Source organism: Rutidosis leptorrhynchoides, chromosome 11 (genome assembly GCF_046630445.1).
Source record: "Rutidosis leptorrhynchoides isolate AG116_Rl617_1_P2 chromosome 11, CSIRO_AGI_Rlap_v1, whole genome shotgun sequence".
Taxonomy (NCBI): Eukaryota; Viridiplantae; Streptophyta; class Magnoliopsida; order Asterales; family Asteraceae; genus Rutidosis; species Rutidosis leptorrhynchoides.
Genome location: NC_092343.1, coordinates 59033052 through 59105140, shown reverse-complemented (window position 1 = coordinate 59105140; position 72089 = coordinate 59033052). Strand labels below are relative to the sequence as shown.

Sequence of the window (72089 nt, the reverse complement as noted above, 5' to 3'; positions counted from 1 at the left end):
TGAAACCCACCAAACCCACAAAAATATTTTGCAAACACCGGTAAAGGGTTATTCCGGAAAACTTATCTAGGGTAAAAGCTAGATTTAATTTTCAAAAGATCAAATGTTTTCATAAAGATCCAATTTCCTTAATGGATCTAAATTTTTATAGTCATGTGGGACTGTAAACCATTTCGTTACTACCATTGTTTATACCGCCGTATAGAAATCACTGATGTACAAAGTGTGAAGAATAAAGAAGTGATTCTAGTATTTCAAGACTATATTGTTTGAGGACAAGCAACGCTCAAGTGTGGGAATATTTGATAATGCTAAAAACGAACATATATTTCATAGCATTATTCCTCAAGAAAGACAAGCTTTTAGTTGCAATTGTTCTATTTACAAGTGATATTCGTTTAAATAATAAAAGGTGAAGACAAAAGACAGATTCAACGAATTGAAGACGCAAACGACCAAAAAGCTCAAAAGTACAAAAGACAATCAAAGGGGTTCCAATTATTGATAAGAAACGTCTCGAAATTACAAGAGTACAAGATTCAAAACGCAAAGTACAAGATATTAAATTGTACGCAAGGACGTTCGAAAATCCGGAACCGGGACCAGAGTCAACTCTCAACGCTCGACGCAACGGACTAAAAATTACAAGTCAACTATGCACATAAATATAATATAATATTTAAATAATTCTTATAATTATTTATATATTATATAAATAAATAAAAACCGTCGGCAAACAAAGAGCCAAAAGCTGGTGAGCTGTATTTACAAACTCCGCGACTCGCGGAGTTTGAAGGCAAAATGGGCCGCGAGTCGCGGAGCCCCAAAGTTTGAAACTCCCTATAAAAGCAACCGAATTCTGAGCATTTTTCATCATCAATATATCCATCTCTCTATCTATAACGTAAATATTTATATTTATATTTTAATTTTAATTTTAATTTTAATTATAATTCTAATAATAATGGTATGTTAGCGAATGTTGTAAGGGTGTAAGTTGAAATTCTGTCCGTGTAACGCTACGCTATTTTTAATCATTGTAAGTTATGTTCAACCTTTTTACATTAATGTCTCGTAGCTAAGTTATTATTATGCTTATTTAAAACGAAGTAATCATGATGTTGGGCTAATTACTAAAATTGGGTAATTGGGCTTTGTACCATAATTAGGGTTTGGATAAAAGAACGACACTTGTGGAAATTAGACTATGGGCTATTAATGGGTTTTATATTAATTAAACAATACCTTGTTAATTTAATATACAAACTTATAATTCGACGTATTTATATATAACCACATACGCTTGACTGGGTACGGTGGGCGGGATATCTATAAATACCAATAATTATTCATTTTACCGGATACGGAACTGGATTAATAGTTAATAGACTTGTTGAAACAGGGGTGAATTACATTTAAGGGTAATTGGTGTAATTGTTAACAAAGTAGTAAAACCTTGGTTTACACGCAGTCGATAACCTGGTGTATTCATTAAACAAAGTATTAAAACCTTGTTACAATTTGTGAAGACCCATCCTAATCCATCCGGACGAAGTCCATATCGATTATAAACGATTCACAATAGTTGATTACATCGCGAGGTACTTGACCTCTATATGATACATTTTACAAACATTGCATTCGTTTTTGAAAAGACAAACTTTCATTACATCGAAAGTTGACAGGCATGCATACCATTTCATAATATATCCAACTATAATTGACTTGATAATAATCTTGATGAACTCAACGACTCGAATGCAACATCTTTTGAAATATGCCATGAATGACTCCAAGTAATATCTATAAAATGAGCAAATACACAGCGGAAGATTTCTTTCGTACCTGAGAATAAACATGCTTTAAAGTGTCAACCAAAAGGTTGGTGAGTTCATTAGTTTAACTTAAACAATCGTTTCCATCATTTTAATAGACCACAAGATTTCAGATTTCCATTTCTCATAAACATACGTCCCATGCATAGAGACAAAAATATCATTCATATGGATTGAACACCTGGTAACCGACATTAACAATATGCATATATAAGAATATCCCCATCATTCCGGGATCCTCCTTCGGACATGATATAAATTTCGAAGTACTAAAACATCCGGTACTTTGGATGGGGCTTGTTGGGCCCGATAGATCTATCTTTAGGATTCGCGTCAATTAGGGTGTCTGTTCCCTAATTCTTAGATTACCAGACTTAATAAAAAGGGGCATATTCGACTTCGATAATCCAACCATAGAATGTAGTTTCACGTACTTGTGTCAATTTCGTAAAACAGTTATAAAAGTTGCGCATGTATTCTCAGCCCAAAAATATAAAGGGTAAAAAGGCAAATGAAACTCACGATACTGTATTTTGTAGTAAAAATACATATGACGTCATTGAACAATGCAGGGTTGGCCTCGGATTCACGAACCTATATCAATTGTGTATATATTAATACGTATAATGTAAGTTACAAAATTTTATTTATTAATATGTATTATTTATATATTATAGTTTTGTAGAATTTATTCTAACCTTTATTTTAAAACGTATACTTATATTATATTTTAAGTTATATTTTATATATATATATATCTATTTTATGTATATATATCTATAATGATTTACGTTTATATAAATAGTGACATTAATATATTTATATACATATATTTGTGGTTAGTATTGTATTTATGAAATTTTATTAGTTTGTTATGTGAATTATTAATACAATCCTAGTATATACCATAAGTATATATATAGTGTACAAAAGATTTATTTGTTAAAATAATAATTTAGATAATAATGATTTACTAATAATAATAATAATTTTATTAATAATGATAATACTAATAGCAAAAAAAATGAAAATGATAACTGTTAATGATACTAATAATAATAACTCTAAAATAATATTAATACTAATACCATACTTATGTTAATAATAAGGGTTCTAATATTTATAAAATGATAAATGATAATCATAATAATACTAGTAAATATTAATGATGATACTGATAAATATGATATTATTAATTGTAAATGTACTGATGATACTATTATTTATAAACCGGTACAAATTCTAATATTGATGATAATAATATATTTTTATTTCCTTCATAATAATAATAATGATAATCATAATCATAATCCTAATGATGATAAAATACTAAAATGATAAGTTTATTACTAATAATAATATTATTAATACCTATCATAATAATAATAGTAATGTCTATAATACTTTCAAATATGATAACAAGTATGATACTAATAATAACAATAACAATAACAATAACAATCAAAACAATCACAATAATAATAATAATACTAATAATAATTAATATATAATAACAATAATAAAATTAGAAAAGAAAACTACCTCACATGAAAAGAGTTTCAAAAAAAAAAAAAACTACCGTCCTCTGGACTCGATCTCGTGACCACATGCTCACACGCAAACACTCTCGACCATCCCACCAATTCTGATTCTCTGTACTAATATCGAATTTAAATTTTATATATAAACTGTTTTTCTTCTATTCCTCTTCTTCTCCACAAGTCTCATGGATTCAACAAAACATCAATAACCAAAAAAAAAAAAAAAAAAATCGGGGTTCCCTTTAAAGCTTCAAAACATTACAGAAAAAAAAATAATTTGGGTTCTAAAATAAAAAAAAATACTAAAGGCCTACTGCAGCGTCGGTTCTTGGAACAAAACAAAAAAAATTGATTTCGTAATAGATAACATTATAGATAATGTTTATAACACGAAATAGTTTTCTAAACATGTATAAAAACTACTGGAATCGTCAATTTGATCAGAAACATATACACGAACGCGAATTTGTCTCAAGAACAATTGTTGACTTTTTTTAAACTAAACTTTGACTTCAAAATTCAAGATCGATATAAAGATTTGAGAGTTGAGATTTTGCAGATAGATTCAAAGAAAGATTTCTAACCTTTCTGCATTTTTAGATTTTGAAACTTTATTCGAAATTGAATTAAGAGAAAGAAAAAAAATTGGAGCGTGCAGAGAAGAAGAAAAAAAAAATATCGTTGTGTTCTTTAATCCCATTGGATTTCCTTTTTATTTGATTTGAAATTATACATAATCATGTTGTAATAATAGAGATCGGTTGATAAAAAATGGAGAAAATGTCAACACAGGTTCACGAGTTGGGAGCAGGAAAGAAACAAAAAAAATAATAATAATAGAGATAAAGGATACAGAGGTCACGCGTATAATATAGATCCCTACTGTTTTTTTTTAATTAATAATAATAATATATAATAACAATACTATTAATATCTAATAATATTAATAAAATTAATAATAATGATAAATATAATATAAATGATAATAATAATTGTAAAAATGATAATAATAATAATAATAATAATAATACCATACTAATTATGATAATATTAATATTTTATCGATAATAATAATATTAGTAATAATAATCTAATTTATACATCCAATTTCATCTTTATATGATATAAAGTGATATTATGAATACAAATATTGATATTTGACGATACAAATAACATTACTACAACAACTATATTTGTATTTAAATTTAATTTATTAATATCATCTATTATTATGTAATATTTAATAATTATGTAATATGTATTGTAACATATACTGAATATTATATATTTATGCATTTTAATATAAATATATTATAATATTTATTTACATACTAATTATATTATACTTATGTATGTAATTATGAAAAATATAAATGTTTTATATATGTAAGTATTATATATATTTATTAAAATAGTACATTATTTCATCATAGATATATTATAAATTTCTACATATACATAATATAATAATTATGTATAAAATCATATATATATAGTTATATTTATGTATATATGTATACTACCATATATATAAAATCATGTTTTAAATGTTGAGTAGATGATTAATTATGTATATTAAACAATTAACTACAAAGTATAACATTGTACATTTAATATTTTGATAACGTTGGTAAAATATGTTTGAATCATTTATATACAATATACTATATATATTCAAAATGAAAATCTTTAGTTATTAAATGTTATCTTTTATAATAACAAAATTACTTAATAGTTCATTAATACTAATATAATTAGTTTTATATATAATTATTTATATTTACATTCTTAGTTACAATTAAAGGTTCGTGAATCGTCGGAAATAGTTAAAGGTCAAATGTTATCATGAAATAGTTCAAACATAATGAGACTCGGTTTAATAGACTTTGCTTATCGAGTCGAATCATATAAGATTATGTTTAAATTTGGTCGGAAATTCCCGGGTCATCACAGTACCTACCCGTTAAAGAAATTTCGTCCCGAAATTTGAGTGAGGTCGTCATAGCTAACAATAAATATGTTTTCCTGACGAATATGAGTTGATAACTTGAGTTTTATCATCATTGAGTAATATGAATAAAAATAATTCGATTATTCGAAGAGTGCGAATGAAGCTATTCACAAAAGGATGAAATGAGAAACAAAGATTTCTTTTTAACTTTTGACGTAGTCAGGTTTGAATTTAGAAAATAAGGCGCGTCTTAACTTTTGAAATTGCCTTGGTTGAATTCCGAAATTTAAGGGATTTAAAGAAAATCTTGAAGATCTATAAAATCTGATTCTTCGGGATTTATGGAAATTAAGATCTCTTTAATTAAATACGGTGATCTGCCCCGATTACTACGTCTGATATTTCCAGTATAAATTAAGCTCTTCCTTTCCATTATTCTCACCATTCTTATACTTTCTTTCTTAGTTCATACATCCAAAAGATTCTGAAAATGATTAATCCAGTTCTGATCCTTGTCCTCATCCTTACTATCGCAACAATCATTCTCCTTTTCCAACTTCCACCAGAGGAATCTGCTTTCTTCTACTTCGCCCTCGGGATTATAATGTTTTTAATTCTCCCGTGTCTTTATGTTGCGATAAACATTGATATACACGGTTTGTAATTTATGTGTTGTTATCGGACTTTATATTCTCCCTTATATTTTAAAGCTCTATGCTTTTGTTTTCTCTTCCCGACTTCAAGTCAAGCGAATAATGGTCCAGAATTTATAGATATAGAGTTTCGAATGATTATAATGTTCTAAGCATGAAGGAACGTGATAGCACGATTTGATTTTCAAATTTATCAACATCACGGAAGATAGAACCATCAAGAATACATTTTCTTGATTTGTTACGGAGTTAAGTAGGATGAAAGAGTTATGTAACATGGCACATGATGACGTTATGATCTGTGAATCATCACGTTTCATTTAGAAACTCAGCATGACTTACTGTAATATAATCACGTTGATCAAGTGTCATTATATTATACTAACTCATGCATCAGTTCCCATCATTACTACAATAACATTCATATTTTAAGCTTGAAAATTTACAGAATATAGAAACTAACAGTTTCTATATGATGTAATACTGATAGCACGAAAAGATTAATGATTTCAGATAAGAATAGTTATAAAAATATCTCCAGAAATATGGAGGATATTTATAATGAAAGGTACGATAATATCTCAGAATATCTAAGATCAGAGGATGATAGAAACTATTGTCTGCAAGGGTTTAGAGTAAGGAGCAAGTTATTCACTATAGACTTTAGCAGACATTGAATTATTTGGATTCTTTGAAGTCAAACTTATTCTTTGTGATTTATCCACGGCTTTCTTCATAGTTTCGCATAATCTGCTTTTCGGTACTATATTTTCTATTGAATGTTTCCAATATATTGATACACAGAAAGCACGAAGAGGTATATAATTTCGGACGAGAATATTTATGAAAATATCCTCAGAAATATCAAAGATATTGATGATGATATTTTGGAATTTCTAAGTTCGACGGTTGATGGAGAAAGATTTTCCGCAAGATTTTAACATGACTTCGGAGCAAGATATTCTCTAAAGATTTCAACGGATCCAGAATTACCTGAATCCTTTGAATATAGGATTTGGTCCTTGTATTTGTACTTGGTCTCCTTCATGGGTAACTCAATCTGTTTTTCAATACCCAATTTTCTATCGAGCGTTCCTAACACTCCTTTCTTTATCATCAAACTTTTGTCCGTTTAGACCATCTACCATTTTTCTGTTTCCTCTGCATGTAATGCTATGATATCTGAATCATCGGTTATTAATCCGAGGTGGTTTCAGGAGAATTGTGTTTTTAGATGATTAAACGCTGATGGTAATATGATGGAATATGAAAGGTTACCTGGTAACAATAAAAGAGTACGCGTATATATAAACGTTATAATAAGGTTGTTTCGTACGAAAAGTCGAAGTTGACTTGTTGGAGCTGTGACAAAATTGGCTAATTTTGAAAAGGGATCGAAAAGTTGTTTTTGTTAATAAATGCCAAAGGATCTGACGCGGCTACGTGTTGAACTTTTACTCAATTGCCGAGAGTTTCTCAGGTGCATAACTATATGCATAAATCTTTCCTTCCGTAGATGAAGTGCGGTTGATTCATCCTATCGATTGAGGTGTTTTCAAGAATCATGAAAGGTTTGAACGCAGAATGTAATCGTGAAGATACAAATGAGGTTTAAGACAAAATCAAGTGGCAAACTTGAAGAATTGTTTAGTTTCATATGTTATATTCAATATTTTAATTCATTTTAATTGTCCAATGTTATTAGTCCACAGTCGATAGTCCACAGTTGACAGTGCAATCATTCATATATAGTTTAATATATAATATTTGAATTAATTAATACGTATCGTGACCCGTGTACATGTCTCAGACTCGATCACAACTCAAAGTATATATATTATTATAGAATCAACCTCAACCCTGTATAGAGAACTCGATCATTACTGCATATAGAGTGTCTATGGTGATTCCAAATAATATATATAGATGTGTCGATATGATATGTCAAAACCTTGTATACGTGTCCCGATATTTAAAGTGCGTAAAATAAATAACAGAAATTAAATGACGATAAATAAAGTGCGTAAAGTAAATAACAGAAATTAAATGACAATAAATAAAATTGCGAGAATATAAATTGCGATAAAATAAATTGCGATAAATAAATTGCGATAAATAAAATGTAATACGGAATTAACAGTTAGCTAGGAACAGTTAGCTAGGATTTTGTTAGCGTGGTTTCTTAATAAAATTTAATATTGTTAATTAGTCTGTTTCTAATCAATTTTTATTGTGTCCATTATTTCTTCATTATGCCACTTGTTGGATTCTGATAGGTCAAAATTCAAATATGAAATTGAATTTGAATGAAAATAGTTATTCTTTGGTGAATGGATAAGTATCCCGGTGGTTGTAAATAGGATAGTGAATAACTGTTGAATCAGATTCGAAGAATATACAGTGTAACTTATTAATGTGAAATTTAAATATTCCTCGGGTATTACCTACCCGTTAAAATATTTTTATTATTAACAGTTTGTACAAAAGAATTTTTAATTACAATCTTTATGAAAACATATATACATATATATTTTCTTCAAATGTAATCATGAATTTAATGAGTTAACATGATATTAAACTCATTTAGTTTTCAGTTGGAACTAGAATAAATAATCTCTAAAACATTAGAGATTACATAATCACCATGTCGAACGAAGATAACTGATGTAGAATGTCATGTAGAATGATGATTATACTCGAGGTATAGATTGAGATGTTGAGGCATGTGATATTGAAATTTGGGTTGTTGGTGGTACTGTTGGTGCCGGTGATTTGGATAAAGCTGGTACGTTTTGCACCATATTTTCCAAGACTACAACTTATGCGCGAAGTTCGTTAACTTCTTCTATTACACCGGGATGATTGTCGATTCGGACGAGCGGATGAATGAGGTTTAGAATCTGAGATAGTATATGATCGTGATGAGATACTTTGGAAATGAGAGAGAAAATGGTGTCTCGAACAGGTTCGCCGGTAAACGTTTTAGGTTCATTGTCAAGAGGTGAATTTGGTTAGTGGAAATGATCGCCTTCTTCGCGTTTCCATTGATTAAGTCGACTACGAACCCATCTCCAATTCATTCAGAATAGATGATGGCTAATTGATCGATTCATTCCGGTTACTCTGCTTTCGGAGCTTGAGTGGAAATCCATATCGAAATAGCTGTCGGAATAACTATCGAAATAGCTATCGAAATCTGATGGACTCGAACTGGTTGAGGGATTCATCTCGTACGATCAGATGAAGGATTTTCGATAAGAAATATATTATAGGATGTAGATTAGTACCCTGCAATACATAATTTACATATGCATATATAATACTAAAATCCCATAAGCTACGGAGGAATCTACGGAAGCTGTCAGGCAAAGGTAACAATAACAGATACACTAAGATATGAATTTAACTATACACTGTCTATGCAATAAAGGCAGTAAGACGTGTCTTAGACTTTAAGGATGATAAGCAAATAATTTTTCGATACTAAATGATAAGCAAAACTTTTGACATGCAAACACGGTCGAAGTCCAGACTCATTAATGCATTCTAACGACTATCAGTTAGACTCACTAATGCAAGACCTGGTTCGCTAAGACCACCGCTCTGATACCAACTGTGAAGACCCATCCTAATCCATCCGGACGAAGTCCATATCGATTATAAACGATTCACAACAGTTGATTACATCGCGAGGTACTTGACCTCTATATGATACATTTTACAAACATTGCATTCGTTTTTGAAAAGACAAACTTTCATTACATCGAAAGTTGACAGGCATGCATACCATTTCATAATATATCCAACTATAATTGACTTGATAATAATCTTGATGAACTCGACGACTCGAATGCAACGTCTTTTGAAATATGCCATGAATGACTCCAAGTAATATCTATAAAATGAGCAAATACACAGCGGAAGATTTCTTTCGTACCTGAGAATAAACATGCTTTAAAGTGTCAACCAAAAGGTTGGTGAGTTCATTAGTTTAACTTAAACAATCGTTTCCATCATTTTAATAGACCACAAGATTTCAGATTTCCATTTCTCATAAACATACGTCCCATGCATAGAGACAAAAATATCATTCATATGGATTGAACACCTGGTAACCGACATTAACAATATGCATATATAAGAATATCCCCATCATTCCGGGATCCTCCTTCGGACATGATATAAATTTCGAAGTACTAAAACATCCGGTACTTTGGATGGGGCTTGTTGGGCCCGATAGATCTATCTTTAGGATTCGCGTCAATTAGGGTGTCTGTTCCCTAATTCTTAGATTACCAGACTTAATAAAAAGGGGCATATTCGACTTCGATAATCCAACCATAGAATGTAGTTTCACGTACTTGTGTCAATTTCGTAAAACAGTTATAAAAGTTGCGCATGTATTCTCAGCCCAAAAATATAAAGGGTAAAAAGGCAAATGAAACTCACGATACTGTATTTTGTAGTAAAAATACATATGACGTCATTGAACAATGCAGGGTTGGCCTCGGATTCACGAACCTATATCAATTGTGTATATATTAATACGTATAATGTAAGTTACAAAATTTTATTTATTAATATGTATTATTTATATATTATAGTTTTGTAGAATTTATTCTAACCTTTATTTTAAAACGTATACTTATATTATATTTTAAGTTATATTTTATATATATATATCTATTTTATGTATATATATCTATAATGATTTACGTTTATATAAATAGTGACATTAATATATTTATATACATATATTTGTGGTTAGTATTGTATTTATGAAATTTTATTAGTTTGTTATGTGAATTATTAATACAATCCTAGTATATACCATAAGTATATATATAGTGTACAAAAGATTTATTTGTTAAAATAATAATTTAGATAATAATGATTTACTAATAATAATAATAATTTTATTAATAATGATAATACTAATAGCAAAAAAAATGAAAATGATAACTGTTAATGATACTAATAATAATAACTCTAAAATAATATTAATACTAATACCATACTTATGTTAATAATAAGGGTTCTAATATTTATAAAATGATAAATGATAATCATAATAATACTAGTAAATATTAATGATGATACTGATAAATATGATATTATTATTTGTAAATGTACTGATGATACTATTATTTATAAACCGGTACAAATTCTAATATTGATGATAATAATATATTTTTATTTCCTTCATAATAATAATAATGATAATCATAATCATAATCCTAATGATGATAAAATACTAAAATGATAAGTTTATTACTAATAATAATATTATTAATACCTATCATAATAATAATAATAGTAATGTCTATAATACTTTCAAATATGATAACAAGTATGATACTAATAATAACAATAACAATAACAATCAAAACAATCACAATAATAATAATAATAATAATAATACTAATAATAATTAATATATAATAACAATAATAAAATTAGAAAAGAAAACTACCTCACATGAAAAGAGTTTCAAAAAAAAAAAAAAAACTACCGTCCTCTGGACTCGATCTCGTGACCACATGCTCACACGCAAACACTCTCGACCATCCCACCAATTCTGATTCTCTGTACTAATATCGAATTTAAATTTTATATATAAACTGTTTTTCTTCTATTCCTCTTCTTCTCCACAAGTCTCATGGATTCAACAAAACATCAATAACCAAAAAAAAAAAAAAATCGGGGTTCCCTTTAAAGCTTCAAAACATTACAGAAAAAAAAATAATTTGGGTTCTAAAATAAAAAAAAAAAAATACTAAAGGCCTACTGCAGCGTCGGTTCTTGGAACAAAACAAAAAAATTTGATTTCGTAATAGATAACATTATAGATAATGTTTATAACACGAAATAGTTTTCTAAACATGTATAAAAACTACTGGAATCGTCAATTTGATCAGAAACATATACACGAACGCGAATTTGTCTCAAGAACAATTGTTGACTTTTTTTAAACTAAACTTTGACTTCAAAATTCAAGATCGATATAAAGATTTGAGAGTTGAGATTTTGCAGATAGATTCAAAGAAAGATTTCTAACCTTTCTGCATTTTTAGATTTTGAAACTTTATTCGAAATTGAATTAAGAGAAAGAAAAAAAATTGGAGCGTGCAGAGAAGAAGAAAAAAAAAATATCGCTGTGTTCTTTAATCCCATTGGATTTCCTTTTTATTTGATTTGCAATTATACATAATCATGTTGTAATAATAGAGATCGGTTGATAAAAAATGGAGAAAATGTCAACACAGGTTCACGAGTTGGGAGCAGGAAAGAAACAAAAAAAATAATAATAATAGAGATAAAGGATACAGAGGTCACGCGTATAATATAGATCCCTACTGTTTTTTTTAATTAATAATAATAATATATAATAACAATACTATTAATATCTAATAATATTAATAAAATTAATAATAATGATAAATATAATATTAATGATAATAATAATTGTAAAAATGATAATAATAATAATAATAATAATAATAATAATAATAATACCATACTAATTATGATAATATTAATATTTTATCGATAATAATAATATTAGTAATAATAATCTAATTTATACATCCAATTTCATCTTTATATGATATAAAGTGATATTATGAATACAAATATTGATATTTGACGATACAAATAACATTACTACAACAACTATATTTGTATTTAAATTTAATTTATTAATATCATCTATTATTATGTAATATTTAATAATTATGTAATATGTATTGTAACATATACTGAATATTATATATTTATGCATTTTAATATAAATATATTATAATATTTATTTACATACCAATTATATTATACTTATGTATGTAATTATGAAAAATATAAATGTTTTATATATGTAAGTATTATATATATTTATTAAAATAGTACATTATTTCATCATAGATATATTATAAATTTCTACATATACATAATATAATAATTATGTATAAAATCATATATATATAGTTATATTTATGTATATATGTATACTACCATATATATAAAATCATGTTTTAAATGTTGAGTAGATGATTAATTATGTATATTAAACAATTAACTACAAAGTATAACATTGTACATTTAATATTTTGATAACGTTGGTAAAATATGTTTGAATCATTTATATACAATATACTATATATATTCAAAATGAAAATCTTTAGTTATTAAATGTTATCTTTTATAATAACAAAATTACTTAATAGTTCATTAATACTAATATAATTAGTTTTATATATAATTATTTATATTTACATTCTTAGTTACAATTAAAGGTTCGTGAATCGTCGGAAATAGTTAAAGGTCAAATGTTATCATGAAATAGTTCAAACATAATGAGACTCGGTTTAATAGACTTTGCTTATCGAGTCGAATCATATAAGATTATGTTTAAATTTGGTCGGAAATTCCCGGGTCATCACACAATTCGAATCCCTAATTAGTTGGAATATTTGACTTCGGGAATAAGAATAATTTGATGAAGGCTTTCGCTCTTTATATTTATGACTGATGGACTATTATGGACAAATCCCTATGGACATATTAAATAATCCAGGACAAAGGACAATTAACCCATGGGCATAAAACTAAAATCAACACGTCAAACATCATGATTACGGAAGTTTAAATAAGCATAATTCTTTTATTTCATATTTAATTTCCTTTATTTTATATTTAATTGCACTTCTAATTATCGCATTTTTATTATTATTGTATTTAATTGCACTTTTAATTATTGTACTTTTTAATTATCGCAAGTTTATTTTATCGCATTTTTATTATTCGCAATTTCATTATCGTTATTTATTTTATGCTTTAATTTAAGTCTTGTATTTATTTTTAATATTTTACATTTGGTTTTAACTGCGACTAAAGTTTTAAAATCGACAAACCGGTCATTAAACGGTAAAAACCCCCCTTTATAATAATAATATTACTTATATATATATTTGTATTTTTATAAAAGTAAACTAATATAGCGTTAAGCTTTGTTTAAAGATTTCCCTGTGGAACGAACCGGACTTACTAAAAACTACACTACTGTACGATTAGGTACACTGCCTATAAGTGTTGTAGCAAGGTTTAGGTATATCCATTCTCTAAATAAATAAATATCTTGTGTAAAATTGTATCGTATTTAATATTATTTTCTTAAAATTTAATAGTATTTTTATACCACTCTGCTAAAACATCAGAGCTTCATTTATATTTCTTGGTTCATCCTCTTCTAGTTGAACCATATAGGTATAACCATCTTCGATATCATACCGAAGTGGAGGTTTACTTTGACGACTACTTCGTCGTGGTTGGTTATCCATTGAGTTAGATTCTTGGTTTACCAAATTGCTCCCACTTGGATTAGAATTATGCTCGGTAGCAATGGGTTGAGATTCTTCATAAACATGTTCTTGGTTTGCCACATTGCTCCCACTCGTCACATTGCTCCCACTCGGATTAGAATTATCTTCATTCGGAATAGGTTGAGGAGTTATATCCAAAGAAACAAATTCTTCATCTTCACTCCTTAAATCTCTCCCACTCGAATGAGGTAATTCTGTAGTCTCAAATAAAGACCAATCTTTATCAAGGTCTTCTTTTTTTGGAAACTCATTTTCCAAGAATGTAACATCTCGAGATTCAAACTCAGTTATGCTCCCACTTTCGTGTTCACCTAAGAACACATAACCTTTTGATTGTTCAGAGTATCTAATGAAAACACATTTCTTTCCTCTTGGACCTAATTTTCCATATTTGTGCAAGGAATCCAAAGTATACGCTGCACAACCCCAAGGTCTTAACACATTCAAGTCAGGTTTGCGACCTGTCCATAACTCATATGGTGTGAAAGTTACTGATTTTGAAGGCACACGATTAAGTATGAATGTGGCAGTTAACAAAGCATCACCCCAAAAGGTGATAGGTAAATTTGCTTGTGCCCTCATTGACCTAACCATTTCAAGAAGCGTTCTATTCCGCCTTTCTGCAACACCATTTTTGTAATAACTCGCCTTTTTCCGTTAATTTATTTTAACGCCCGTCTTTTTTAGATAATACCTTTCGTTATCTAAATTCGTATCTTCCATTAATTAGCGTTTTCAATATTTCTGTTATTTAATTATAACATCTCTCGTTTACTCTAGCGTATCTAAAATAATTCGTGTGGTTAATTCACGCACCCGCTTTTAAACTCGGGGACTAAAGTTGTCAAGTGGGCAAACTAGTTGACTAGGTCAACTAGTCAACCCACCTCCCCACCATTCATTCCATCCATCTTCCACCTCCCTCATTCTTACTACTTCCATATTTTCTCTCAACTCCCAACATCATTCAATCATCATCTAAATCATTTCAATGAAGCAAACATCAAAACAAATTGTACTTTTGGAATCCTCTCTTCATCCTCTACGTTTTGGTACCAATTTCATAGCTTGAGGTAAGCTTTTCAAAATCTCTAATTTTCATAAATTTGACCTTTAAACTTAAAAGTGTGTTAATTAGTGTCTATGGCTCAAGTCTAGCATGAATATGTGATTCGTTTGCTCGATCTTGTTATTTTGGTGTAACTAGCATGAACTTGAAAATGGGTGTGTTTAATCTTGAATTTTGGTTGATTAAATGTTGTTGTTATGTTAAAGTTCATGTATTAAATGTATTACTAGCATCATTAGCTACATTTTGGTATGTAGGTTGACCTGGAAAAACTTTATTAACATGATTAATGATTTTGTTATTTTTGGTTTGGGTTTGATAGACATAAATACGAACTTTTGATGTGTTGAATGCTATGAAACGTTGTTAGTAAGTGTTTAGTTGCAATGTATGTTTAATTACCTTCGAAATGGCATATCGTATGTGTAAGTTGGATGCCCGAATCATCTTATGCGTTTATGAGCTTGAAACATTAAATAATTATCATTCGACGAGGATTTATTTGTTATAAATGTTAGTTTTGTTTGATGATGTGTTCTTAGTTATATTCCTTGTTAAATTACCTTTCCAATGATGTATGATATGCGTTTTGAGTGTTTACGGTTCATTAGTTGTGTTAAAATGAAGTTTGGTTCGAGGCTTAAACACTTGAAACAGCCCAGGAATCAGCCCAGGTGCTTTGCCGCGGCGCGGCCAATCCTTGGCGCGGCGTGGCATATGCCTGGAATGTGGGCTGTCCAATTTCGCAATTTCACGTTTAATTCTAACTATGCTACGCACCTCCGATTAACATGTAACTTGTTCTAACATGCTCATATATGATTATATAACTCAGAAAAATTGCCCGAGACCCGACCCGAACGTGTTTACTTTTTCGTTGACTTTGACTTGACCAAAGTTGCTCCTATTCAAACTTAACCAACCCTTTGGTTAATCGTTATAACCTTTCATTTATACTTATATCTTGCATGAAACTTGACAAGGTGACCCACATGCTATATATTCGAGTCGTAACGAGCCATAGGACTAATTGAACACATTTCGACCGGCCTTGTGTCTTACCCGGTATTGATACAACTTACTTATTTAGGTCAAGACTAAACAACTTTCATTGCACAACGTTTATTTACAAGTACTTTGGCATGCAACTACGGTGAGATCATAGTCCTATCTTTTCAACAACTTTTACTCTTTTAAATTATGGGATAAGAAACATATACGGTTTATACTTTTATACTTTGAACACAAGTACAGAAACAAACATTCCACATGCGAGTTAGAACAAAAAGCCTCAATTCGATTATCATTAGTTACACTTGCAGGGTGTAAGCGAGAACTTATGTTGTGTGAATCCATACGAGCTTGACGAGCCCTCATTCGGACGGTTCGCTACCGTTAGCGGATGAAATATATTTTCGAGTATAGTGTAGGTTCTAACACTATGATAACGGGGTTCGTATACAGTTAAGTCTTGATAATTGGGTGCTCGCGAACAAACAACATCTTTGGAATGCAAACGATTTGGATAATCAACTTATACTAAATCTTGTGGTTCAAAAACAACGTTTACAAATACACCTATGATTTCACCAACGTTTTTCGTTGACAGTTTTCTATATATTTCTCAGGTTCATACTTGGCTACTAGATACATGCTTCCGCACACTTTGATTACATGCTTGGAGTCAAGCATACATGCATACGCTAGTGATAGCACCTTTGGATTCAAATTTAATGTTTACATGCATACGCTATTAATAGCATTCGTGATTTTCAACTTATATTATGTCGCAAGTTATTTCAATTATACTTATTAAATTTTGTAAACTTATACTTTTTGTCGAACCGTTTGGTTTACTTAAAACTTTGCAAGTCCTATACATTTCAAATGAATGCGACATAATTTTGGTCAAACGCGTCTCATTTAGGGACTATGACCAAGTAACGGGACCTAAGTTGACGGCGCCGTCAATGGCGATTTTGGCGGGTCGTCACAATTTTGTTGCGGAGTCCTAGGAGTAGTTAATTGACATTGAATACCTTTAGCATCACATAGAGCTTTGAACGAATCAGATAGGTATTCATGTCCTCGATCGGTTCTTAATGCTTTAATCTTATGTTCTAATTGATTCTCAACAAAATTCATATAACTTTGAAAACAATCCAATGCTTCGGATTTGTGAGATATCAAGTAGACGTAACCTAATCGAGAATAATCATCAATGAATTTGATGAAAATACACTCCATGCCTTGCTCGGACATTCATAGGACCACATATATCCGAATATATCAATTGCAATGGATAATCGGCACGAGTTCCTTTTCCAAATGGTTTTCTCGCAGTTTTTCCTGCCAGACAATGCTCACAAGTGGACAATTCCACTTTATAAATATTATCCAGTAAACCATCTCTAGCTAATCTATTCATTCTTTATTGGCTGATATGACCAAGTCTAGCATGCCAATTGTTTACATCATCATCAAACTTATTAGAAGATGCAACTAAGGAAAAATATGGTTTATTATTAAGATAATCAACATCCATCACGATAAAACCTTTAAGGGCATAACCAAAACCATAAGAGTTTGTTCCCAAAGACAACTCAACAACATTATCACGAAAGTACAAATGAAAACTAAGTCTTAACAAAACCAAAACAGAAATCAAATTTTGATGAATTTGAGGAGCATATAAAACATCATGTAGGATTAGGGTTCGTCCTTCACGCATGACTAACTTGCATGACCCAATCCCTTCAACTGGAACTCTTGAGTTGTTTCCCACATAAATCAACATAGCTCCATGAAAAACTCGCCAAAATTCTACAAAGGTGTCTCTATCCTTAGCTACATGGTCTGTTGCTCCTGAGTCTACAATCTATAAAGGTTGAGATTCAGTTAAGAAAACAGAACTAGCAACACAAAGTTTGCTAACATAAGCATGGTTATAATATACCTTTTTAGGCTCAGGACAATCACGAGCAAAATGCCCTTTGTTGCTACAATTGTAGCATTTCACCTTTGAAATGTTCACCTTCTTGGAGGGACGTGTTCCCTTGCCACGATGATTGGTGTTTGGCCTTTTGTTGGACTTATTAGTTTCTTTACCCTTACGGAGATGAAACTTACGCTTATGCCCAAAAGCATTTTTAGAGCTTGTCCCCATATTCATCTCAGTGATTGACTTACCGGCCTCAATTTGATCTTCTTCTAGCTCTAAATGGCGCGCACAGTCATCAAAAGTCTTGATATTCTCATTATGCGTCATTTTCATTTGCTCCCAACTTTGAGGCAAGGAATGGATCATAGCTTGAACATGTTGTTCATCAGAAATAACATGACCTGCGTTTCTCAATTCACTTATCATGTTTGACATTTGTCTGACATGCTTTTTCATGGTATGATCAGACTTCATTTTATATTGGTCAAACTTGATAGTGAGAGATCTTAGTTTGGTCACCAAGGTTGCACCAAACTTGTCAGCCAATACTTTCCACATATCTTTTGCTAGTTCATACTTGCAAAAATCACGCATTATGTGATCATCCATGCTGCTCAGCAACGTAATGCGAGCAATGGTGTTCTTAAGTTTCCAAGCGATGTACACTTCAGCATCCCTTTTATGTTGTTCCGTATCACCCTCCTCAGGTACTTCCATTGATTGAGTAAGAGCAACAAGAGCCTCGTGCTCTTCCAACACATATTCGAGTTTCATGCTCCATATTTCGTAGTTGTCACCATTCAACTTAACACCCTTGTTAAGTTCAGCAACAATGTTCTTTGATGCGGAAGCCATGATTGAACACAAAATTCTATATTAAAGACAATTATGCAAGGTTAGTTATATCCGTCTAAATATGCAATCGTCTTGCTACTATATTATTTTATTAAATAATAGTTCATTATAGGCTATAGAGAAAAAGGTCACTATGTTTCCAATTATCATCTATAAAACCTATTATGAAACTATTATTAACCCAAAAAAATATACAAGATTATAAATTCCTATAAATCCGAATTGGTACGACTTTTCGGTACCACGTTTCAAACTTTGAAACAAATTAAAAATCGTATCAGTTTGCATAAGTGTTCACATAAAAAATATATATGGAGTACAAGATACCTATGATATAGTTATCATTTTTTTTATTTACGACATGCTTAAAAAAATGTTATGAAAATATATCACAAGCAATATGTACTTCTAATTTCTACTCAAAAAATAAAAATAAAAATAAACACCATAAATTAACATGCACGAGTAGTCAATGGGTATAACCTAAATATGAACAAAAGCATACGTGTTTTAACGTTTTAGTTACGAAATCACTAAAGTAATTTAAGTATACTAACCAAGACTTAATATAACAAACGTTCAAGATACTTGCCAAAGTAAATGAGAGACATAAAATTCTCATTAATTAAATGTTTTAATATTTTATGATCATGCATTAAAAAATATATATATCATGACAAAATACAATGTAGTTCCACTACTATGTACAAACGGATGCATATCATATCTAACTACGAAGTACAGAGTAATAGAATAAAGAGGGCCATTCAAAATAATTAAATAAAACGATAAGTATTACTCCGTATTTATTTTGAGCAACAGTACATATCGAATACACTTATAAATCAATAGCAGAAAACTTAATCAATTTCCGGGTTAGATAATTAAATCATGCATTCGATATTTATTCGCTACACTTAAATCATGAAACGCATATTTCATATAAGAAACAAAAAAGTCAAGATTATCAAACCATGACAATATTACAACATACAGAATAATATATAATACTAAAAATATATATTAAACTTTCAAGGAGTACTGTAAATCATATCATGTGGTCATGAGTTAACTGTATATTTCATGAAACATCAAATACGATGATAAGAAAACTTAGCATGTTAACCGAAAAATAAACTTCAAGCTCTGATACCAATGATAAATTTAGATAGTTACTAGACATACCGGAAACTATACGACGGAAGCGGTTGGATCGAGGTTTAGATTACCGGTCGGGAAAGTAATCACCAAAAGGAAGGCTTTCAAGATTCACGGCCTAAGTTTTTTAACGGTTTGCAATGTTCCATTTGAACAAATATTCTCACACTCTCTCAATTGCTTGTGTATTGTTTTTCTCTATGAATTGTTGTGTTTGAACAATGAGATGGAGATTCAATTTACAGGGTCACCAAGTGAAACTCCTAAGCTCATGAAAGGTCTCCATTTAATCCATCAATTACTATGTTAATGAGTGATACTCAAAGGTTTGTGGGTGTATACCGATTAATTGCCAACAATTAATTTCCAACAATTACTCTCAAAAAATGATCAATAAGATCGTGCATAGTCAATTTGTAAGTTAAGCTTGTTTAATTAGTTTTAATTAGTTGATTGACTTGATGTTGATTTAATGAAGAAAATACAAATTCGATGCTCTACATTGAACAATGCAACATTGTGATGTATCTACGTCAGCACATAAGTGTTGTTGGCTATTTGTTGTAACAATAAAACATTGTTGTTGATTTTAATATAAGTCAACATCACTCTTCTTTTGTGTCTTCATTAATCAGCATCACTCTTTTGTTTTGTTGGCTGCCAAATGATAATACTATAAGTTTTTGTGTGTTTGTTTCATTCCACAATAATGTTAATATTGTTACCTATAATTGAGGTAACTAACTAAACAATGATTTCCTATCCATAATACGAGTACAAAATATATGGATCACAAAAATATGGTCAAATGAGCTCCTAAACTATATATATATATATATATATATATATATATATATATATATATATATATATATATATATATATATATATATATATATATAATACAGAGGAGCATTCAAATGAGAACGTTCTCTTTGACCAATCATATACATATACATATACATATACATATACATATACATATACATATACATATACATATACATATACATATATATATATATATATATATATATATATATATATATATATATATATATATATATATATATATATAATACAGAGGAGCATTCAAATGAGAACGTTTTCTTTGACCAATCATATACATATACATATACATATACATATACATATACATATACATATACATATACATATACATATATATATATATATATATATATATATATATATATATATATATATATATATATATAATACAGAGGAGCATTCAAATGAGAACGTTCTCTTCGTGTGAACACTTATTGACCAATCATTTAATTAAAAATAAATTTAATATAAATTAATTAGTTTTTAATTCTTAAAGGCCATAAATGGAAATTTGTAACACAAAAGTTTCTAACCTATAACTGCAACTCTTCCGAAGTTCCGATCTTTGGGGTTAACCAGGTTTCATCATCAATTTTTCAGTTCTCTTTCTTCAAATTCAAATTTAGAAACATCATCCCTTCTAATATATAAATTGAATGCACAGTTTATTATAAGTCAATTTTATTGGTTGATTTCAGTATAGAGAGGATGATTCAATAACATAAAAAAAACATTTATTTTATTTTGGTATGCATCAACTAATATATGAATCCATTTTTTGTCTATGTAAATGTTTTGGATTTGTATGCATCCTCTTAATTTGTTGTTTTGAATATTGGAATGAACACTACATCCTGTAATATTTAATATTTTCATATTCTAAAATTCAATAACAGGAAGAACATTTTTTTTGGGTCAACAGCATTTAATACAAATATTACTTATCAATCCTTTGAAGAGTCTCCATCCCATTTAATATATTGGTTATATGAAATCCAATGTCAAATTGAAGATAATGATAATATGCATTTAGTCAAAACTGATAGAGTAACCGTGATTTTAAATCGAATTTGCATCCTCATCTTATATAATTCAATGAAGTATTCCGTCGTGTTATCTCGATGGCATCCATGTTTTCCGTTGATATAAATATAACATAGTGTAGCAACACATTTGTTTAATGGGGACCCGTCGTTCGAGTTTAAATTGCCTTTCTTGCTGTGTGTGCATCCGGATTTGTATTCGGATTTTAGCATCCTGACTGATGGTTGCATACGAAGTTCACATTGGGTTTTTGGATATGTATGATGGATCCTAGTCTTATGTTATGGATGCTTCATGAACAAGATGCCTCATGTACCAAAATTAACTTCGTATAAGTACGAATCTAAATGTTTTAAATTCATGAGTAGAGAACATCAAATTATTAAGAACGCATACACATTCATGTTCTTTATTATAGACATAAAATAAATGAAATTTGAGAATGATAATAACCTATACGTAGATAATGAGAAATTTTAGTCGGACGAATAATGGTAAATATTTTAGTAAAATAGTTTTAAGAAGTCAAACCTCAAAAATAGGGATGATGAAATTTTAGAAATGATCGGACGTGTTATTTGACATCATTACCCTCAAATACATTATCCTAATTTAAAATTAAAGATTCTTGATCAATTTCATCCAACGCCGGAAAAGTGTTCTCACAAAAAGTATACATGAGAACATTCTCATAGGATTAGTACCCTGTTAATACACCCCCATAATTTGGACAGCATGTGGACGAATGTTCAGACTAGCTAGGAAATCATCGAAGAGACTATTGGTAATCCTTTGGTAAAAATATCTGTAACTTGAAACCGTGCAGGAATGTGCATGACACGAACTTGAGTGCGAGTAACCTTTTTCTCGAATGAAGTGGATGTCCATTTAAATGTGCTTTATCATTGGTTTTGTACGGTGTTCCTAGAAAGATATATGGCACTGACTTTATCACAGAAAATGAGGGTTGCCTTCAGGATAGGACAACGAAGTTCAAGCATGAGATTACGAAGCCAACACAATTTGGAAACCAAATTTACCACTCTTCTATATTCGGCTTTGGCGCTAGAGCGGATAAAGTAGGCTGTCGTTTGGTAGGCCATGATATCAGATTCGAACCGAGAAATACACAATACCCTGAGGTAGACCAACGAGTAACTGGGCACCCACCCCAGTCCGAATCCGTGTATGAAACAAGGGAGTGTACGGCTGACTTAGACAGATGTAACCCATAATGACTAGTGCCTTTAATATAACGTACAATTGGCTTCAAAGCATTCATGTGGCTTTCCTTCGGATCATGCATATGCAAACAAACTTGTTTTAAGTCACAAGAGATGTCAGGACGAGTGAAAGTGAGGTATTTCAACGTCGTGGCTAAACTACGAAATTCTGTGGGATTAGAGTAAGATGAACTAGCGTGAGAGCTTAACTTGTTGTTGGAGTCAACAGGTGTGCGGACCGAGTTGCTGTTAGATAAACCATCACGACTAATAATTTCGGTGGCATACTTTTTCGGACTACGAAACATACCATCCGATGTTCTAGTAACTGCAATGCCCAGAAAATAGCTAAGATGCCCAAGATCCTTCATGGCGAATTCGGTAACAAGAGGCCCCACAAGATGCGTGCGTGAGTCAGAATTAGAAGTAACCAAAAGGTTTTCGTCTACATATAGGAGCAGGTAGGCGACCTCTAGACCATGATGAAAAAATGAAAAGAAATGATCACAAGAGCTATGTTTAAAACCAAGAGTACTAACAAAATCGGCAAAGCGTTGATACCATGCCCTCGAGGCTTGTTTCAATCCGTAGAGCAAACGCTGGAGATGACATACATGATTAGGATACGTGGGATCACGAAAGCCAAATGGTTGATGAATGAAACCGTTTCTTGTAAGGAACCATGTAAGAAAGCATTTTTAACATCCAACTGTAGACAGGCCATGACCTGGAAAATGCAATGTTTAGGACGGCACGAATTGTCGTTAGATTTACTACGGGACTGAAGGTGTCTAAGCAATCAATACCGATAGTTTGTGATCGTCCGTCACCAAAGAGTCTAGCCTTATTTCGGTCAAAAGTACCATCAGCTTTGTATTTATGGAGAAATACCCACATGCTATGGATAATAGTCATGTCAGGAGTACAAGGTACCAAAATCCAAGTCTTATTTTCCATCAATGCTCTATATTATCGTTCATAGAATTAGCCCAATGTGGATTCGAAACGGCTTCTTGTATAAATTTTTGTATAGGTAAGGGAGAAAGAGTGGTTGACAAATTAAATTGAATTTTGTGTTTCGTAATTCCAGACATTAGTCGTGTAGTCATGGTACGTTGTGGTTGAGTGTTTTGGATATTAGGAGGTAGCAAGCTAGGGGATGTAGGAAGAGAAGTTGATAGTTGTATTAGAGCATCAGCAGATATAGAGCTAGAATCAGAAAGAGAGTTAAGTGGCGTGGATACTGGAGTAGGAGTAGACTGCTTTGCTTAAGGTAATGGGCTAGGAATAGTGGAATCGGGCTGAGTAGATGGTCTGGTAGAAGATTGGGGGGGGGGGGTTGGTTGGGCCGAGGGTATGGGATGTTAACGGGCCGGACATAGGTGTGAACGATGATGGATCAAGAAAGTAAGGATGAATTTTATCTTGGAGGAAATTATATGTGGAGGCATTAGGTTTATTAGAATTTGCAAATGGAAAAGAATTTTCATTAAAAATCACATGAAGAGAGATATAGATGCGTTTTGAGAGAATCTCGTAGCACTTGTAACCGTGATGGTTTGGAGGATACCCGAGAAAAATGCAAGGTAGAGATCGAGGTTGAATTTTGTTGATGGTAGAAGTGAGAAACTGATATCGGCCAAAAAGTCACGTTTTTACCCCCGATATTAAGTCATAAATCAATAAAGTTACAAACTTTATCGACAAAATAATCACTTGGTCGGTTAATTTGATAGATTTAGTAATTACAAAGGCGATGCAAAAAGAATAAAGTAAAACGGAGCTAAAACGAAAATTCTAGAGCGAAAACGGTGAAAGACAAGTTACGACCCCGGGAATCAAGTTACGATCCCGGAAACGAGCAAAACAATCCAAGCAAACAGTAAGACCATGGGCCAGCACCAGCCTGCCAGTCGGCCTACCCACCGGCCTACCAGCCGGCCTGCCATCCGGCCTGCCAACCGGCCTGCCCACCGGCCTGGCCGCCGGCTTGCCAATTGGCTTGGCACCGGCCATCGAAAACAGCTTGCCAGGCACCGGCCATCAAAAAAAGGCCTGCCAGCTGGCCTGTCAGACACCCCCATACAAAAAACTGTCGGCCGTACCCCGCTGGCGACTTACTTGCCAGGTGTTTTCAGCCCATTTATTTACAACTTTGCCATCAAGCTTTTTTTATAAATAGGTGGCACATCCCACCATTTCAACACACACCTTCTTCACTTCTCTCTCTAAAGCATCTCTCTATTATCGCTCTCTAGTGATAGTTCTCTCTACTTTCTCTCTTCAGATTCTAGAGAGAGAAAAGTACATATATTAGGGAAATAATTATCTCTCTATTGTCGCTCTCTAGTGATCAATAGGAGATTAGTATGTAGTTAGTAGTAGAAGCTATTAAGCATTGTAACACTATAGATATTATGAAGAAATACAAGTATTATTTTTCCGACATTATTTGGTAATATCTATCTTTTCTTTTATTAATTCATTATAATATTCTTGTTCGATGTTTGTGATTTATTAATATTAGAAATGCTTGTTGCCATGATGTGTGAGTAATTACTTGATTGTTTGCCATGATTTAATAATGCTAGTTAGGGATGATTATCGTTTCGTACTCTCTTTCTGTCTATGATATTAAACCTCGTTATTATCGTCCTTCCACCAATAAACGTGATTAAATCCTTTTATAAAGTCGACAATTATAAGGTAATTTATTATCTGTGTTTATACATTGGTCAGTAATGATACGCATACCCTATTAGCTCGTGTAGCGCATCAAACAGCATCGCCATAAGGATTTACAAAGGTGCGCGCTAAGGCATATAGCGCTATACTCACAACCATGGCGCAAATCCCACCCGTGCGCATTGGCAGCATCCACATGTCAGGCGATGTTGTAGCTGGCAGAAGACACCTGGCAGACAAAAGGTCAGGTCCGACAAGAACACTTTTTGCTTTTGTCGGACCAGCTTGCTCGAAGATGTACTATTGGCAGGCTACGATCCTTTTAACCTTATTACGTGGCGATAGAAGACAAGAAAGATTAGCCTATAATTACAGGACTTCATCCACAACATAGGGGATCTCCAGAATTCACTTTTACACATATACCCTAAAGAACAGTAGCGCATAGCGCAACTATACCCGCGCTACCGGACTTATAGCCTTTCACTAGATATCCTCGACATACAGGTAACGTTCCATGAACATAAATCCTACAACTTACCCGTGCCATCGCTGACCGGTATACCCGCCGATGGTGAGTCTATGTGTAACCACCCCTGTTGAGATCCGTATCTCGCAAGGGGTTATTCACGGTACTCCGAACCGGAGAGTTAAACCCAATTGACCCTTAAATCCCCTTCTATTGATGTCAAGCATGGACCGAACCCAACCCGACTATTCTATGCTTGATCAATCAAGGTATGAACCCATTAGAAATAACTATAAAGTACATGGGGAATTATTGTAGGATCAGATAAAGACATTGGTCAAGAGTATAAGACTCGAAGAAATAATGTTGCAACAATATAGTACAGTGTTGATGTACTATAGGACCACATGAGCATGGTCAAGGTTAGAAGCTATAGAACCACTATAAGTGTAGTACATGGTGGATAACTAAGGGATTTGTTGGGTAGATTTAAGTAAGGGTTGGTTTTGATCATAAATGACTATTTAACGCACTACAATACAAACTAAGCTTATAAATCTTTAAAGATGACTGAGAACTATCAGAAGTTGTAATTTGTCTACAAACCCTTAGATTTTACCAAACCATTAACAGAAAGTAATTCGAAACATAATCATAACCACTCACTTGGGTGATATACTAAGGTGTTAAGAAAGGTTGGATATTACATATATATGGCTATGCTACTTTATTCGTGCACCCAAGGTATGCATTACATCCAAGATGGGCAGCTTATATCCTTAAACCAGATAAAGCGTCGGGAGTTGAGCATAGTCCATCCGATTAGAATCACGATAGCCTAGTTCCTCGTGACATGCTAATCGAGAAATCAATTAGTAGGGAATCTACTGTTTACACCAAGGTATACTATCCAATGAGTGTCTTGCAATCATCCCGACACTACGTTATCTTAAATCATGGTGAACCACGTCTTCTCTGTCCTTAGATGTTGCATGCTAGCTAGCTTATTTTAATTATATTGCTTTAATATTTTAAATACAATTATAAATCAAATCAACCCAACTATAGCCTTTACACAATTTGATATTCTGGATAAAAGTGGTGTCTAGAATAAACCGGTTGGACTTGGTTGTTAGATTTTCTGAACAATCACCAATTTATTGGGACCAAAAGGATCCTGCCTCTCCACAAAAGGTGTACCTTGCCACTAGTATTGGATACTAAATTGTTTATAAACCTAATCTTAATTACTAATTATGTGAATAAGCTCCGTTTTAAATTCGATCGCTTAAGGAACGACCATAGGTCATATTTACCCTTGCTAAACCATAGGAAGGAATAATATATTTAGGCCCAGCAAAATATAAATTTAAAACCCTGCTGATAAGTTCGTATCGACACTTTGCGACCTAATGGCACCACATAGATAAACCGTCCGATTCGGGCATATCAAAAGGCAGAGTTAATTTTTGGCGCCGCTGCCTGGGAGCGGTAGTACGATTTGGAGCCTGTTTAGAGTAGTTAGTTTTTAAGAGACCCTTTTGACTGAGACTAGGTTGTTAGAAGTTACTACTTTACCGTAGTTAGGTTAGATAATATTAATAAGTTTAGAATGGACTTCCTTATTAGTGAACCTTTAGGATGGTTTAACCTACTTAGACCATTAAGAATTCTTTCAACACATCATTTCTTCTATCCACTATCATACATTGTACCTATCCGACGAGATCCACACTTACCTGCCGATAGTTCGACGATGGCCGCACGCATCACTCTCGCTGACATCACCAAACCCTCGTTAGAAGGACGAGGAGGACCGATACTCTATCCAGAGGTTAACGGAGCGTCTTTTGTGCTTAATCATAGCTTCATAGAACTCATTTAGAACCATTTCCAGTTCCACAAATTACCAATTGACGATCCCAACCCTCACTTAGATAGATTCCTCTTTTTATCCAACTCATATAAGAAAAATGGGGTTGAACAAGATGTAGTTCGTATGAATCTGTTCCCCTATTCCTTAACTCTTCATGCAAAAATCTAGTTCGAGGGGTTAGAACCCAACTCTATCACCTCATAGGAGGAAATGACAACAACGTTCTTAATCAAGTACTTTCCCCCATAAAAATAAATCAGACTTAGGAATGATATCGTAAACTTTCAACAAGCATACGATGAATCACTCTACACTGCATGGGAAAGATTCAAACATTTTCTTCGAAGATGCCCGAACCACCGTCTTGAGAGCTCTGTTCAAATTTTGACATCCTACAAAGGTCTTAATCAGAACAACAAGTCTACTCTTGATGCTGTTTCTCAAGGTAACTTCATGAACTTCACTACTGACGAGGCCTGTAGATTGATCGAGGAGATGACTATACACCATCACGATTGGAACACGGAAGAGAACATTTCACCAGCAACACCGCTTTCCGCCTCCGATCCTATCGGGAAAAAACCATCAAATTTCTCTCGGACCAAATAGAAAACCTCACCAAAAGAGTCAGAACTAAATAAACTCCCGCAACATGTGTCTCAAGTACAATTATGCCAGAATTGTACTGACCCACATCCGTCCAAGGTATACGAGGCTGAATGTGAGGACTCTGTTATCTACTTCGATAAGATCCTAGCTCATCCACATAACCATCCTACCAAACCCAATACCCCACTAGAGACAATTCCAGACGATGTCCTACTGCGAATCATCAACATGATCACAGCAAGACAAGACGCAGTTGACTTAGTCATGACTAATCACTTGAGTAGTCTTGAAAATCAAATAAGCTAGCTAAATCAATGTCTCGATTCTGTAGGTTGTAGTCATTGAGTCATCACCTAAACCTACTGGGAAAGCACCCATTCCATTCCTAAGCCGTCTCAAGCAAAGACATAACAAGATGAAATCTTTCAAGCTTGACGGTAAATTTTTGGACACTGTTTGTAAAAATCCTCATAGTAAGAAGTATTTTAGGAAATTCCTATCAACCAAGGATAAGGTACCCGAAGTACCCAATGTCCCGTTGAACGCGGATTGTTCATCCATTCTCTTATATACTCTTCTTGAAAAACTAGGGGATACCGAACGATTTACCCTTCCTTGTTCTATCTACTAATCTGGTACTATCTATTCTCTCGCTGACCTTGGTGCCAGCATCAATCTTATGCCCTACTCACTATTCCTGAGACTCGAAATTGGAAACCTTAACCCTACTAAAATGAGCATCCAGCTAGCTGACCAATCCACTAGGTATCTTAAGGGAATAGCTGAGAACGTCATGGTTAAGGTTGACAAATTCCTTTTTCAGAACAACTTTGTGGTTATGGAATTTAAAGAAGGCGTGAAAACCCATATCATATTAGGAAGGCCTTTCATGAATACAGACAAAGCGATCGTTGACGTTTATTCATGGACTATCACCTTGAGAGCCCGTGGAGAAGAGGTCACTTTCACGATCGACGAGTCTGTATGTCCTTCTGATGGGAACGGCGAATAAATACCATCTACACTAGTAAAGTCACCTTCTATTTCAAGAATGAAGAGAAGAAGATAGAAGTAGAAGACAAGAAGAATAACCACTCCACACCAACCTAATCTTCACTCCCACCTTATTTTGATCTTTTAATGACTGGAGAGGATTTCGTTCTAGAAGAACTCTCTGAATCAATTATACTTGAATCTCCCGGCCAGAGTGACGAGGAGGTGGATGAATAAATTGAAATGGAGAGCCCGAATAAGAAAAAAGAGATGGAGGATTCTAGCACTGAAGTATTTGTTAACGTTGTTACCATATTGGAGACATCAATGGACATTGTCCCACCTCCATCCTTAGAGTACAACATACGACCAACCTGAAGTCACAAAGAAGAAAGACGGGTTTTACGTCAGGGCTACCATATAAATCATCACTCGAATACATAATGACATACATATCATTGAGTGATGAGGACCCGTTTGACCAACCCGCACAAATCAAGGAGGTAGAAGAAATTGATAGCTTTGTTATACCTCAAGTTAAATAAAGCATTCACTTCAAACCACCTTCTCCTCTTATTGGACATACCTTATTCTATGTCCGCTTCAATTCCATCGATATGTTCTAATATTACCTTTTGTGTCGACTGATGGATGCAAGTGAGCCGCATAGATTTCCTGAGAAATAAGGCTAGAGTCAGGCTCGTGACTCGAACAAAAACAAGCGCTTATCGGGAGGCAACCCGTGTGTTTATTTTTCTATAGCTTTAGTAGTAGTTAGATTAGGATAATTAAGTTAATTGAGTAAGTGAAAAGTGAAAATTAAAATTAAATTTTCAACGTTTCTTAGGACGAATTCACTTCTCCTACTTGTCTTGGGCATAAGTGAATTAATAGCTACATTATTTCAAAAATCTTAATATTAAAGGCAATCAACACTTTAAGTGTGGAATTAAGATTTTTAGTTATACACTGATTTGTTGAATTTTCTAAAACCTAATTTTGAAACCCTCAAGTTTTCAAATAACTTTTTCATCAAAATGCAAATCAGTGAGTCTATGGCATAAAGTTTAATCATCTGTCTAGGTTTGATCTTTTCCATTTTTACTAGTAATAGGCATTTATTGATGCTGTGGTGGAGACTCTTTGAATAATGATGAAACGACAAGGAAACCCGTTGATTATTTCACTGCAAGTTATTGGTGGATGGTGTATGGAGGATGAGAGCGCCCTAATGGGCTCGAGTACACTTCAAGAAGACCAATTCGAATCCAGCAGAAGATGGTTCCGACTCAGTCTACCTTCAGATACTCAGCTCAAAGCCGCACCCAAGGGGAGTAATTCATTTCTTTCTCTTCGTTTATTTATTTTGCTTTGTTATATCTTTAAACTATACCCTATCTGATATGGAACCGGATTGAAGTCCTACGACATTAAGGAATTTACATAATTATTTGTTAGCGATTATTATTATTATTAGTTATAGTTATTTAAAGACAAAATTTCATTCTTCGTCCCTGAACTTTACATCAACTTTGACTCCATGTCCTTTTTCTTTTTTTTTTGTGCATTCCTCGTCCCTAATGTATCAAAAATCTACATCTCTCGTCCTCCAGTCTATTTTCTGTCTATTTTGCCGTTACCCTCCTATCACGTGCAGAGCATGTGAGGGTAAAAAGGTCATTAAACTACAAGGACGAGGGGCATAATTAAGTCTTCTTCTTCAATATTCAATTTAGTCCCAAAATTATAAATCATGAACCCTAATGAAAAGGCCTAAACCAAACTTTAAAGCTTCTGAACTGTAATTCTAATTTAAGAGGTTGATCACGGGAAAGTAGCAATACAGTAACCAATCAGTCATAGTTACTGGAATCAGACAAAAAAGTCAAACCTTCACGGATTTCATGTTGAACAATTTTTAATTTTTATAATCACAAATCCATTTTTCAGATAAAAAACTTTAATCAATTAATAACTACGGAGTACCATGTATTATGATTATTAGCTAAAATTGCTGTTGACTTTGCAAATGGGTATCACAAAGAACAGCTTCTTAAAAGGATCGATCTCCCATTCCTGTCTTTTAATTACGGCAGATATAGACGGTGGTTTGACCGCGGTGGCAGTGGCGGTGGAGCCATCAAATACCGGCTTCAGATCTTCAAGTTTCAGTTTCAGATCTGACTTGAAGGTTCCCAAATTTCAATTTGATAAAGTGGAGGTCGATTTGTATACCTTCAAGTTTCGGAACTTGAACTCCAGGTTCCCCAATTTCATTGATGATGACAGCTCCTCATCAGTAATTTAAAGCCGGAACTTGAATCCCCAATTTCACTCAATCCTTCGATCGGATTCATCTTCTCCGCCGAACTCCGGTGAACGCTACCGCTGTTGTTGTTGTTGCACGTGAGAAACAGGATGACGATGAAGAAGACGAGACGATGTATGATGTTGAAGAAGATGAGATGACGTATGATGTTGATGAAGAAGAAGATGTTCGCCACATATTAACTGATCTTGTTTTTAATTAAATTAAAATTAAAAGTATGTGACACTTGGATTAAGCTCCTCATCCCTGTACTTTGATGACCTTTTTACCCTCACATGCTCTGCACGTGATAGGATGGTAACGGTAAAATAGACAGAAAATAGACGGGAGGACGAGAGATGTAGATTTTTGATACATTAGGGACGAGGGATGCACAAAAAAAAGAAAAAGGACAAGGAGTCAAAATTGATGTAAAGTTCAGGGACGAGGAATGAAATTTTGTCTTATTTAAATTTAGGTATTTAGATATAGATAAGTTTACGTCCATTTAAAAGTAATAGATAAGTTAGAGTCCTAGAATCTAGTTAGCTTGTGTTTTCTTCTTATTATATATAGTCCACATAATGTAATTCGTAGGGATCTTTTCTTGAATAATATACTGAGTAATTTATATTGTTTGATGTGTGTTACGTTCAAGCTTTCAAGGTTACGTATTATATAACATCTATATATACGTGAGTATTTATCGATTAAGAGCACTCTTGTTTTTTAGTTGAGAAGAGAAATTGTTAGGCCTGGCCCAACTGGTAGTAGGATATGGGCGAGGTAATGTGGCCCAAGTGGGAGTCTTCCAAGTCCACTGATTAATTGGATACCATGGTGGATACTGATGTGCTTGAGGGAAATTGTTGCCACGACCATGTCCCCTAAAACCATTATCACGGTCACAATAATTGCCTAGATTGTTACCACGTCCACGAGAGCTAGTGACACGATTATGGTTTGGTTATATCGGTTGAGATGGTGCAGTAGTGCTGGTGGCTGCAAGAGCAGCTTCAGGAGCAATGGGTGGATTTTGCTTCTATTTTCGAGTTTCCTCGAGGATAAGTTTGGAACGTGCCTCGTAATATTTGGAAAGAGGGTCAGTTTCGGCGATGTAAGAGGCAACAATATCATAGCTATCATTGAGTCCAGCAATGAGTTAAAGCACCATTCGTTCATCACTTACGTTGTCACCAACGTTAGAAAGATGACGGCCAAAAATTTGATTTTTTGGCAATAGGGAGAGGCGGATGAGAAACCATCTATGGTAATGTTACCGAATTTCCTTTGAAGATATAAAGCACGGATGTTGCGGTTGTCTTGAAAAACATTCTTGAGACGAAGCCAAGTATCAACAATAGTAGAGTTAACCTGCAAAGTAATATGAAGCAGATCGTTAGAAATAGTGATGTAGATTCATTGAAGGACTACAACATCGATGCGTTTCCAGGCAATATCAGGTGTGGGTGGAGTGTTTGTTGAAGAAAAGCTGATGAATCAGTAGAGGTTGTGGTGGTGGTGGTGGGAGGAATTATGTGATCGAGTACATCATAGGCGGTACAATGGATTTTGAATAGTTCGGACCATGACGAGCATTGGCCGGTCTCCATATCAAGGACGATTGGAATAATGTTATTGATGTTAGTAATGGTTAAGGCATGATGGATTTTTGGTTCAGTCATGGTGAGATTGTAACAGAAGAAGAAGAAGACGAGAAAAAATTTGGAGAAAAGAGGGAATAGGCTCGATACCATATAAGAAAGTTTATGTGTATTTGTTTCATTCCACAATAATGTCGACATATACACAGTTGCCTATAATTGAGGTAACTAACTAAACAATGATTTCGTATCCATAATACAAAATATACGGATCACAACAATATGGTCAAATGAGCTCCTAAACTTTATATATATATATATATATATATATATATATATATATATATATATATATATATATATATATATATATATATATATATATATATATATATAGGGTGAAGATCCAGAGAGAACCAGAGGTGGTAGAGAACCGAGAGAACCAACAGCTCGACCTTCATCTATGTGCAGCTCGACCTTCAATCTGCGTGCAGCTCGAGTCGAGCTGCGTGCAGATGGAGTCAATCTGCGTGCAGATTGAGTCAATCTTCATGTAGATTGAGCTTGTTTTGGGTGCAGACACACTCTGTTCTTCGTAAAGAAATTGAATCTCTCAAAATCAAACCTATAGTCAAAATTAAAAACGCAGATTTATTAGGTTTCATCACGTGAATCTATGTGCAAAGTTTCAGATTCTAACTCCTAGATTTGAGTTTGAATTCGTGAGTCAAAGATTTGGGAAAAAAAGTCAATAATTTCTTCATAGCTCAAATTCATAATCTATAAGATGTTTCAGCTTAAATTGATGATTGGCGAGCATTAGATGCAACATTTTAAGCAACTTTCATGTTGAAATCATCATCTAAAACGCCTTTGATTGATGTTACGAATTCATGTTCATTGTTCACAGGTGATGGTTCGCTGGGTTCTCTGTTATGCAGAGTTCTTCCAGGATCATTTCACTATATATATATATATATATATATATATATATATATATATATATATATATATATATATATATATATATATATATATATATACATACATTAATTTTGTGTACTGTTGATTTTATGTTAAGTCAACATCACTCTTCTGTTGTGTATTTATTGATCATCTTTGTTAAGCTAAATGACTTCTTATTAAATATGTTACATGTGTTGGTCGCTTGTTAAAGAAAAGTAAATTTATGATCTTGCATGTTAGTCATATACCTATATGTTAGCCATATACCTACGATACTTATGTTTATTATCAAAATCAAGATTAATATAATGTTTGAATATCAAATATCAATGTTGATATGCTATCATAACATAATTTTATATTAATAGTAAATACCGAATATGGTAGTTGAATAATTAAAAACACTTGTTTTTTGTTAATACTTATGTATTATTCAATATTTATAGAAGTAATTATTCAAAATTTTTGGAAGTTAAAAAATATTTTAAGTTGTTGTAAAAGTTATACTAGTTAAGTTAGTATTATATAAATAAACACAAAAGAGAAGTTGGAAAAAACAAAATCGACAACTCGATAGTGGTTAGATAGTCTCTTAAAGAGTACAAAGGTAAGGTACGTTAATATAAATATAAATGATGAAAAATTTATAGGAGTAACAAGTTTGATCACTTATCCGTTCATTATATATCTTGTCAAATTGAACATTAACAAGCACTGTTGTTAGCCGCGTATTGCGGCAACCACCCCACTGCTGAGTACGAGTAACTTTTTAGCGTATAACTATATATTTTAAATAAAAATATGAAGGAGTTTAAAATAACTCAAGAGACGATAATTCGTTTTAACATATCAAACACCTCTTATAATTGCAAATAAAATGTAACATCGTTTTTGCTTTTTTCTTTTAATTTACTGACTAATTATATATATATATATATATATATATATATATATATATATATATATATATATATATATATATATATATATATATATATATATATATAATGTGGGTAAAGAAATAAAAAGTTGTTAAAAAATGTTGAGGAAATAAAAAAGTTGGAGGATTTAAATAAAAATGAAATGAGATGTTATAGTGGGAGAAATAAATAATACGGAGTATGTGATAATTACACCTTATTATTACTTGGGAGAACATATAATATGGCGAAATCTTTACCAAAGTATGTATTTATTAAAGGAAAACAAAACATATTTCTAGAAATTTATAAAAAAAGTAAAAACTTAAAAGGAAAAGATCCAGCTATCGGTTGACATATCTAGCGAGCCTATCAAATTCACATAATATTACTCTCTCCGTCCAAAAAAAAAAAAGTGTTCAATTTAACTTTTTATTAGATTTGAGATACAATAATAAATTTCCTAATTTGTTCTTTATTTAATTTAGTTATAAAAAGTAACTAATAACTTGATTGCTATATTTAGTGTAGATTTCTAAAATTAAAAGAGATATAATTTAAACTTTAATGATATTTAATGATACTTAGAACAAATAACAATAATTTTGAGACAAAAACAGAATATTAAGATGGACAATTTTTTTTTTTTTTTTAGGAAAAGAGTAACGAGTACCAAGGGAAAAAATTGCTAGGAATTAAACACACTAACACAGGACCATTTGGTGATCAAAGGGAACTCACAACCGCTCATCCAATCCAATCTTGCATTTGGTAAATACCTTATAAGTTATATAACTCGTTTAATTAACCCCTAAAAGGCGATTTTTAAAAGATAAAAAACTGGCGAAGTGTAAGAAAGACTGCTGTAGCTAATATGAACACTGAACAATAATATGTAGCTTTTCTATTTAATTATAGATATAGATAACGCGATAACAACATATATTAACTTAAAATAATAACAGCCCCTTTTCACACTTGATTTACAATTTAACCCCTTTTCACACTTGATTTACAATTTAACCCCTTTTCGCGTGGATCTTGGTCGTACGCTGAATGCCAAAACGACAATAGTAACAGCCACTTTTCACACTTGATTTACAATTTAACCCCCTCAACTCCAAACAGGTTACAAAAAATACACCATACTCCAGGGGTAAAAACAGTCAATTATATAACTTAAAATAAAAAAAACTCCACCCAATCGCTTCGACAGCCCGTATCGTCCTTCTCGACCCGAGTTAAATTCCACCGACCATACCGTTAAACTCGAAATATTTTCACGAACAAAACGAAACTAACTACGTTGGAAACGGACACTTTTTAAAAAACGCTAAACGCAATGACAGCCTGTATCTTCCCACTCGGCGCGACTTAAATTTTTCCGACAGCGCCGTCATACTCGAAATAATTTTATGAACAAAACGATAATAACTACGTTCAAAACGGACACTTTTTAAAAAACGCTAAATACAACGACAACCCGTATCTTCCTGCTCGCCGCGAGTTAAATTTTTTCGCCAGCACCGTTAGGTTCGAAATAATTTTATCAACAAAACGAAACGAACTACATTCGGAACCGGACCATGAGCCCCCGCCGCATCGCGCGGGCCGGACCCGGACTAGTTAGTTATTATTGATATAATTTAAATAAAAAAATATCTACAGATAACTACAATACAATTTACACACACAATTAATTCTTTATTAATATATTTAAAATACATATCACAAGATACACTTAAAATACATAATTACATAATAATTATAAAAATTATATAAAATTCAACTCCCCTTAAGGTAATAAGTGAGAAAAAATAAGCAAAATCATTATTGGATACAAAGCATATATCATACATCTTAATCTAATAACTTATCATATCATTTTCGTTCCTTGATCTTTACCGGAAACCCACCTTTCATTTTCGTCGTTAAATCGACCGTAAGAACAAGTTCACTGCCATCATCTACCGCCGCAACCACCTTAAATTGTCGTAAAATACCTGCTACCACCCTCTTCATTTGTAAAAACGTCATATCTTTTCCTAAACAAATCCTAGGGCCCGCTTGAAACACCGGATATGTATATGGATCCCTCGCCACAAACCTTACCTTCTCCGTCATCTCATCCTTCTCCAACCACCGTTCCGGCCTAAAATCCTTCCAATCTTTGCCCCCAAAACTTCTCCACCCTCCCCATTGCATAAGGATGGTAAGTCACAACCATACCTACAAAATTTATTATTTGTTTATTCTATAACAATTTAATAATGCAATAGATAGATACCTTATCTATAGAAAATAGAAATGACATATCTATCTCCTTTTCAGTTTAGTATCAACTTCATCTTTAATGCATTATTCTAGTTTTTTTTTTTTTTTTTTAATGCATTATGCTAGTTTATAGAATATGTACCAAGTCAAATTTAGTTGACAACTTATGACACCCGAACTCGATTTAAAAATATAATATCTTGAAACCTGATTTGAACCTTTAATAAGGTCGAGCTAGACTCAGATTAAATATTCTGTACTCGAGCTTTTTCACCCTCCCCATGCACCATTCATGTGATATTGAGTTTTGTTATTGTTGTTATATAAAAAATTAAAATAATTCATGGCATAGCAACATACCTTTCTTCACCACTGTTCCGTCCGGCAAAACATCGTCAGCGTTCGCCATCTTCGTGTCCATGGGAACCGGTGGATAAAGTCTCATACTTTCACAAAGAGAAGCATGAGTATAAACCATATCCTTCACTTCATCATAAATCGGCGTATCCGATTTCGCTTTAATTTCATCCACAATTTTACTTTCAATATCCGGATTCTTATAAATTAACCAGAAAAACCATGTCATAGCAGCAGAAGTCGTATCTTTACCCGCGAGTATAAAACTTATAACAGTATCCGTTACAAATTTTTCATCTGAATGACCCGAACTTAAAAACCGTGACAACAAATCAACGGATTGGATTGATGATGAGTTACTTGATAGTTCTTGTTTCTTTTCATTCAATATCTTCTTAGCGAATTGGCGAACTTCTGATACGGCTTCTTTGAGTCGTTTTTCAGACCCGATATTTAAAAACCGGTTAAATTTCCATATAAGTCTCGAAACCATACGAACCATGTTGCTACTGATACGAACAGCGTCTTCAAATGCAATAGCAAATTTAGCTTTTGGTAAAGATGGAGTTAAGTATTCTGGATCATACCCAAATGCGATTCGACAAATATTATCAAATGCGAGTCGCTGAAGTATATCTTGTAAATCAAGAATTGTATCATTTTCAGCTGCGGCTTTCAATATAGGAATTAATCTTTCGTTTAATTCAGCATCCACAACGTGTTCGACGAAATGTCTAAGTGTCTTTGTTTTAAATTCAAGACTAGAAACTTGTCTTTGAAACTTCCATTCATCACCATCAACGTTAAAGATCCCATCTCCTAGTAAATTAGATAAGGGGGTACGAAAATTATCGCCTTTTTCGTACGATGAAAATTGGGTTTTGAGTATGTGTTTGACAACTTCTGGGGTGCCGGTGATGACACGACTTTGGCCGAATGTTCCCCGGAGTTTGAAAGTTAACTTCGGCGAGTTGAGAAGGTAATCAGTCGTCCATTGAGCTAGACGGTGGCAATATTTACCAAGAAACTTGAAGAGGACGTGTTAATAAAACCAAGAAGATCTGATCTCAGCTTTTCACAGCATATTTCAGGTCTTCAAAACGAAACAATACATGCGGGGGTCCAGGTGTATCTTGATAATGTAGGGTTAGGTTTAGTTTGTAAATTGAACGAAGATTCGATTGGTCACTTGTTACTGCTATCCGGAGACGCATACGTTCCACTTACCGATTGGTAAAAAATCCTTACCTTATATAATATTAATTATTTATACGGAATATATATATATATATATATATATATATATATATATATATATATATATATATATATATATATATATTGTGAGAACTTTTTTAGTGTGAGAACTCTAGAAATTCGAAATACACTAAAATTCGAGCAAAAAAAGTGGCGGGCGAGCAAAAAAAAAAGGAAGAGCAAAATTCAAAAACACGGACGAACAAAAATTCATAGTCGAGCAAAAAAAAAAAATTGTTCGAATTTCAAAAATGTGGAACACATTTTTGTTCGACTATCATGTGTTTTACATTTTTTTGTTCGAATTTCACAATTTTTGTTCGCCAGTCTTTTTTTTTTGTTCGAATTTCAAAATTGTAGAACACATTTATGTTCGACTATCATGTATTCTACATTTTATTGTTCGAATTTCAAAAATGTAGAACACATTTTTGTTCGAGTTTCACAATTTTTGTTCGCCCGCCACTTTTTTGTTTGTGACGACCCGGAACATTTCGACCAAATTTAAACTTAAACTTTATATGATTTCGACACGATAAGCGAAGTCTGTATTATTGAGTCTTAAATTTTTTTGAATTGATTACATTGAATTATTTACCCTTTGACTATTTTCGACGATTCACGAACAATTGTATATATATATATATATATATATATATATACAAATATAAATATAAGCGTAAACACAATATTTTGAATTAATAAAATATACGTAATCAATTGGAATTAAAAATGTAAAATAATAAACAAGAATAATTAAATTACTATTATTATGAATATATATATATATATATATATATATATATATATATATATATATATATATATATATATATATATATATATATATATGATTTCTATAAATAATTATTATTATGTTGTAAAGTATAAATACTAAATATTCAATACATGTTATACACACACACACACTCACACACACACACACACACATATATATATATATATATATACATATATATATATATATAATATAATTATTAAATATTACATGATTACTAAATTGTAATATAATATTTAAGCTAAAATATAAATGTTATATTATTTACTTTCATTATTAATATTATTAGTATTAACATTAATATTAGTATATTATTATTTAATATAATATGTAAAATTGACACATCTAATTTGTTATATCATTGTAATTAGTAAAATTATAATTCTAAGTTATTAGGATGATTCATTATTGTTAATATCTTTATCAATATTATTATTATTATTATTATTATTACAAAAATAATACAATTTATTAATAATATTAATAATATTATCATTATAACCATTATTTTAACTAATAGTATTATTATCCTAAATATTATTATGATAATTATAAATATCTGTATTAATATACTATTATTATTAAAAAGATTTCATTATTTTTATTTTATTAATAAAATTGTTATTAATATTAATCAATTATATAAAAGTATATACATATATATAAATTTGGAATTCAATCAGCTTCAAGTAACTATCGAACTGTTTTTGATTTGTTCTCCTACCACCTAACTCGTACGAATTCGAATCAATTATAGGAACACTCTAAAATCAGTTAGACATCCATATCTTGTTTTATTTTTATATATTTCTTTATATATATTTCTGTCCTTGAGAGCAATACAGGTCGATCAATTTGATTATATAACTGATGCAATTCTGTAATAAGTGTTACCCATAAACCTATATTATCAAATAACAACTACAATTATATTTTACAGAACCAGAAAATTTCGAATTTAAATCAAATGGGGAAGAACACTCTGTTCGTGTAACTTTTTTTTTTTTTATCAAGAACTCATTTTCGAAACAATTGTTAAAAACTATAAATGCAGAAGCGAGCTAAATCAGGTCGTAAAGCTATCTGTAAAGTTTCATTTCCCAATTCCTAATATCGAACACGAATTTTCGAGTCAAAGATAGATTTCAAAAAGTCAAAGAAAATGTTCTTCGTGAAATACAAATCAGTGTTGATGTTTCAGATGCAATTAAGTATCCCTAAAGTTTCTAGAAGCAATTTGGAACTTAATTCATGTAGAAATCGTGGCTTAAAACTTTCTCCAATTACAAATCAATATGTGAGTTCTTTGTTTATGTCGAACAGCAGTGATGCTCTTTATCTGTATTTTTTTTTCGTTTTAAACACAATTAGATAGTGTTACTGGTCGTTTATGAGTCTTGAACAAAAACTCAATTCGTTATTTTGATTTTAAGTACCTCTGGTGGATTTTAAAAATTACAAGAAGAAGATGAAGAACAGAAAAACATATCGGGTTATAAATAATTAGAAGGATACAAAATTAGAAAAATGGGAATGGTCGGATGGTTAAGGTGTTAGCATGTGAGCGGGTGGTCATGGGTTCGATCCCAGTTCCGGGCATTCTTTTTATAAAAGCTCCTAAGGTAGTCTCATTATTTTTTTTTAAATCATTATAATTATTATTATTATTATTATTATTATTATTATTGATATTACAATTATTATTGTTATTGTATTATTGTTATTATTACTAATATTATTGTTATTATTGTTAGTTTAGAACACTTATTATTATTAATACAAGTATTATTATAAATATTATCATTTATAATTATAATTACTAATATGATTATTATTACTATTATTTCTATTACTAATATTATTATTATCATAAAAAAATATGATTTTAACAATTATAAAAGTATGATTATCATTAGTATTATTATTATAATTATTATCATCATTAATATTAATGTTAAGGTTATTATTACTACTATTATAAGTATTATGAAATGGTTACGAATATAATTAAAAACTATGTGTCATGTCATAAAAGATTATAAAACGTGTAAGATCTAGAATATGAATGTAAAGTTAATAGATGTGTTACGAAGATGCTTTTCATAAAAAGATGATCAATAATCATAGGTTATAATTTGAACTTGAACATGAAAATAATAATGATATAAGAATAATAATCATGGTTATGAACTTTTAAACGAAGTATCATTATCATTATCATTATAACTAAAATATATAGATATATTATCATTACTATCATGATTATAATTATTATTATTATTATTATAACTATCAGTAATAGGAAATTGATATTTTTACAAGTATTATTATTATTAATATCACTATACTTATTATTAATATAATTATTATTAACATTATTATTTTATTTAGTAATATCAAGTATTATTATTATTATTATTATTATTATTATTATTATTATTATTATTACTATTATTATATTTTTCAATATTAATATAACTTTTGTATCATTATAATTACTATTAGTAACAAACAAATAATATATATAAAACATATTTAATACATATAACATAATTAAAATCAATATTGTCATATACAAAATAACTATATAAGAAACATATATATGTTATTAATATAAAAAGGATATAATTAATAAATTTATATATATATATATATATATATATATATATATATATATATATATATATATATTTATTCGATCACAAGTATATGTTTTAATACATATATGAATGATATAGGTTCGTGAATCCGAGGCCAACCTTGCATTGTTCAATGTCGTCATATGTATTTTTACTACAAAATACAGTATTGTGAGTTTCATTTGCTCCCTTTTTAAATGCTTTTGCAATATATATATTTTTGGGACTGAGAATACATGCGATGCTTTTATAAATGTTTTACGAAATAGACACAAGTAATCGAAACTACATTCTATGGTTGAATGATCGAATCTAATATGCCCCTTTTAGCCTGGTAATCTAAGAATTATGGAACATCACTAATTTTGAGAATTAGTGCACCCCTAATTGACGCGAATCCTAAAGATAAATTTATTGGGCCCAACAAGCCCCATTCTGGAATTTGGAATGCTTTAGTACTTCGAAATTTATCATGTCCGATGGGTGTCCCGGAATGATGGGGATATTCTATATGCATCTTGTTAATGTCGGTTACCAGGTGTTTACCATATGAATGATTTTTATCTCTATGCAGTTTGCGAAATGCCTGATATGAGATGTATATTTATGAAAAAATTGAAATCTTGTGGTCTATTAAAATTATGGAAATGATTATTATGATAAACTAATGAACTCACCAACCTTTTGGTTGACACTTTAAAGCATGTTTATTCTCAGGTATGAAAGAAATCTTCCGCTGTGCATTTGCTCATTTTAAAGATATTACTTGGAGTCATTCATGGCATATTTCAAAAGACGTTGCATTCGAGTCGTTGAGTTCAACAAGATTATTATAAAGTCATTGATAGTTTGATATATTATGAAATGGTATGCATGCCGTCAACTTTCGATGAAATGAAAGTTTGTCTTTAAAAAAGAATGCAATGTTTGTAAAATGTATCATATAGAGGTCAAGTACCTCGCGATGTAAATAAATGTAATGTATTCGTCCTGATAGATTAGGACGGGTCCTTTAAGTTGGTATCAGAGCGGTGGTCTTAGCGAACCAGGTCTTGCATTAGTGTGTCTAACTGATAGTTGTTTAGATGCATTAGTGGGTCTGGACTTCGACCGTGTCTGCATGTCAAAGGTTTTGCTTATCATTTCGTGTAGAAAATCATCTACTTATCATCCTTAGGAAATTACCTGCTTATCATTCCTAGTCTAGACACATCTTACTGCATTGATTGCATGAATAGTGTATAGACAAAATTCATATCTTAGCGTATCTGCTAAATGATATCTTATCATATCTGTTACTGTAAACTTTGCCTAACATATCCCGTAAATCACTCCGTAATCTACGAAACCTTCTACTCTATATATATAGATATTCTATGTAGCTAGAATACCATCTAATATTCGAAAATCATTTCATATCGAAAAAATCCTTTATTCAATTGTACGAAATGGAATTCGTCATTAGTTCAAGTCCCTTGGATTCCGAAATGGAATCCCACTCAAGCTCCGAAAGCAGTGTGACCGGAATGGATCAACCAATCAGTCATCATCTATTCTGGATGAACTGGGAATGGGTTCGTAGCCTCCTCAATCATTGTAGACAAGAAGAAGGTGATCCTTTCCATCCACCACATTGCCCTCTTAGTGAAGAACCTGAAGCACTTACCGACGAACCTGTCAGAAACACTATTTTCTCTCTCATTTCTAGAGTATCTCGTCACGATTATATACTACATCAAATTCTAGATTTTATTTATCCGCTCATCCGAATCGACAATCACCCCGGTGTAATAGAAGAAGTCAACGAGCTTCGCACTCGGGTAATGGCTTTGGAGAATATGGTGCAAAGATTACAAACACCAGCAGCAGCACCCGCAGCATAACCAGTACCACCATCAGCAACACCAACAGTACATCACCACCACCAACAGTAACATCCGCATCCCACACCTCGACATCACAATCTGTACCTCGAGTACAATCATCGTTCTACATATCATTCTACATCAATTATCTTAGCTCTTCATGGCGATTATGTAATCTCAAATGTTTTAGAGATTATGTATTCTAGTTCTAACGATAAATCAAATGAGCTTAATATTATATTAACTCATTAAATCCATGAATACATTCATAAAGATTATAATTAAAAATTCTTTTGTACAAACTGTTAATGGTGAAAATATTTTAACGGGTAGGTAATACCCGAGGAATATTTAAATTTCACATTAATAAGTTACACTGTACATTATTCGAATCTGATTCAACAGTCATTTACTATCCTACTTACATTCACAGATATACGTATCCGTTCACCGCAGAATAACCATTTTCATTCAATTTCATATTTGGATTTTGACCTATCAGAATCCAACAAGTGGCATGATGAAGAAAACATTGGACAAAAATAAAATTTGTTAGAAACAAACAATTTAACTATGAGAAGAATTTTGATAAGAATCCACGCTAACTGTTCCTAGCTAACTGATTAATTCTGTATTACATTTTATTTATTGCAATTTAATTATCGCAATTTATTTATCGCAATTTAAATTCTCACAATTTTATTTATCGTCATTTAAATTCTGTTATTTATTTTACGCACTTTAAACATCGGGACACGTATACAAGGTTTTGACATATCATATCGACGCATCTATATATATTATTTGGAATAACCATAGACACTCTATATGCTGTAATGCTTGAGTTTGCTATACAGGATTGAGGTTGATTCTTAAATAATATATATACTTTGAGGTGTGATCGAGTCTGAGACATGTACACGGGTCACGACACGTATTAATTAATTCTAAATATTATATATTAAACTATATATGAATTATTGAATTACTAATTGTGGACTGCTAACTGTGGACTGCCAATATTGGACAATTAAAATGAATTAAAATATTGATTATAACATATGAAACTAAACAATTCTTCAAGTTTGCCACTTGATTTCATCCTAAACCTCATTTGTATTATGACAATTACAATCTGCGTTCAAACCTTTCATGATTCTTGAAAACATCTCAATCGAGAGGATGAACCAACCGCACATCATCTACGGAAGGAGATATTGATGCATATAGTTATGCACCTAAAAATACTCGGAACCTGAGTAAACATTTAGCACATATCTGTGCTAACTCCTTTGACGTTGTTAATACCGAAAATAACTTTGCAATTCCTTTTCAAATTAGCCAATTTTGTCACAGCTCCAACAAATCAACATCGACCTTTCATTCGAATAAGCCTTATTATAACCTTGATATATAAGTTTGCCTTTCGTCATCGTTACCGGAGAACCGTTTACACCCCATCACAGTAACAGTGAACTTACCAGCAACTTCATTGATCTTTGGCTTTCTGAAAAGTTATTATATTCATTGAAACCCTATCATCTACTCATCTGCATCTAATAACGAGAATCGCCGTACCAAGAATCAGCAATCAGTATTTTGAAATTTCACAGCATGTCTACGTCAGCAGTTATATGTATACATATAACATCTATCTCCTAGAATTATGATCTTAAATTCTGAAATTCTGCACAGCACCCAGTCTGCAAATCAATACTCTGAATTTTGAAAAATGCTGATGAAGCAGCAAAAACTGTAAACGACCTTAACAGTAAAAAGTTTGATGATAAAGAATTGTGTGTTGGCAAAGCTCAGAAAAAGAGAAAGTTTGGAATTGGAAAACGGATTGAGCAAAGTATGAAGGAGGCTGTGGACAAATCACAAAGAATAAACTTGCCTTCAAAGAATCCAAATGATTCAGTATCTGCTGAAGTCATTAACGAATACCTTGCTCCTTACTCTAAACCTTTGCGGACAATATTCTTCATCATCCTCTGATCTTAGATATTTTAAGGTATCATCGTATCTTTCATTATAAATATCCTCGATATTTCTGAAGATATTTCCATAACTATTCTTATCTGAAATCATTTATCTCTTCGCGATATCAGTGTTACATCAGAAAGGAAACTGTTTTAGTTTCTAAATTCTGAAGAAATTCAAATTTAAAATATGAATGTTATTGAAGTAGTGTTGGGAACTGAAGCATGAGTTAGTATAATATAATGACACTTGATTAACGTGATTATATTACAGTAAGTCATGCTGAGTTTCTAATGGAACATGATGATTCACAGACCATAACGTCATCATGTGCCATTTTACACGACTCTTACATTCTACCTAATCTCCAAACATATTAAGATCATATCTTCTTGATAAATCTATTTTTCCAGGATATTCTGGTAATTTGACAAATCAAAATCGTGCCATTACAAGTTCTTTCTTAGAACATTAACTATGTTCATTCTGAAATTCATAACTGCGAATTCTGGACCATTACAAGAGATGTTTAATCGCAAGAAGAAGAAACAAAAGAATGAAGCTCAGAAATAAATATGGGAGTATAAATTGCAGCAAATAGAAGGGAACATTAACTGTGGATGACAATGATTATAGAAGACAGAAGCAGGGACTTCGAAATATAAAGGAGGATATAAAGCCCAATGAAAACCCAGAAATTATAAATCATATATATCGATGCAGATAGCAATATAAAGACACGGGAAAACTAAAAACACTATAAAACCAAGAGTATAGTAGAAGTAAATAGATTCTTCCGGTGGCAGATGAAAGAGAAGAATGACAGATATGAAGGTTAGAAGTATATCAAGAAGCAGAACTGGATGAAGCATGTTGATTAATGCTTTAAAGTATGAATTGAGGAGAAAGAATAGAAGGTGTGAGTTGTAAGGAAACGAAGGGGGTGGATTTATAGTAAAATATCCGACAGAGCAATCAAAACAGATGATCGCATTTAAGGCGGATCCTAATTTCCTTAATTACCGAAGAATCAAATCTTATTACGAAGATTTTCTCCAAATCCCTTGAACTCTGGAAATCAATCCTAGCTACGTCAAAAGATATGACAATTCTTCATTTAATCATTTTCACACTCTTGTGATAGCTTCACTCGTACGCTTCGCATAAAAGAATCGTTTTATCCATATTACTCAATGATGATAAAACTCTATTTATCAACTAATATTCGTCATGAAAATAATTTTATGGTTAGCCATGACGACCTCGATCAAATTTCGGGGACGAAATTTCTTTAAGGGGTAGGTACTGTGACGACCCAGAACTTTCCGACCAAATTTAAACTTAAACTTTATATGATTTCGACACGATAAGCGAAGTCTGTATTATTGAGTCTTAAAATTTTTTGAATTGATTACATGGAATTATTTACCCTTTGACTATTTCCGACGATTCACAAACAATTGTATGTAAATATATATATATATATATATATATATATATATATATATATATATATATATATATATATATATATATATATATATATATATATATATAAATATAAATATAAGCGTAAACACAATATTTTGAATTAATAAAATACACGTAATCAATTGGAATTAAAAATGTAAAATAATAAACAAGAATAATTAAATTACTATTATTATGAATATATATATATATATATATATATATATATATATATATATATATATATATATATATATATATATATATATATATATATATGATTTCTATAAATAATTATTATTATGTTGTAAAGTATAAATACTAAATATTCAATATATGTTATATACACACACACACATACATATATATATATATATATATATATATATATATATATATATATATATATATATATATATATATATATATATATATATATATATATATATAATTATTAAATATTACGTGATTACTAAATTGTAATATAATATTTAATTACAAGCTAAAATATAAATGTTATATTATTTACTTTCATTATTAATATTATTAGTATTAACATTAACATTAATATTAGTATATTATTATTTAATATAATATGTAAAATTGACACATCTAATTTGTTATATCATTGTAATTAGTAAAATTATAATTCTAAGTTATTAGGATGATTCATTATTGTTAATATCTTTATCAATATTATTATTATTATTATTATTATTATTATTATTATTATTATTATAAAAATAATACAATTTATTAATAATATTATTAATATTATCATTATAACCATTATTTTAACTAATAGTATTATTATCCTAAATATTATTATGATAATTATAAATATATGTATTAATATACTATTATTATTAAAAAGATTTCAGTATTTTTATTTTATTAATAAAATTGTTATTAATATTAATCAATTATATAAAAGTGTATACATATATATAAATTTGGAATTCAATCAGCTTCAAGTAACTATCAGACTGTTTTTGATTTGTTCTCCTACCACCTAACTCGTACGAATTCGAATCAATTATAGGAACACTCCAAAATCAGTTAGACATCCATATCTTGTTTTATTTTTATATATTTTTTATATATATTTCTGTCCTTGAGAGCAATACAGGTCGATCAATTTGATTATATAACTGATGCAATTCTGTAATAAGTGTTACCCATAAACCTATGTTATCAAATAACAACTACAATTATATTTTACAGAACCAAAAATTTTCGAATTTAAATCAAATGGGGAAGAACACTCTGTTCGTGTAACTTTTTTTTATCAAGAACTCATTTTCGAAACAATTGTTAAAAACTATAAATGCAGAAGCGAGCTAAATCAGGTCGTAAAGCTATCTGTAAAGTTTCAATTCCCAATTCCTAATATCGAACACGAATTTTTGAGTCAAAGATAGATTTCAAAAAGTCAAAGAAAATGTTCTTCGTGAAATACAAATCAGTGTTGATGTTTCATATGTAATTGAGTATCCCTAAAGTTTCTAGAAGCGATTTGGAACTTAATTCATGTAGAAATCGTGGCTTAAAACTTTCTCCAATTACAAATCAATATGTGAGTTCTTTGTTTATGTCGAACAGCAGTGATGCTCTTTATCTATATATATTTTTTTCGTTTAAACACAATTTGATAGTGTTACTGGTCATTTATGAGTCTTGAACAAAACTCAATTCGTTATTTTGATTTTAAGTACCTCTGGTGGATTTTAAAAATTACAAGAAGAAGATGAAGAACAGAAAAACATATCGGGTTATAAATAATTAGAAGGATACAAATTCAGAAAAATGGGAATGGTCGGATGGTTAAGGTGTTAGCATGTGAGCGGGTGGTCATGTGATGACCCGGGAATTTCCGACCAAATTTAAACTTTAATTTTTATATATTTCCGACACAATAAGCAAAATCTATAATGTTGAGTCTTGAAAGTTTTGAAATATATATTCATGTAATCTATTACCCTATGACTATTTCCGATGATTCACGAACAATTATTTGTAAATAAATATATTTATATATATAAATATAAATGTACTTGTTTTAATATATATAATTAATATACTTAACTATGTAATAAAATTTGATAAACCATAATTATAGATAATGTAATTTAAGAATATATGTATATGATAATATAAATAAAATTGATAAGTAATAAATATTCAACAAAAGAATATAAGTAATGATACATATATATAATACAAGTATGAATATAGTCGTTATATAAATATTGTTATTCCAATAATGATATCAATATTAGTGTTATTAATATTATTTAAATACAATCTAATGATATGAATTTGATATATACAGATTGATGTAGTATTACTATTATCAACTTTATTATTAATAATATTAAGTATTATTTGCATTATTGTTATTAACAATATTATTATTATCCATGTTATAATAATTGTTATCAAAATCATTATTAATAATATTATTTATTTGTTATTAATAAAATCATTATTAATATTATTATTTATTTATAAATTATTAATTAATATTATTATTGATATTAATATCATTATTATTATTTTTATTATTATTATTAGTATCTCGAAATTTTTATTATAGTATTAGTATTTTATATTATTAATAACATTATAGTTTATGAATTATATATAATCAAACATATAAACAGATTTATATAAATACTAATATATATATATATATATATATATATATATATATATATATATATATATATATATATATATATATATATATATATATATATATATATATATATATATATATATATATATATGATGCAGATTTATATACATAAATTTTATATACAGATATAGATATATATATAGGTATTTACGGATAAACACTTAAATAAATATAAGGACATATTTATCTCTGTTTCCAATCGTTGTCCATATGTAGATGATGGATTCACTGAATCAAATTAGTACAAATCAGAAACTAATCACAAGAGCCAGTCCAATTTTTGTTAGCAATTTCTTTCACCTTTTGTTTATTTTAAATTTTTCTTTCTTTCTTCTGACTTCATTGTCTGATTGAAAGTTTAATATCACATTCACCAAATAAATCGACTTCAATTCACTGTTAGGATCCAAAAGTTATTACAAATCAATTCCCAAGTTTAACTTTATCTAATTTGTTATGAGTCTCACTCAACTTTTATATTTTTTGTTTTTGCGTAATAAAATCTTGTCGACACCCACTGAATACAAAATGAAGGTATTACACCAGGATATTAACACATTTTATTCAACTTCATATTCTCACTAGCAATTATCAAATCAACTTACTGAATCAAATACCCATCAATATTTATTTATCTTTTCCTACTTCTATTCCTCATGCTTCTGCTTCTTTTCTATTTCCTTTTCGAAGACTAACGATTACATTTTCATCAAACAACTTAACTCGAACACCACGACAATCACTCCATCACCAAATGACTGTTACTTCGCCTCTTTTATTTTAGGTTGAACCGAGACCAAAAACAAGTAAACCATCACCTTCATCAACTTTTTCTCTATATAGATATGTTCATACGAACACACCATCGCCTCCAACAATCAAGCCAAACTGAGGTACCTTTAATTCGATTACGAACTGAGCACACCACAAATAATAGTGAGTTGATGAATACGTTACCTGTTGGTGTTCTATATATATATATATATTTTTCGGGAACCCATAACCTTCGCCATCACCCTTGTTAACCATCAACTTATCGATACTTTTCATCGTTAGCAAATCAAACCCACATAAAATCACAATTGAACACCATCACTTATATGTTTATCATACACACCGAGACTACCACCTGAAATATTTTCTTTTCCTGATCGAACAAGTTACTCCTTCTTTTCTGATTCGTTCCTTTAATTTACAACTGAGAAACCAAAACTAAATCACTTTGTACGAATACTGTAGCACTAACGATGAAGATGATGAATAGTGTTTATGATTTTATGTGATCGTGATGATGATATCATTTACTACTGCTGCTCGCTGTTTTCTTCTGTTTTCTGTTTCGATCAAACACCCAAACCACCATATACCGTCGCTAATACTACTGCAAATACAGCTGCTATTTTTTTCTGTTTGTTAGCAACCCAAACGAAGCCCCAAATCCATCTCCTAAACCCACCCCTTTATGTGATGATTACCGTCCAGATCTTTGTTCCTGTTGCTGCTGTTATACGCGTATGATTAAACACAACTCCTGCTTGCTGTCTCTTATAATAATGAAAAGAGAAAACAATAGTGATTGATCCAATAATGGCACGTTCTTTTCTTTTCTTTTTGAGCCGACAACAACCAAATAACAACCCCACTTGTGAATTGTGATTTAATTTAAAAATAAGATGATGGAAGCATTCATATACGGCTGTTGCAGTTTGCCTTTTTTTCCTGTTGAAGATTCGAATAAACTCAAACAATTACTTTGGGCTATTAAATCAGTTCAATGGACTGTCCAGTTTTGGGCCGTACATGGATTAAATGGTTGGGAATTTCTGTTGGACCAAAACAGATAGTATATGGGTTATGAGATGGGTATAAATCAGAAAAGTTGAAGTGGTGGAATGGTTTGAGTGTTTGTGGTTATTCGAGAGGTCGCGGGTTCGAGCCCTGTATTGGGCAATTCTTTTTAACACGATTTTAAAGGGTATACACTCATTTTTTCTAATTATTATTGTTATTATTATTATTTGTTGTTAATATTAATTATTATCATTATTAACATATAACGTTTTTATTAGCATTTTCATTATTATTGAAAGTATTGTCATTTTTATTATTATCATTACTATTATTATTTTTAGTATTATTATAATTGTTATTTTTAACAAACAAATGTTATCTATATAAAAATATAGTACAAGTCAACTAATATTACATACTAATATGTTATTAACTAATATACTACCATTTATATTGATAAAACTTTAATTAAATTATATATTTATTATAAGAAAAATTATATTTAAAAATACTAATTTTAATAAATTATAAAATATAAGTAAACTTAGCTAATTAAATGAGATATGTGTTAATATATATATAAATGATATAGGTTCGTGAATCCGAGGCCAACCCGATATTTGTTCAATGTCGTCATATGTATTTTTACTACAAAATACATTATGGTGAGTTTCATTTGCTCCCTTTTACTCTTTACATTTTTGGGACTGAGAATACATGCACTGTTTTTACAACTGCTTTATTAAATGCTTTTGAAATATGTTTTGAACTGCGAATACATGAAATGCTTTTATAAATGTTTGACGAGATAGACACAAGCAAAACATTCCTCGAATGAATTATTATGCAGACAGAGGTTCTACGGATTATCATTGAATTATGTGGACATGATAATTGCCACCCTTGAATTATGTGGACATGATAACTGCCACCCTTTAATTATGTGGACATGATAATTGCCACCATTGAATTATGTGAACATGATAATTGCCACCATTGAATTATGTGGACATGATAATTGCCACCAATTGATATGAATGTTATGTATCGAGAGAATGATTTTATACACAGGTTATGTGTATGTTATTTTGTGCATAAGATATGTGTACGGTTACTATGATTTATGAAAATGGTTTCGTACATGAGAAAGGTGTACTGTATTTAAAAGATATAGCATGTACATTACAGGTGGGTATAGGATTCGGGCCCATTTGTACCATGCAGGATTTAAATCTTGTGGTCTATCAAAATGATGAATTTTATTATTTGATGATAAACCTATGAACTCACCAACCTTTTGGTTGACACTTTAAAGCATGTTTATTCTCAGGTATGAAAGAAACATTCCGCTGTGCATTTGCTCATTTTAAAGACAGTTTTTAGAGTCGATCATCGCAATGGAACCAGTTGTTGGTGACTTCGTCCAGATGGATTAGGACGGGTCCTTTCAGTTGGTATCAGAGCGGTGGTCGTAGCGAACCAGGTCTTGCATTAGTGTGTCTAACTAGTAGTCGTTAGGATGCATTAGTGAGTCTGGACTTCGACCGTGTCTGCATGTCAAAAGTTTTGCTTATCATATCGTGTCGAAAATTACCTACTTATCACCCTTAGGAAAGTACCTGCTTATCATTCTTAGTCTAGACACATCTTACTGCATTGATTGCATGAACAGTGTATAGACAAAATTCATATCTTAGCGTATCTGTTATTGTTACCTTTTCCTGATAGCTTCCGTAGATTCCTCCATAACTTATGGGATTTTAGTATCATATATGCATATGTAAATTATGTATTGCAGGGTACTAATCTACATCCTATAATCTATTTCTTATCGAAAATCCTTCATCTGATCGTACGAGATGAATCCCTCAACCAGTTCGAGTCCCTCAGATTCCGACAGCTATTCCGATAGTTATTCCGACAGCTTTTCCGACATGGATATTCACCCAAGCTCCAAAAGCAGTATAACCGGAAAGGAATCACCCAGTCATCCATCCCCAATTCATTTGATGGGTTCGTAGTCGACTTAACCAATGGAGATAAGAAGAAGGCGATCCTTTCCACCCACCAACTTGCACCCTCGGCGAAGAACCTGAAGCACTTACCGATGAATCTATTCGAACACCATTTTTAGCCTCATCTCCAGGGTAGCTCGTCACGATTATCTTCTATCTAAAATTCTAAACCTTATTCATCCGCTCGTTCTGACCGACAATCATCCCGGAATAATAGAAGAAGTCAACGAGCTTCGCGCTCGAGTAGTGGCTTTGGAGAATATGGTGCAAAACTTAACAGCTCCAGTAACATCACCGGCACCAACAGTACCACCAACATCAACACCAGTACCACCAACAACCCAAGTTTCAACATCACATGCCTCAACATCTCATTCTGTACCTCGAGCATAATCATCATTCTACGTATCGTTCTATCTACTTTATCTTCATTCTACATATCGTTCTACATCGATTATCTTCGCTCGACATGGCGATTATGTAATATCTAAAGTTTTAAAGATTATGTAATCTAGTACTAACGATAAATCAAATGAGTTTAATATCTTATTGACTCATTAAATCCATGATTACATCAGAAGAAAATATATATGTATGTATATTTTCATAAAGATTGTAATTAAAAGTTCTTTCGTACAAACTGTTAATGGTGAGAATATTTTAACGAGTAGGTAATACCCGAGGAATATTTAGAATTCACATTAATGAGTTACACAGTACACTCTTCAGTTCTGATTCAGCGGTCATTAACAAATACTGCTCAAATCCATACATATACGTATCCGTTCACCAAAGAACAACTATTTTCATTCAAATTCAATTTCATATTTGGATTTTGACCTATCAGAATCCAACAAGTGGCATAATGAAGAAAACATTGAATAAAATAAAATTTGTTAGAAACAAACGAATTAACAAATTGAAATATTATTAAGAATCTACGCTAACTGTTCCTAGCTAACTGTTCCTAGCTAACTGGATACATTTTATTTATCGTAATTTAATTATCGCAATTTATATTCTCGCAATTTTATTTATTGTCATTTAATTTCTGTTATTTATTTATTTTACACACTTTAAATAATGAGACACGTATACAAGGTTTCGATCTATCATATCGACCCATCTATATATATATTTCGGAACAACCATAGACACTCTATATGTGAATGTTGGAGTTGGCTATACAGGGTTGAGGTTGATTCTAAAATATATATATGGTTTGAGTTATGATCAATACTGAGACCGGTACACGGGTCACGATACGTATTAAATTAATTCGAATGTTATAAACTATATATGAACTATTGGACAATTGGACTATTGGACTGCTAACTTTGGACAATTAAAATGAATTAAAATATAGATTATAACATATGAAACTAAACAATTCTTCAAGTTTGCCACTTGATTTCATCTTAAACCTCATTTGTACCTCGACAATTACAATCCGCATTCAAACCTTTCATGATTCTTGAAAACACCTCAATCGAGAGGATGAACCAACCACACTTCATCTACGGAAGGAAAGATTTATGCATATAATTATGCACCTGAAAAACCCTAGGAAACTGAGTAAACGTTTAACACATAGCTGTGCTAATTCTTTAGTGTTATTATTACCCAAAATCTTGGTAATCCCTTTCAAAATGGCAAATTTTGTCACAACTCCAGCAAGACAACTCCGACTTTTTATCTGAAACAACCTTGATATATATGCGTATTCTTTATTGTTACTGGGGAACCTTTTATATTTCACCATATTACCATCAGCGTTTAATCATCTCAAAACACAATTCTCCTGAAAACACCTCGATTTGATAACCAATGATCCAGATCCGTTAACTTTGAAAATGCTGACGAAGCAGCATGTTGTAGATGGTCTTAATGGCCAAATGTTGATGATAAAGAAGGAAGTGTCAGGAACACTCGATAGAAAATTGAGTACTGGAAAATGAATTGAGCAAACCATGAAGGAAACGGTGGACAAATCAAAAAGAGTAAACATGTACTTAATGAATCCAGACGATTCAGTATCTGACGAAATTTCTAGCGAATATCTTGTTCCTTACTTATTCTAAATCCTTGCGGAAGGATTTTCTTCATCAACCTTTGATCTTAGAAATTCCAAAATATCGTCATAAATATCTTCGATATTTCTGAAGATATATTCATAAATATTCTTGTCCGAAATTATCTATCTCTTCGTGCTAACTGTGTTACATCCTAAAAGAAACTGTCTTAGTTTCTATATTCTTTAAAATTCAAGTTAAATTATGAATGATTTTCTAGAGAAGTGTTGGGAATTGAAGCATGAGTTAGTATAATATAATGACGTCAGGCCAACGTGATTATATTACAGTAAGTCATGCTAAATTTCTAATGAAATGTGATGATGGTTCACAGATCTTACCCTCATCATGTGCCATGTTACATAACTATTTCATTCTACTTAATCTCTAAGTATATCACGGAAATCTATCCTTGATATTTCTGTTCTTCCGTAATTCCAACAGTTGCTAATAATTCGTGCTAATACATTTTCTTTCTGATTAGAAGATTTCTTTAAATCCCTTGAATTCCGTAATTCAACCATGACTAATCAAAAGTTATGATGAAACTTGTCTCTCTCATTTCACTATTTAGTGATAGCTTCATTCGTACTCTTCGAGTAATCAAATTGATTTATCTATATTAATCAAAATGATAAAACTCTATTTATCCACTCATATTCGTCATGAAAACATACTTATTGTCAACCATGACGATCTCTACCAAATTTCGGGGACGAAATTTCTTTAACGAGTAGGTACTGTGATGACCCGGGAATTTCCGACCAAATTTAAACTTTAATTTTTATATATTTCCGACACGATAAGCAAAATCTGTAATGTTGAGTCTTGAAAGTTTTGAAATATATATTCATGTAATCTATTACCCTATGACTATTTCCGACGATTCACGAACAATTGTTTGTAAATAAATATATTTTTATATATAAATATAAATGTACTTGTTTTAATATATATAATTAATATACTTAACTATGTAATAAAATTTGATAAAACATAATTATAGATAATGTAATTTAAGAATTTATGTATATGATAATATAAATAAAATTGATAAGTAATAAATATTCAATAAAAGATAATATATAATATAAGTAATGATACATATATATAATACAAGTATGAATATAATCGTTATATAAATATTGTTATTCCAATAATGATATCAATATTAGTGTTATTAATATTATTTAAATACAATCTAATGATATGAATTTGATATATACAGATTGATGTAGTATTACTATTATCAACTTTATTATTAATAATATTAAGTATTATTTGCATTATTGTTATTAACAATATTATTATTATCCATGTTATAATAATTGTTATCAAAATCATTATTAATAATATTATTTATTTGTTATTAATAAAATCATTATTAATATTATTATTTATTTATAAATTATTAATTAATATTATTATTGATATTAATATCATTATTATTATTTTTATTATTATTATTAGTATCTCGAAATTTTTATTATAGTATTAGTATTTTATATTATTAATAACATTATAGTTTATGAATTATATATAATCAAACATATAAATAGATTTATATAAATACTAATATATATATATATATATATATATATATATATATATATATATATATATAATGCAGATTTATATACATAAATTTTATATACAGATATAGATATATATAGGTATTTACGGATAAACACTTAAATAAATATAAGGACATATTTATCTCTGTTTCCAATCGTTGTCCATATGTAGATGATGGATTCACTGAATCAAATTAGTACAAATCAGAAACTAATCACAAGAGCCAGTCCAATTTTTGTTAGCAATTTCTTTCACCTTTTGTTTATTTTAACTTTTTCTTTCTTTCTTCTGACTTCATTGTCTTATTGAAAGTTTAATATCACATTCACCAAATAAATCGACTTCAATTCACTGTTAGGATCCAAAAGTTATTACAAATCAATTCCCAAGTTTAACTTTATCTAATTTGTTATGAGTCTCACTCAACTTTTATATTTTTTGTTTTTGCGTAATAAAATCTTGTCGACACCCACTGAATACAAAATGAAGGTATTACACTAGGATATTAACACATTTTATTCAACTTCATATTCTCACTAGCAATTATCAAATCAACTTACTGAATCAAATACCCATCAATATTTATTTATCTTTTCCTACTTCTATTCCTCATGCTTCTGCTTCTTTTCTATTTCCTTTTTGAAGACTAACGATTACATTTTCATCAAACAACTTAACTCGAACACCACGACAATCACTCCATCACCAAATGACTGTTACTTCGCCTCTTTCATTTTAGGTTGAACCGAGACCAAAAACAAGTAAACCATCACCTTCATCAACTTTTTCTCTATATAGATATGTTCATACGAACACACCATCACCTCCAACAATCAAGCCAAACTGAGGTACCTTTAATTCGATTACGAACTGAACACACCACAAATAATAGTGAGTTGATGAATACGTTACCTGTTGGTGTTCTATATATATATATTCTTTTCGAGAACCCATAACCTTCACCATCACCCTTGTTAACCATCAACTTATCGATACTTTTCATCGTTAGCAAATCAAACCCACATAAAATCACAATTAAACACCATCACTTATATGTTTATCATACACACCGAGACTACCACCTGAAATATTTTCTTTTCCTGATCGAACAAGTTACTCCTTCTTTTCTGATTCGTTCCTTTAATTTACAACTGAGAAACCAAAACTAAATCACTTTGTACGAGTACTGTAGCACTAACGATGAAGATGATGAATAGTGTTTATGATTTTATGTGATCGTGATGATGATATCATTTACTACTGCTGCTCGCTGTTTTCTTCTGTTTTCTGTTTCGATCAAACACCCAAACCACCATATACCGTCGCTAATACTACTGCAAATACAGCTGCTATTTTTTTCTGTTTGTTAGCAACCCAAACGAAGCCCCAAATCCATCTCCTAAACCCACCCCTTTATGTGATGATTACCGTCCAGATCTTTGTTCCTGTTGCTGCTGTTATACGCGTATGATTAAACACAACTCCTGCTTGCTGTCTCTTATAATAATGAAAAGAGAAAACAATAGTGATTGATCCAATAATGGCACGTTCTTTTCTTTTCTTTTTGAGCCGACAACAACCAAATAACAACCCCACTTGTGAATTGTGATTTAATTTAAAAATAAGATGATGGAAGCATTCATATACGGCTGTTGCAGTTTGCCTTTTTTTCCTGTTGAAGATTCGAATAAACTCAAACAATTACTTTGGGCTATTAAATCAGTTCAATGGACTGTCCAGTTTTGGGCCGTACATGGATTAAATGGTTGGGAATTTCTGTTGGACCAAAACAGATAGTATATGGGTTATGAGATGGGTATAAATCAGAAAAGTTGAAGTGGTGGAATGGTTTGAGTGTTTGTGGTTATTCGAGAGGTCGCGGGTTCGAGCCCTGTATTGGGCAATTCTTTTTAACACGATTTTAAAGGGTATACACTCATTTTTTCTAATTATTATTGTTATTATTATTATTTGTTGTTAATATTAATTATTATCATTATTAACATATAACGTTTTTATTAGCATTTTCATTATTATTGAAAGTATTGTCATTTTTATTATTATCATTACTATTATTATTTTTAGTATTATTATAATTGTTATTTTTAACAAACAAATGTTATCTATATAAAAATATAGTACAAGTCAACTAATATTACATACTAATATGTTATTAACTAATATACTACCATTTATATTGATAAAACTTTAATTAAATTATATATTTATTATAAGAAAAATTATATTTAAAAATACTAATTTTAATAAATTATAAAATATAAGTAAACTTAGCTAATTAAATGAGATATGTGTTAATATATATATAAATGATATAGGTTCGTGAATCCGAGGCCAACCCGATATTTGTTCAATGTCGTCATATGTATTTTTACTACAAAATACATTATGGTGAGTTTCATTTGCTCCCTTTTACTCTTTACATTTTTGGGACTGAGAATACATGCACTGTTTTTACAACTGCTTTATTAAATGCTTTTGAAATATGTTTTGAACTGCGAATACATGAAATGCTTTTATAAATGTTTGACGAGATAGACACAAGCAAAACATTCCTCGAATGAATTATTATGCAGACAGAGGTTCTGCGGATTATCATTGAATTATGTGGACATGATAATTGCCACCATTGAATTATGTGGACATGATAATTGCCACCCTTGAATTATGTGGACATGATAATTGCCACCATTGAATTATGTGAACATGATAATTGCCACCATTGAATTATGTGGACATGATAATTGCCACCAATTGATATGAATGTTATGTATCGAGAGAATGATTTTATACACAGGTTATGTGTATGTTATTTTGTGCATAAGATATGTGTACGGTTACTATGATTTATGAAAATGGTTTCGTACATGAGAAAGGTGTACTGTATTTAAAAGATATAGCATGTACATTACAGGTGGGTATAGGATTCGGGCCCATTTGTACCATGCAGGATTTAAATCTTGTGGTCTATCAAAATGATGAATTTTATTATTTTATGATAAACCTATGAACTCACCAACCTTTTGGTTGACACTTTAAAGCATGTTTATTCTCAGGTATGAAAGAAACATTCCACTGTGCATTTGCTCATTTTAAAGACAGTTTTTGGAGTCGGTCATCGCAATGGAACCAGTTGTTGGTGACTTCGTCCAGATGGATTAGGACGGGTCCTTTCAGGTCATGGGTTCGAGCCCAGTTCTGGGCATTCTTTTTATAAAAGCTCCTAAGGTAGTCTCATTATATATTTTTTTAAATCATTATAATTATTATTATTATTATTATTGATATTACAATTATTATTGTTATTGTATTATTGTTATTATTACTATTATTATTATTATTATTATTGTTAGTTTAGAAAACTTATTATTATTAATACAAGTATTATTATAAAGATTATCATTTATAATTATAATTACTAATATGATTATTATTACTATTATTTCTATTACTAATATTATTATCATTATAAAAAAAATATGATTTTAACAATTATAAAAGTATGATTATCATTAGTATTATTATTATAATTATTATCATCATTAATATTAATGTTAAGGTTATTATTACTACTATTATAAGTATTATGAAATGGTTACGAATATAATTAAAAATTATGTGTCATGTCATAAAAGATTATAAAATGTGTAAGATCTAGAATATGAATGTAAAGTTAATAGATGTGTTACGAAGATGCTTTTCATAATAAGATGATCAATAATCATAGGTTATAATTTGAACTTGAACATGAAAATAATAATGATATAAGAATAATCATGGTTATGAACTTTTAAACGAAGTATCATTATCATTATAACTAAAATATATAGATATATTATAATTACTATCATGATTATAGTAATTATTATTATTATAACTATCAGTAACTGGAAATTGATATTTTTACAAGTATTATTATTATTAATATCACTATACTTATTATTAATATAATTATTATTAACATTATTATTTTATTTAGTAATATCAAGTATTATTATTATTATTTTTTTTCAATATTAATATAACTTTTGTATCATTATAATTACTATTAGTAACAAACAAATAATATATATAAAACATATTTAATACATATAACATAATTAAAATCAATATTGTCATATACAAAATAACTATATAAGAAACATATATATGTTATTAATATAAAAAGGATATAATTAATAAATTTATATATATATATATATATATATATATATATATATATATATATATATATATATATTCGATCACAAGTATATGTTTTAATACATATATGAATGATATAGGTTCGTGAATCCGAGACCAACCTTGCATCGTTCAATGTCATCATATGTATTTTTACTACAAAATACAGTATTGTGAGTTTCATTTGCTCCCTTTTTAAATGCTTTTGCAATATATATATTTTTGGAACTGAGAATACTGCGCTGCTTTTATAAATGTTTTACGAAATAGACACAAGTAATTGAAACTACATTCTATGGTTGAATGATCGAATCGAATATGCCCCTTTTAGCCTGGTAATCTAAGAATTAGGGAACATCACTAATTTTGAGAATTAGTGCACCCCTAATTGACGCGAATCTTAAAGATAGATTTATTGGGCCCAACAAGCCCCATTCTGGAATTTGAAATGCTTTAGTACTTCGAAATTTATCATGTCCGATGGGTGTCCCGGAATGATGGGGATATTCTATATGCATCTTGTTAATGTCGGTTACCAGGTGTTCACCATATGAATGATTTTTATCTCTATGCAGTTTGCGAAATGCCTGATATGAGATGTGTATTTATGGAAAAATTGAAATCTTGTGGTCTATTAAAATTATGGAAATGATTATTATGATAAACTAATGAACTCACCAACCTTTTGGTTGACACTTTAAAGCATGTTTATTCTCAGGTATGAAAGAAATCTTCCGCTGTGCATTTGCTCATTTTATAGATATTACTTGGAGTCATTCATGGCATATTTCAAAAGACGTTGCATTCGAGTCGTTGAGTTCAACAAGATTATTATAAAGTCATTGATAGTTTGATATATTATGATACGGTATGCATGCCGTCAACTTTCGATGAAATGAAAGTTTGTCTTTTAAAAACGAATGCAATGTTTGTAAAATGTATCATATAGAGGTCAAGTACCTCGCGATGTAACCAAATGTAATGTATTCGTCCTGATGGATTAGGACGGGTCCTTTCATTGTCCGCCCGCCTTTTTTTTGTTCGAATTTTCCCATTTTTGCTCGAATTCCTTGTTTTTTGCTCGCCCGCCACTTTTTTTTGCTCGAATTTCAGTGTATTTTGGTGTTTTTTGGAGTTCCCAGGGTTCTCACACAAAAAGAGTTCTCATTTGATCCCTATATATATATATATATATATATATATATATATATATATATATATATATATATATATAATACGTATTAATATATGTAGGAGAAGCAACTGTAACGTTGCAAGACGTCCAGATTTTATGGGGTTTTCAATAGAATGAGATGTTGTATCCGGTATTTGGTATGAAACGAATGATACGGATTGGGTACCGTTAGTCGTTACCTACTTAGGGATCGCCCCTCAAGATATTGGTACTAGGGGTATACAAAAAGGGAGGATATTACTTTCTGTATTAAAAGAGGCGTTGGCACAAAATGTTGGAGATACTGACGAGTCTCACCAACAACGGGCTAGAGTACACATTTTAGCTCTAATGGGCGGCGTTCTATTTTCTGACTCTAATGCGTACGATGTCTTTTTGAGCTTTCTATATAACATCATTGACTTAAGTCCATGTAGACGTATTAGTTGGCATTTGCACAAATGCAACCAAACAGTCTCACCAATAGCTGGCTAGAGTATACATTTCGAGGATGCAAGATATGACATTTGCACAAATGCAATCAAACAGTCAACCTAACCCGCAACCATTTTTTGACATGCCACAACAGTTACTTGCATACGCACATCATAATCAGCCAGGAGTTCCATTTGAGTTCTATCCGTCACAAAACTCCGAGTTCCCGGCTAATGATTACGGTGATCAGACGCATTATCATGATCCTCAACAAACATATCATAACCCTCATGACACATACAGTACCCCTCGAAACACCTACAATACCCATCAAAATGCCTACAATACCCATCAGAATGCATTCAATACCCCTCGAAACATATACACTACCACGTTAAACACATATCATGGATCATCCTCTCGGACCCCTCAACAAACATATCATGGATCATCCTCTCGGACCCCCCCAAAAAACATTTCATGGCTCGTCCTCTCGAAGCCCTCTTGACGTGAGTGTATCTGATTACCAACTTGAGGATGAGCATATCGAGGATTTAGCAGGAGGTGGTGATGAAAACCAGGAACAAGTACCGCGGAGGAGTCAAAGGTAAACACAACCAACAAGATGTGGAACCGGTCATCACCTACGATATATACGTGGGGGACGTCGTGGTCATTGGTTAATTGTATTTATTTATATTCGTTGTAATGTTTATCTTTTGGACTTGTTTATATATATCTTGCGTTTGTGATTTACTTTTAGTATCATTTTTAAACAACAATAACAATAGTTTATTTTAAACTACAATAACAAAAAATAGCAATAGTTTATTTAAAACAACAATAACAACAGTTTATTTTAAACAACAACAGCAGCATAAAAAGAACACAATCAACACAATTCTCTACGTAGATCCACCGTCTTTAAAGAACACCTTTATTAAAGCCTTGCGTGTAATGTTAAGGATTTTAACCTTAACATTAGGGCAAAAGATAGAACAATTTTGTAGCACCAAAACACCTCCCCTGCGTATACCTTTGACACCTTCATACTCACCTTGAACACCATCAATGATCTTGTTATGAACTGTTCCTCGAATAGTACCCGTAGTGTCCTATTAAACATAAATGAAAACTTATATTAACCTGTTTTAGTGAAAGCAATACAATTATGAAAATATACATAAGTTAGTGATGTAAACTAACTTTCAGCGTTATACACAGATCACCGACACTATTTTTTAACACAAGTCTTAACAACACCAACAACTTGATCAGCTGGTAAAAACCTTCGCTGCCTCAGAATGCTTGCTATATCAGATCTACCACCAGTTACAAAAATGAATATACACTGTTGGCTTGTGGTTACAAAATGAATATACACTATTGTTGTTTACCTCCATATGGATATGCAAACTCCATCGCGTGAAGCCACGGATCTAGTGTAAACGAATCATCCACTTTAGGTTTGTTTATTATTTTCCTTACAAAATCTTGTGTACACATGTCATCTACAACGTTATTCTCGTTATTTCGAAGTTCATACACATCTTGGAAAATACCAGCGGGTCCAGGAATTCTGTACGACAATTTGTTCTTTTTGTTAGACCCAGAACCGCGCAAAACAGGTCGTGGTGGTAAAATAGGTTGCTTTTCTTTTTGACGGTTACGTTGGGGGGGGGGGGGGGCTGTAACTGTCGGGGGAATGGTGGCGACTGAGTCGGCACCAAAATGGTTTCAGTGGGACTTGTAACTGATACAGATTGAGTGAGGCCGGAATCATCGATATCAAGTAGGTATTTCCATCCATCATTTTCAAAATTGACCATTTTTTTTAGAATGTGATTTAGTGCTTTTGTAGTTTTCAACTGGTGATTTCGTTGACATATAAATCTCAGTTTGATGTGTTTGAAATGTAGTTGTGTTGTATGCGATGTTGTTATTGAGAATGAAGTTTCAAGTGGTATAAATATATGTAGAATGTAGTGATCCGAACTTTTCCATGTTTATATATATTAATTGAGATTGATATTTACATGATTAAATGTTTCCAACATGTTAAGCAATCAAACTTGTTAAGACTTGATGAATTGAAATATGTTTCATATAGACAATTGACCACCCAAGTTGACCGGTGATTCACGAACGTTAAAACTTGTAAAAACTATACAATGACATATATATGGTTATATATATAGTTAACATGTTTTTATTATAAGTATGTATCTCATTAGGTATTTTAACAATGAGTTATATACATAAAAATGAGACTATTAATTTAAGAAACTCGAAAACGATATATATAACGATTATCGTTAAAACAACGTCTTACTAGGTACATATGAATCATATTAAGATATTGATACACTTGGTTAATTATGTTAAATGATAAGTAAATATATTATTAAGTGTATTAACAATGAAATGCATATGTAAAAATAAGACTACTAACTTAATGATTTTGAAACGAGACATATATGTAACGATTATCGTTGTAACGACATTTAACTGTATATACATCATACTAAGATATATTATATATCATAATATCATGATAATATAATAATTTAACATCTCATTTGTTATAATAAACAATGGGTTAACAACATTCAACAAGATCGTTAACCTAAAGGTTTCAAAACAACATTTACATGTAACGACTAACGATGACTTAACGACTCAGTTAAAATGTATATACATGTAGTGTTTTAATATGTATTCATACACTTTTGAAAGACTTCAAGACACTTATCAAAATACTTATACTTAACAAAAATGCTTACAATTACATCCTCGTTCAGTTTCATCAACAATTCTACTCGTATGCACCCGTATTCGTACTCGTACAATACACAGCTTTTAGATGTATGTACTATTGGTATATACACTCCAATGATCAGCTCTTAGCAGCCCATGTGAGTCACCTAACACATGTGGGAACCATCATTTGGCAACTAGCATGAAATATCTCATAAAATTACAAAAATATGAGTAATCATTCATGACTTATTTACATGAAAACAAAATTACATATCCTTTATATCTAATCCATACACCAACGACCAAAAACACCTACAAACACTTTCATTCTTCAATTTTCTTCATCTAATTGATCTCTCTAAAGTTCTATCTTCAAGTTCTAAGTGTTCTTCATATATTTTACAAGTTCTAGTTACATAAAATCAAGAATACTTTCAAGTTTGCTAGCTCACTTCCAATCTTGTAAGGTGATCATCCAACCTCAAGAAATCTTTGTTTCTTACAGTAGGTTATCATTCTAATACAAGGTAATAATCATATTCAGACTTTGGTTCAATTTCTATAACTATAACAATCTTATTTCAAGTGATGATCTTACTTGAACTTGTTTTCGTGTCATGATTCTGCTTCAAGAACTTCGAGCCATCCAAGGATCCGTTGAAGCTAGATCCATTTTTCTCTTTTCCAGTAGGTTTATCCAAGGAACTTAAGGTAGTAATGATGTTCATAACATCATTCGATTCATACATATAAAGCTATCTTATTCGAAGGTTTAAACTTGTAATCACTAGAACATAGTTTAGTTAATTCTAAACTTGTTCGCAAACAAAAGTTAATCCTTCTAACTTGACTTTTAAAATCAACTAAACACATGTTCTATATCTATATGATATGCTAACTTAATGATTTAAAACCTGGAAACACGAAAAACACCGTAAAACCGGATTTACGCCGTCGTAGTAACACCGCGGGCTGTTTTGGGTTAGTTAATTAAAAACTATGATAAACTTTGATTTAAAAGTTGTTATTCTGAGAAGATGATTTTTATTATGAACATGAAACTATATCCAAAAATTATGGTCAAACTCAAAGTGGAAGTATGTTTTCTAAAATGGTCATCTAGACGTCGTTCTTTCGACTGAAATGACTACCTTTACAAAAATGACTTGTAACTTATTTTTCCGACTATAAACCTATACTTTTTCTGTTTAGATTCATAAAATAGAGTTCAATATGAAACCATAGCAATTGGATTCACTCAAAACGGATTTAAAATGAAGAAGTTATGGGTAAAACAAGATTGGATAATTTTTCTCATTTTAGCTACGTGAAAATTGGTAACAAATCTATTCCAACCATAACTTAATCAACTTGTATTGTATATTATGTAATCTTGAGATACCATAGACACGTATACAATGTTTCGACCTATCATGTCGACACATCTATATATATTTCGGAACAACCATAGACACTCTATATGTGAATGTTGGAGTTAGCTATACAGGGTTGAGGTTGATTCCAAAATATATATAGTTTGAGTTGTGATCAATACTGAGATATGTATACACTGGGTCGTGGATTGATTCAAGATAATATTTATCGATTTATTTCTGTACATCTAATTGTGGACAACTAGTTGTAGGTTACTAACGAGGACAGCTGACTTAATAAACTTAAAACATCAAAATATATTAAAAGTGTTGTAAATATATTTTGAACATACTTTGATATATATATATATATATATATATATATATATATATATATATATATATATATATATATATATATATATATATATATATATATATATATATATGTATATTGTTATAGGTTCGTGAATCAACCAGTGGCCAAGTCTTACTTCCCGACGAAGTAAAAATCTGTGAAAGTGAGTTATAGTCCCACTTTTAAAATCTAATATTTTTGGGATGAGAATACATGCAGGTTTTATAAATGATTTACAAAATAGACACAAGTACGTGAAACTACATTCTATGGTTGAATTATCGAAATCGAATATGCCCCTTTATATTAAGTCTGGTAATCTAAGAATTAGGGAACAGACACCCTAATTGACGCGAATCCTAAAGATAGATCTATCGGGCCCAACAAGCCCCATCCAAAGTACCGGATGCTTTAGTACTTCGAAATTTATATCATATCCGAAGGGTGTCCCGGAATGATGGGGATATTCTTATATATGCATCTTGTTAATGTCGGTTACCAGGTGTTCACCATATGAATGATTTTTATCTCTATGTATGGGATGTGTATTGAAATATGAAATCTTGTGGTCTATTGTTACGATTTGATATATATAGGTTAAACCTATAACTCACCAACATTTTTGTTGACGTTTAAAGCATGTTTATTCTCAGGTGAATATTAAGAGCTTCCGCTGTTGCATACTAAAATAAGGACAAGATTTGGAGTCCATGTTTGTATGATATTGTGTAAAAACTGCATTCAAGAAACTGATTTCCATGTAACATATTTGTATTGTAAACCATTATGTAATGGTCGTGTGTAAACAGGATATTTTAGATTATCATTATTTGATAATCTACGTAAAGCTTTTTAAACCTTTATTTATGAAATAAAGGTTATGGTTTGTTTTAAAAAACGAATGCAGTCTTTGAAAAACGTCTCATATAGAGGTCAAAACCTCGCAACGAAATCAATTAATATGGAACGTTTTTAATCAATAAGAACGGGACATTTCAGTTGGTATCCGAGCGTTGGTCTTAGAGAACCAGAAAATTTGCATTAGTGTGTCTTATCGAGTTTGTTAGGATGCATTAGTGAGTCTGGACTTCGACCGTGTTTTCTTTAAAAATGATTGCTTAACATTTTTGTTGGAAACTATATATTTTTAACATATGAATATTATGTGATATATTAATCTCTTAACGTGTTTGACATTATGTGATAGATGTCTACCTCTAGAACAAGTCCCATTGACTCACCTAATAGTAATGAAGAGTCAAATGTAAATTGGAATGATTCGTGGACTGATTCACAAGTTCCCGAAGAGGAACCGGAAGAAGAGTCGGAACCGGAAGAAGAATCGGAACCGGAAGAAGAATCGGAACCGGATGAAGAAATAGAACCGGTGGGGGAAATAATAAAACGGTTAAGTAAAAGAAAATCCTCAACCAACCGACCAAGGTTAATTATGGTCAATGGTGTTTCCGCCAAGGAAGCAAAATATTGGGAGGATTACCAATTCTCCGATGAATCGGATTCCGACGAGAATTCCGATGATGTTATAGAAATTACCCCAACTGAATTTAAAAAGGCAAAAGAAAATAATAAGGGAAAGGGCATAAAAATAGAGAAATCTAATTCCAACCCCGATGAACTTTATATGTATCGTCAACCCCCGAAGTCCTTAAGGTGTAACAATGACCCGGGAACCTCTAAACCACCAGGTTTTTCTAAACCAATGTGGACAACGACAGTTAGTATTAGGGGAACATCATATATCCCTAGAAACTTGGCAAAACGAACCAAAACCGAAGAAGAAGAAACGAGCGAGTCGGAATAAGATAGTTGTATTCGTGTGGTGTAATATATGTAATATAGTGTGCTTATGCTTTATGATATATGTAAAAATTGCTTGTATTAATAAGTATTTTTTTTTATGAATCTAACTCTTGTCTATTTTATAGTTTAAAAACACAAAATGGATAGACAACCCAATATTTTAAGAGACCTACCCGGAGACATGATTGATGAAATCTTGTCTAGAGTCGGTCAGAATTCCTCGGCACAACTATTTAAGGCGAGATCAGTTTGTAAGACATTCGAAGAACGTTCCAAGAATGTCTTGGTTTATAAGAGACTTTCGTTTGAAAGATGGGGGATATCACATTGGGAAACCCATAAGTTACGATGTGTTTACTTTGACGCATATATTGCGGGGAACCCAAATGCTATTTTACGCAACGGGTTAAGAAATTATTTTGACTCAATATATCCGAATATTGGACTTCGTGATTTAGAAAAAGCGGCTAACATGCAACATAAAGAAGCATGTTATGCTTACGGATTAGTAATGTTCGCTTCTCACCAAAGTGAGAACAAGAACATCGGGCTACAACTATTAAACAAAACGTTTCCACAAGTGACGGATTCGGTAATTGGGGTAAGAAATGAGGTTTTTAGATTGTTACGGGACTGTTGGACATTACGTAACCCTCGTCCTTTTGACGACGTTACAACACGCTGTCTTATCAACGGCCATAACGGTTATGTTCCACAAGACCAAGGATGGGAAGTAATCCTAGTAAAACCAGAATGCATGACTTGTTTCTGGACGTATGAATTACGTGTCTTTATTGCCTTTGCTGAACGACTTGTGTACTAGCTAGAATTATCTTCACAACTATCTTGTATCAAAGTTATTGCGTGCTATATTTCATGCTTTATGTCAAATAAGCGGTATTGTAAGTTTGTAAAATATTGTATAAAAGTTTGAACGCGAAATATTATTATAATCAGTTTTTCATATAGAATTGTAGTAGTTGAATTGTATATTAGCTACTAAGTATGAACTTAACGGGTAGGTACTACCCGAATTTAAACTTATAAAACGCTAATATGAAGAAAAAGCTTTTATAAATGAGTTCATATTATGCTACGAAATACTATTAACTACTCTTAATATTCTGTATGATTAACTTGTTCCATTTGAATATTTTGAAGGAAATGGCACCGACTACTCGACACACCGTGAATATGAATGAAGAGGAATTCCGTACTTTTCTAGCTTCAAACATAGCCGCAGTAC

The 72089-nt window shown here is 31.1% G+C and overlaps 1 protein-coding gene, 1 non-coding gene and 1 pseudogene across 2 annotated transcripts; all 3 read right to left on the bottom strand.

Annotated features, from left to right (window-relative positions):
• Positions 1-23310: 23310 nt before the first annotated feature.
• LOC139874621 (uncharacterized mitochondrial protein AtMg00810-like) lies at positions 23311-23868 on the bottom strand. The gene has a single exon (XM_071862026.1). The coding sequence runs from the start codon at positions 23866-23868 to the stop codon at positions 23311-23313; it is 558 nt and encodes a 185-aa protein (XP_071718127.1).
• A 4917-nt stretch (positions 23869-28785) lies between these two features.
• LOC139879102 (small nucleolar RNA R71) lies at positions 28786-28892 on the bottom strand. The gene has a single exon (XR_011769954.1). It is a non-coding gene; the product is annotated as a small nucleolar RNA R71 (small nucleolar RNA).
• An 8845-nt stretch (positions 28893-37737) lies between these two features.
• Positions 37738-66360, bottom strand: LOC139874620 (cytochrome P450 94A1-like; annotated as a pseudogene).
• Positions 66361-72089: the final 5729 nt, after the last annotated feature.

Coding starts and splice junctions, on each gene's coding strand:
- LOC139874621 (XM_071862026.1), bottom strand. CDS start 23,868: ATGAAGGATCTTGGGCATCTTAGCTATTTTCTGGGCATTGCAGTTACT.